The sequence below is a fragment of the Enoplosus armatus genome, chromosome 3 (genome assembly GCF_043641665.1).
Source record: "Enoplosus armatus isolate fEnoArm2 chromosome 3, fEnoArm2.hap1, whole genome shotgun sequence".
NCBI lineage: Eukaryota > Metazoa > Chordata > Actinopteri > Centrarchiformes > Enoplosidae > Enoplosus > Enoplosus armatus.
The window spans coordinates 1,477,730-1,549,818 of record NC_092182.1 but is presented as its reverse complement, the minus strand read 5'-3'; the positions used below and the strand labels follow the sequence as shown (position 1 = coordinate 1,549,818).

Here is a 72,089-nt window from a genome sequence, read left to right as displayed (position 1 = left end):
GGAGACTTGAAACTAGCGATTGAGACCATAAACTCATCAGGAAAATGTTTTCTGAGATACTAAATCGAGGGAGGAATAGGGTCATTTTCTCATAGACTTCTATACAATCAGACCTATTTAGTATAGTCGCCCCCTGCTGGCCAGTAGAAAGAAGGCACGCTTAAGGCACTTCCGCACAGGCTTCGCCCTTCAGACCCGGAGGTTGGTGCTTGGCATACATGGAGAAATCTGCGTGTTTCAGGGTTAGTAGTATTCACACAGTTTGGAAATGTCCGATTATGCTAACCCAACTGACGTCAGGGTTAGGGTTAGTTAATTTGAGGTGTGCTGTGTTATTTTTTTTAAAAACCTGCTGCTAGAAAATGTCGTGGCCCAGAGTGAATCCAGCTCTGTTCAACATCCACAATTTACACATTACTTTAACGATCAGAGTAGGTGCGTTCAGGACATGGACACACTTCCATGAACACAGTAATTACTGGCTGTCTGCAAAATACTGTGAGCTATTGCTTTGAAGCAGATGCCCTCGCGCTGCTGAGTGACGGCTGCAGGTATTTCATGAACTCGAAGGACCGAATCCTATTTAAAAACAGCGTTGGTGCCACGAACGGAGCATCGGGCATTAACATCTCTGCAAAACCTAAATTAGCTCGCTCGGCGTAGCCTGAAAGCCTTCGCACCTGTGTATAAAAATCACTTTCCAATAATCATACTCTATTGCTGAGCATGGAAGTTTCATTCTTGACCTAAAAAGTTGAAAAGAAAAAGAAAAGAAAAGACGCTCATGCAAGGTTCATTTACTAGCCTTCACTGGGGCTTTAAGCCGCATCTTGTGGCCCTTTCGTCAAATGAGTTATTGTTGAGGCGCTGTCACACCAGGAAGTGGTACAGTGTTATTCATCCGTGCTTGGAGGCCTAGGGAACTACCGTAGCTGACAAGCGAGCGAACGGCTAACATGCTGTGCAGGCCGGGAATCTAACGTCAGCCCCGGCCAATCTCCACACACCGACAACAGACAACAGCGCTCCCCTCCTGTTGCGCGCACTGCAGTGCATTGCGAAAGGGAATCGCGACCGCTTAGCTTCGGGGGAAAAGTGACACAATATTTCAGAATGTTCCGGAAACCTTTTTCTGGGCCAATCATTTTGTGCCTGCATCGTTGCTTGCTGGCCAATAAATCTCCATCTGGACATTTTCTAAACTGTCATTACACTTTTTGCTCTCTGTGTTTGCAATATTGTGGAAAATAAATCAAATACATTTCGTGTTTAGCAGCGTGCCAAAACAACATCTGGATGGAAACTGGTTTTGCTGTTAAAATGAGCATCTATTGCAGGAAAGCTCAGTGCGTGTCTATTCTAGCCGCTGTGTCTGTGGTTTCGCGCCATTCTGCTCATAACTTCACGTTCCCGCAGCGGAGGAGTGCTGATATGAGATGTGGGATTATTGATCGAGCGTGCAGAGGGACAATAGCAGGACGTAGGATTCACAGAGGGCTACAGTTTACTCCCTCGCAGCCTCGCAGGCCGAACCACGAACACAGTCAGAGGCCACCCACAAAAAATGTTTCCCATAACAGCTCCAATCTCCACTGATAAGCCCCGAGCCAAGATAAATAAGAACACGCTCCTCTGCCAGCCTCCTAGTTTACACTGTAAATACTGCTGGCGGGTGCAAGGCAGTTGGTCAACATTTCCTCTTTTAAGTCATGGGGCCACGCCCCAACTAGCGTTACAGGTCCTCCGCTGTGGGCTCGTCACAGCCAGAGATAAAACAAACAAAAAAAATCTTCTTGGAGCTTCCCAGAAATCCAGGTCCTGGTCCAGGGATCAGTTGAAACCTGTGAATTACCCTGCTCTCCACGGTGATGCTGTTGTTTCCTCAGCAGGCATTAAGACCAGGACTGGGAAAATACGTTCCGGCACAAACATTTTGCACCTGAAAGGTCAAACCACGGTTAAATAATGACCTGTTTCTCATTTGTGCAGCTTTCAAAATGGCCGCCCATGACTTTTCCTGAATGATAAATGGCTACTTTTATAACACACACACACACACACACAGCGATGGCAGCAAGGTACCACGCAGGGTGCTGACCAACCATCGGGAGCAATCTGGGGTTCACTGTCTTGCCCAAGGATACTTCGACATGTGGGATCAAACCCCCCCCCTCTTGAATGTGTGCGTTTGAACTGTCTGTGCACATGCTTAAACCCCCGAATTCATTATCACCTCTGATGTGTATACGTTGAATGGATGAAACAGATCCTTGAACCCTTTTTGTTTATCAAACAGAGAGCTTGGTAAAATATCTGCCACTTCAGACGGAGGGGTGGGGGGGGGGGGCAGCCGTCCGGCCATTCTTGAAGGGGGAATTAACAGGAAACACAAAGTGCGCGTCGAAAGACAACTGATGGAACGGAAGCAGAGTTGTGCTTTGTTGGCCGGTCAGGTGTCGCCTCTCCTCTGACCCCGGCGTAAGCCGGAGCTTTCAGACTCGCAAACACACACAGCTGGATGTTTTTAGAGTAACGCAGTCCAGTTTGGACGTGGGCCAAGGTTGTTGCCTGATGACGGAGGCTCCGCTTTCACCACATTACACTTGCAAACCTGAATTACATGTTGCTTTCTGCGCACACTCGATCAAGACGCAGTGCCTTCATTTGATTTCGAAGGCGGTGTCGTGGTGAATGCTACCGCTGCTGCTACTTGCATGCTAACCCTGCACCTGTTCCATTAGTGAGGAGATAAACACGTCAGAGCTCAAGGATACACGCTGGTGCTTTGATTTTTGTATTAAGTTTAAAAAAAAAAAAAAAAAAAGCAAACACAGATGCAAACAATACAGTTTTATTTTTTAAATGATTTATTTTTTTTGCATCTGTTTCATTAGTGAGGAAATACAACACGTCACCTATTTAGCTCTGGAATCAGCCTTTAAACCCCATCATGTGTGAGCATTTATTTGTATCATTTAATTGTATTGTACTTGTGCTGGATGACTCGAGCTCAATGCTGCTGTTTGTGGTCTCAGGCAAACACTGCACGACCAACTGGCTGAGGTTTCGCAAATGGAGAAACTGGGAATTCCCTGTAGATGACTGGGAGAAAGGGAGTAGACGCACACTCGACCTTTTACCGGCCGTGCACTGTCCTCTGTGATGTTGAATCAAGTTTCTCGGCCACACTAGTGCAGCGGGTGTGCCAGTTTCTTTGGTCCACACTGAAATATCTTGGCAAGAACTGACGTACATTCGGTGCAGACATTCATCGTCTCCAGAGGATGAACCCTAATGCACTTCGGAGAGACGTTTCATCCAGCAGCAGCAGGTCAAAATGTGCACTTGTCCAACACTTAATCCCATTACCCTCAGCTGTATTTTGAGATTAATGCTAACATGTAAAGATGCTAACCTAACGTATAATGTCTGCATACGCTGACGTGTCCCTTTATATTTATGTTATAAATAAAAGGCTCACAGTAAAGCTCTCGTCGATGAAGCGTGTTTATTCAGGCCCAGCAAGTTCCAATAACTTGTGTCGAACAAACGCAGTGCTGTCTGTTCCTACTGTGCAGTGAGCATTGGGTGTTGAGTTTAGAGCAGCTGTTGGAAAAGTTAGCTAATTTGAGGCGGTGGGCATGTTGGTAACTGCCATGGGATGCGACCTCGGTGCGGTCTGTTAACGCAAAGTTACGCAAACCGCTGCTTGTCCACTGTGCATCTGCATTTTTATTGGTTCTGTGAGGAGAGCGATTAAAAAAAAATGAAGTGTATTGATAGTGCATTTTTGCATGGGCATGCACTTACAGTACCGGCCCACCCCCAATAAATAGGGCTCCAACCATGCTTACTGTATGGGTAGGTAAGATGCCGACATGATAATCATGCTTAATGTTAAAGGCTGGTAATGTTGGCATTTATACAGTTACACAGTAAAATGCTGACAATTACCGAGAACAGTAGACGCTCATAATTACGGTCTGAATGATAGAAGACTTGAGTTCTTCCCCTCAGCTTTCGAGTCGGAGATATCAGGAATTTCTGACAGCAGCAACATCTCCCACATGGTGAAAAAAGAAACTACAAAAGCGTCAACAGGCCGCTTTGATGAGGGCGGCTCATATTTGCATGCTAACACCAGCAAGCAGGAGCACACGCTTACGTAAAGGCTTTACATGAATCAGCCTCATCTTTTTCTGTTCCTGGAGATAGCGATCTGCAGCATCCACCGTGCGGCGCCTCGCATCAACGCAAGCATGAGCGCCGGGAATTCCCAGGCGCTTCAGCGCAGACTTTAAGAATCAATATGAAGTTTCTCTATGGTCTGCAGCTCAATACCTGTTTTATCCCCCCCACACCCACCCACCCACCCATCGCACAGCAGAGCTCCTTTCATGATTGGACCCCTGCCTTGGTGTCACAAGTACAATACTTGTACAGTATTTCACAACCACGTCAGTCAGTTGGACTGGAGTCCGCAACCTGATGAATGACCTTTTGAATTGCTTTAACTGTTGCTTTGTTTCAACAAAGAACAAAGCCCATCCACGCTTCATCTCTTTCCTTGGCGTCTTTCAGACACGATGGACAGCTACAGCAAAGCACTGCCACTGTTGTGCGAGAGATCCACTTGTTTTCTTGAATAATGAGTGCAAAGAGCCATTGCCAGCACGCAGTGTCACACGGACAAAAAAAAATCTCCCCGAAATAAGGCAGGCTTCACGCCAATCAAGACTTGGGATGTTGTTGATGAAGCTTTTTAAAGGAAATGTGACTGCTAGCGCGCAAAATGTGCCTACACTTAACGCACAGATTCACTGCAGATAAGTGAAAACGGAGATGCGATAGGCTGAACCCACTGGGGTTCCAACCCTGTTTCGCATTGTTCTTGCGTTCAACGGCAACATAATCCAGGCAACATCATGTTTCTTTTGAAACCCGTGTTCCGTGGCAAATTCATCAGTACATCAACAAGACTGCTTTTTATTTTTATTATGTCACTGTGTCACCTGTCTGTTCGCCGCACAGTGTCCGAGAGAGTATTCACTAATCACCGCGCCCCCTCTGGACCAGTTCCACCTTCACCTTCACCCTTTGCACTTTACACTGCTGCAAAATAGCAGGTGCGCTCGTGCCATTTAAAATGGGGCTCCGTGGTGTCTCCTCTACCATCCGTACCATATTTGGGAGAGGACTGTAGTTACTAATAGGTGGTGGATTTTTCCAGACTCTGCTTTGGAACAGCATAGACTGAGGGGGAACAACGCATCGGAAAATGAACAAACTTACCTCCCATACGGGACAAGCTACACCTTTCCCTCTTCTTCCCCAATTGCTAAAATATAAAAAATATATTTTTTTTAAATCTTTATCTTTATAAAACAACAAAAAACAAAGCCACAACTTCACACGCACTGGAGGCACGACCAATAGGAAATAGTCACCACACTGCGACACCATCATTTGGAAGTAAAGCCTGAGGCATGCTTATAGTGGCACGCTGCTGCTCTGTCACTGATGGACACTGATTGATATCCGCACATGATGTGGGCACAGACTAAAGGAGCTTCTCAGTAGGGGATCATTCATCATGGCGGTCGGAAAAAGCCGGGCCATAACAGGCACGTCAGGTACTTGCGTTCTTCATCAAACGGCACATCTACGCAGAATTTTTCGAGATCAGTGACAGCGGTTTGTTGAATTCCGCTTCGTACTTGATCCGAGCGAAAAGACGCCAGAGAAGTTTCATTCATTTTTGTGGAAGAGTTTACCAAAAGAACCATCTTGACTCCCCGCTGTTATCATCGCAGCATGTCCTGTGAACTGGGAGCTTTTGGAAGAAGAGCAGAGGGAATTACCAGAGCGCCTCGGGGGCCCGAGGCAGAGCTGATAATCGCTAACTCATCGTGGCATGCAGTGAGCAATTAAAAAGCTACTTGTAGTTTCTTGCTGCCTTACAGCACATGTGGCCAGCTCTGAAGGTCAAGGTGAGGAACTATTTCCAACGAATTCAATCATGCGCTGTAGACTCTTTCTCCATATGGGACAAATAAATGGAAATCACTATTTATAAAGACTGCAGGAACAGGTTAGGCTATGGAACTGAGATTTTAAAGCTGCACTTATCAATATTTTCACATTAACAATGGACCAAATGACTACGTGCAATGTGTAAGGTGTCACTGACAGTGACAAACCCCAGCTCTACGGGGGGCTTTTTCCAGCCTCTTTTTAGCTCGTTGTTTCGGTTGTACCGGCACCAGAGAATGCCCTCGTCGCCGGAGTTCAAGGCAGGATCAGGCAGCTGGATTTTTCCAGCAGAAGAAGCTCAGGTGACGCCGGCGACACAACTGCCTGCCCAGCGCCAAACAGAAGACAGACAACGTTAGCGAACGTTAGTGAACGTGGTGGCGCATCTGAACGGCTAAAGCAAGACACGGATATTCACAAGGAGGGTGAATATTGGACTTCCACGAACAGAGACATGACTCCGAATGCTAATGTAGCTCCCAGTCTGCTTGATGCGTAAAAGGCCGTACTCTTTATAATGTTAATACAGACCCAACAGTGGCGAAACAACTTCACGAGGCAATAACGTGTGTGAGGTACGTGTTCGTGGTGACTAGAATTTAAGAAAACACACTTTTGGCGGACAGCAATGCGTGCCGATGGGTGAGAACAAAGGGTTAAAAGCAACACATTTAACTTTATAGTTACAATGAAACCGTACTTGACGGGACATAAAAGGAGTGAATGAATGGAACAGAACGAAAGAGAGACCAGAGACGCCTTTTATACACAATCCTGCTGCGTCAATAATTCCAATCATTAAAGATTAATATAAGACATTCCGGCGGCTGTTCGGCTCTATGTGATCCCGATTCACTCGAACTAAAAAGGATGAAGTCTTGACACGCTGATACGAGGGAATTCCGGAAGGCAACTTCTTCTCTGTAGCTGCAGATGCTTTGTTCTTAAGGGACTGAAACACATCCTCCTGAGGTCACCCCGGAGCGACCTTGGAGCGACTCAGCTGACCCGAGGATCAAAGCGACACAGGCGTAACCTGTGCGGGCATCTCTTTTTTAAAAGTACAAAAGGTCTCTGCGCTGTCGGGCCGACCGTCCGCGTGGCTGACTTGCAAGACGTGAGACCCACCCAGCCTCTGCAAACACACCGCTGGACAACTTCAAACACAAGCGCTCGCCGCTGAACTTCATTACCTCACATGAAAGACAAAGATTCGTCTTTCATTCGAGCCTGACGATTCGTTTGATGCAACGCACTGACCTACATGGGCTGGTCTGGCCCCGGACATCAGGCTCCGGTCTGTCACAACACATCACTTACAACACATGTGCAACACCACCCGATTTCAGCGAGATCCAAATAAAAAAAACGGCATCTGTATCTATTTTGGCTCCTGCGATGATGTAGCTCTTGTAACATAATTTTAACGGTAAGGTGATGTCCTCATCACACAACACACACCACTGTGGCTGTGAATGGGAGCTCGCCTCCTGATCTTTCTGTTACAGCAGCTCATACCAAGGCAGTTAACTCTTCAGTGAACCTGGGGAGCAAAACATTTTTCGGAGGAAGGTAATTTTTCTCACTTAGCCGAGGGGCAGCAAGTTGCGGGGCTGTGTGAAGCGGAATGGGGGTTTGAAATGACCTGTCAAGCCACGAAAAGCTGTCAGTGGAATGCACCTTTTCCCAGGCTTTTAGCTACAACACGCGGCCCCCCTACAGACACGACATTAGAACGACTACATTCTGATGAACAGCAGAAGATCACTTCTGTTTTCTATGGAAATAAAACATGGCACCCATGTGTTCTTTGCCAGGCTACTTTTTATTAAGCCACCAATAAAAAGCAGGACAAAGTACCGTATATCTCCGAAAAGCTTTCTTTATGCAGGTCTTGAATATAAATGTGTAAAAAAAAAAGCATTTCATCATTATTTATCATTATTATCACTACTATTAATGTAATTAACAATGGTGTAAGCCACCCCCCCACCCCCCCGGGGATCAATAAAATATTTCTGATTCTGATTCTGAACACAACTACAAGGAAAATGTAAATGCAATCAATCAACATCTTTTATGTTTCTTTTATGTTCTAATGTAGCAGTTGAGAGTTAACTACTTTGACAAAACAGTTTTAATTTTTTAAAATTTTACAATTTAACATTAAATATACATTGTCGCACGTCATTTCTCTTCTCGCTTCCTTAAAATACAAAAGCATTTGAACACCTGCATTCAACCAAATATATGAGAATGAAAGTAAAGTGCAGATGTCTTTTGCTTCCTTAGATGCTTCTCATCCTTGCAAGTGAATATGCAGATAAAATGATAGTATTAATAATAACAATAATAATAATGATATAAATCTATTTTGCATTACTACTCACTCCATTCGCTTAATTTGACCCGAGTGGCACAACCTCTAGATGCAATCTCTGCTAAATTTGGCAATTGGGTATCATACAAAAGCACGTGCCTCTTCGTAGTTAGTTAGTTCATATTCATTATGAATATTTGCTTATTTATTCATTTAGTTCCTGAAGTTTGCATTATGAATGTGGAAGTCAAATTTCCAAGACTTTACAATTCCCTGTCTAGCATGCTAACTTCCAAAACCAATGATTTAATACTTGGAAGGAAACTTCTTAGTGCATACGTGGAAAATTGATTTTTGAACTTGGCATATTTGGTTGGAAAGCTTACGTTTTGATTTTGGAAGTCACACTTCCAGCTCTTTCACCTTTCCAAATTAGAATTCTAGTGTGTTTGGCTGTGGAGCCAGTGGTGCAAAGTTACCATACCACCACACCAGCAACGATTACTGGACGGCGACCTGACTTCCTCATGGCAGGACGCGCGAGCTAAGCCTGTGCAGTCCGATTCATGGCGCATCATGATGTGGGTTTCGCGGGGTCTGAAACACTTACTTTGAAAAAGTAAAGTGTTCAAAGCAGGCCCGGTCACCTGGATACCGCAGCCACGAATAATGGAATGGGACTCCGGGTTCTATTTTGTGGGTTTTCATGCACGAAGGGGGCCATGGCACTGATCCTTGATGCCACCGTAAGGTGGTTAAGCTTCCGTAAATGCTTCGAGATTGCACGGAGGCGTTTATGCTTAATATGCTATCTGTTGCAGTATTTTCAGAGAACAAGTGTTGGAAGATCGCCATGAACCAACATGGCTACGCTTTGCTGAGGAGGAATGTATCTGTTTTTATCTATTAAATGCAGTGGCGGTCTCTCTCCATCAGTTGAGAATCGCGTGGCTGTCCCCGTGGTCTCTCATGGATGGGTTGTAGAGGTGCTTATGAAGACGTACCTGCTCGGCCAGCCACGTACATAGACCGACTGGCTTCTGGCGTCCCGGAGTCCCGCCGCCAAGGCTGCTCTTGCAACACCTAGAGAGCTTGAGGTTCGGGGTGAATCAGGACAAGCGTGTCAGAGAATCTCTTTCATTGGTCTGACCCTGGATATGGTCTCCTTCAGAGCCCACCTGTCAGCAGTTATTCAATCGATCGCCATACAGGCTCCAATGAATGTCCTGAGATTTAAGGCTATCCTTAGGCCCTTTTAGGGTGCAAGTGTGCACGTTAGGCCATGGACGCACAGTTGCTTTGCATTTCTGAAGTGTACAGGAGCAATAGAGTCCAGGGTGGAAGTACAGCTGTTATTCCAGAGTCTTATTAAGTTGTTGGCGTTAGTACCATCAGTGTCAGCAGCTGAAGACTGGATGGGCGATCGGACTCGAGGAAAACTCGAGAGTAGACACAGCAATCCGCTGTCTTACACGTTGTAAGCGATGGTTTGGTGACCGCATTACATACAGTCAATCAGAGCAATGAAGTCAATAGCGGGAGGACGTGAAGGACAACAAACACGAACATTAAAATCAAAAAGTATCAACACTATATCATATTTAGGCATAATTACAGGCAGGTCTGTAAATCACAATACAGAGAAAGGAGAGCAGTTCAAAGAATAGAATGACTGTCAGCCCCCTGCTCTGCCCGCCTTATTAAAAACCTGGATGAAAAACTGTAATTAGAATAAGAGTAAAGGTACATATTTCATCTATTTGTCTCAGCTGTGTTCGTCTCTCTGTTAGAATACTGTATCAGTGTATAGGCGGACAGCTTTATGATAGGCAGTTCCTTTGAACAACCGTATACACCGAACTGAACCGAGCAATGATGAAGTTACATGTCAGCCAGGTTCCCCCAAGGCCGGAAACAAGTATGTTAAGGAATGATGATGAAGTGAGCTTTCAAGTCTTTTGCCCTCTTTACTGTCAGTGCCGTAGGGAGAGTCGGTGCTTGGTATGGCGGGGAGAGTCCCTCCCTTCCTCCTCCACGTGCATAATGTATTGGCACTCAATTCCTCTTAGTTCACACGACGCCAAACAAGTCAACAGACAGGATTATACGTGATCCGCTCGTGTCGTTTTAATTTTGAAGGTTAGTAATCAGTAATATCATTTTGGTTCTTAGCACAAAATGATTTGTAGGATTGCAGGGGTTCGCGAGCATTGCTGGGTGTTGTTACTCCTGTTTCCTCTATTTCTATTGCGATTTCAAGCTTTCTGGAGGCATAGATGGGGATGCTCTCTCTAAAGGTGGGTGGGTGGGTGCCGAAAAACATCACTGCCAAGGTGGAGTAAGCATTTTGTCCTCACGCCGCCATTTAAAAAGACACGCCTGCGTTCTCGCTGTGACTCCTACTCGCTATAAAATTAGAAATCGTTAAGATGAGCGGTTTTAATGTGCGCGATCTCGATAACGAATCATCCCGTCGCGAATAGGACGCCAATGAGCGTGTGCAGTGGAAACAAGTTGTGAAAGCAACACTGAGGCGATATGGTGAACTTAGTTAGTGAATAGTAGCCCATTGACACGGAGCTCCGTTATCATTCATTTGGTGTCGTGTTTCTGACCGCCTGACCGATGGAGGTCCAGCGTCCATCCTGGTCTCCACCGACTCCTGAGGGAAATATCTGGCTCTTCAGCTGCTAAATGCTCCGCTCTGTTCGCCAGCTTTTTTTTGCTTCCCGCTTCCTGCTGCGACCACGAGAGCGGCGAGAGTGAAACAAAACAATCAAAAAAGTTGCGGCCCAGGCGGATAAACAAAGAGCTGAAACTCTAAACTATAAAGCAAATAAAGCAGTCTCGCGAATCTTCTTTTTGTAATGGTTGTAGTATCTTGGAAGGTGCTGACAAACGATCATATTATCATGTGATAAACAGCTGACTTGTTGCACAGAAGCTACTGTTTGGTTATTTTGGTGCTACACCTGATTGTGCTAACTGAAACCATGGAGCGTCTAGATGCTCCAAGAGGTACAATCATCGCGCATCAGGTCAAGGGAAAAGGACATATACCGTCCCCTGCCTCACTATAAAAACTGTTGTGTTTTTTTTTATTCTAGATATTTGATATTAGATATTTGACTCCTAAATGGCCTCCATTGCTCTTTCACGTCGGTTCATCACTTTCAGAACCGGTGCTAACTTTAATTTCCTGTTTTGTCATTGCTACTGGCAGATGTATGATAAAACAAAAAATATTGAACCCGACGAATCGAACACATCAGATTTTCCACATGCTGCACTTCATTGTTTTTGGTTTCAAACCAGAAATGCAAATGTTATCTTTCATGCTGTTGTTTTTTTTGTTTTGTTTTATGGTATAATTCCATTTTTTGATCCGTGTACCTTTCCACATACACTGTATAATTAAGAGCAGCAGTTGGAGCAATTACAATAAAAAATGAGGGGGGGGGGGGGGGGGATTTTCCATAATGGGCCTATCCAAGAAAAACACTGTCACCTGAAAACAGCATTTATGCATCACGACTGCGGTTATGACACAGACGGATTAATCAAACGTTGCTCGTCACATCAAGGAGCCACACATCAAACCTGGGGAGGTAAGTGTGACTAATCGTGAGTGCACAAGAGGAGGATCTTACGCAAAACGCAAGCTCTTTGAACTCCCGGTGGGTTTTGTGCGGCACGCAGCGCAAGCGTGGTCGAAGAGGACACTCACTCAGATCTGTGATCAGCCCGAGCGAAAACATAAGGAAATCAAAGGCGTCATTTCACCGGAGCTCCTGACATCTATCCATGGAAAGAGCTGACTCGTGATTCCACACAAGAGCCTGCACGATAACCATCCACCGACGCGTTATTACAACAATGTGACAACAACAGTTCAGCGGAGTCAGACCTGAGACAGAATGTGTTTGCGCTCACGTGTGCTGGAATGGAAAATGCAGGCATGCGTTTTGATGCGCTGACGCTCAGGCAGGTTACGCAAGTGTGTTGTGCAAGTGCAACATTCTTCCAGCGCCAGCTGAAAGCTGTGGGAATCGGTGCGGTCTGCTGCCCTCTATTGTCAACCCGCCGGCCCACTGGGTTTACCGCAGGGAGAGCTCATGATGTCGCGATGCACGGCGTGAGAGTAAAATGCAAATGTAACGCATACATGTAATCGGCATGTAATGTGGTTACTGATGGTGGTTACTTGTGAGCTTTAACTGTAGTTCCAGCTGAATGTATTAAACCTATGTCCAGGAGTCAATGGTTATACTCCAGCAGGTTCTGGTCAGCATTCAGTCTGAAGCAGTGAAGCGAGGAGTTGAGTTTGAGTTCACTTTGTAAACAGATCAATCAATCAACATTTCTATTCCGCATACGGTGCTTAACAAATGTATTAGACCACCTGTCATAAAAACGAGAAAACACAAATATTTTAGAAATCTGTCAAAAACTTGTTTCAAACTAAAAATTGTATTGTTATTTATTAGGCAAATAACAAACTGGAACAACTAAATAGTCCTTATTCACATATATTAACCAGAAATCTTAATATTTTGTACGACCTCCTTTGGCCCTGATAACAGCTTGCATTCTTGCTGGCATTGCTTTTATGTACTTTTCGACCGTCTCTTCTGTTATTGAGTTCCAAATCGTTTCTAGCTGTTCCCAGAGACTTGCTTTGGATGAAACTTTTGTGCGATCTATTCTTGAATTCAATAAATCCCAGATCTGTTCAATAGGATTCAAGTCTGGACTTTGACTTGGCCAGTCCATCAGTTCCAGTACTCCAGATTCCTTTTCCTTGGTCAAGTAGTCTCTGCACAGCTTTGCAGTATGCTTGGGGTCGTTGTCTTCTTGGTATATGAACCCACGACCGATCAGGTTCAATCCAGAAGGGATTCCATGATGCACCAAGATGTTGCGGTAGACCTTCTTGTTCACGATACCGTCGATTTTAACTAATTTGCCCATGCCGTCTGAATTCTCGTTTTTATACTCAAATTTGAGCCAGCACACTGGAATTCTCTGAGAAGTCAGAAATGAATCAAGAATAACATACAACCACTAAAACAAATGTTTCTGTTCAGGAATGCAAGTAAATAACTGTCATTTGGCATCTCAATCAAAAAAATAATAACGTGCTTTACTATTTTTTTTCTGCTTTTTTGTAAAACAGTAAATTTTGAGAATTCATGGATAACAACAAGAATTATATTTTAGCATTAAAGATGTCATTTTGATTAAAGAGCTTGGCTTGCACATACTGGTGGATTAACCATTACAGAAATATATTTTGGTCATCAGCAATACTGTTCATTTAGGGCAGCGGGGGCAAACACCTTACACTGGGTGGTGGTCTGATACATTTGTTAAGCACTGTATATACGTTCATGACCAGCATTAGTGCAACCCCCCCCTACCACACCTATTGACCTTGATGGGAAACTCTGGAATGAATACACATATCTGAACATTTGAAATAACATGCAAATCCCAAATGAAATTGTATTGCTGGTTTGAGAGACTTTTTATTCTTGTTAGCAGTGTGGAGCTAATACCACTGACTGGCGGACATAGTTAAAGGCAAAACATAGCTAACATATTCTGCATAAGGTTGCAGCTTTTACGCTCAAAGATTACATGTACTTCTAAATGTGACAGCGGCAGCTAATAGGTTCGATCAAACGCAGCTGCTTTTGGTACCAAACCCAGGAAAACCCAATCAAATAATGCTGTTTGAGACTTTTCACACAGATGAAGAAGCCGTTTGTTATCACTCGTTCGGGGCAGAAGAGCGGCTCCTGACGGTTACAGTGGATTATAATTACTGATGCATTAACATGTGTGATGTATTTTGCTGACCTCCTTCAAAGCAGACGTTAAAAGGAGGCAGCTCACCTACGTGGAACGCAGTCGTTTTCTCCTGTGCTGCTGTGAAAAAAAAGGTCCATTCATTTGAACTAATGAATATATACTGTCAGGTAGTTGAATCTAAATGTTAAAATAAAACTAACTATTAACTTGCCGTTATGCGTTTATGTAAAATCTTGTGGGAGTAGCTTGACATTCACTAGCTGCTGCTTCCTTGACACCTCTGCCTGCTCCAGGCGACGCTTTGCGTGCCTCATGCGTCCTAGGCATCGGTGGATTTTCTGGTTTGCAGAATGTGCTGCGACGTACGGGATCGAAAACACCCCGAGGCTGGGCGCTTTTTTTGCCCTTCCCCCTGCGAAAAACAAACAAACTGCGCAGTGAAAGTGGATGCGGCGAAAAAAAAAACCTGCTGGCATTTAGGCGTTAATGTGGAACAATGCTACGAGAGGCCTGGTTGTTCTCATGCTGGGGTGACATGTATTTAGTTGTCTCGACAACCCTTTGAAGTCGAGACAGATAAGTGGAGATCACACCCTAATGTGTGGGATGCCACCTAAAACCAGCGGAGAGGAAAGAGGCCACCCAGTGCACGCTGGACTCGCCGCGCAAATCACACCCGTTGACCACGAGGACCATTGTTTACCTCTCGAGATAAATTGTGTGTAACTTTATCACGCTCCGGCTAGGTTTTTCCCACAGGAAGTAATGCCTTTTTTTTTTTTTTTTTTTGTTGACATTTGTTTGGTTTGCAAAAAAAAAAAAAAAAAAGGACAGAGTATATATTTCCAGTTGAAAGTTCACAGCGCTCGACACACTGACCGACAGATGATCCCTTTCAAGAAGTCGCCGGAGATATTTGATGCAGATACGACCATATTAGCTGTGATTTGTGAGGCTTTCACCGTGTTTTTGAAAATGTAAACATAAAAGCACGCCATAAGTCAGTGCGGCAAAGGTTATCAGGGGTGAAATGTGTGTGTGTGTGTGTGTGTGTGTGTGTGTGGTCTGCTGGATGAAAGCTCCGGCCTCTTGGAGCACTCAGACACTCGACCCCAAAGCAACAGGTACAGAGGAAATGCACAAGATTACTGCGGATCAGCGCGTGCTTTGTGGACGTGCTTATACGCGTCTGCTGCATAATGACGCCACAGAGACTGCGCTAAAATCAATATTTTTTTGCATCAACTGTGGATTCAATGACTGCGTGTGACGCGAATGGGGTCACTCGCATCACCCGACTCTCTCAGAGTTGGTTTGGTCTTTTTCTGCCAACTCAGCTCTCTAAAAAAACAAAAACTGGCGAACATAGTGGAGAGACAGCTGTTTTTCTTGGCCGAGACCAAAACACAAGAATATTGGACTTGCATCATCGTCATACGGACGGTCTACTGGGTGTGTAAATGGGCAACGATGTCAACATTTTGAGGCGATAACATGAGCGTTTTGTTGAGCTTGTTCCACGGCCTGCAAGTGGCAAGTTTCAGCAGTTTGAGTTGCGATAAAGCGTGGGGGTCTTCAATGAAGTCTGGCAGTCAGACCGTGCAGATAAATCCAGTGAGGGGAGAGGCAGAGGCGTGCAAAGGTGAGTCGAAAACCAAATAACCAAAAACACACTAGGAAATCACTGACGCGTGTGAGGACAAGGGCAAACTGGCACAGAAGGGGGGGGGGGGGGGGACAGACTGAATACACCCAGGTGAGTGACTAACGAGGGACAGGTGAAACTAGTCAGTAATCATGATGGCGGGAAACACACCAGGGGCAGGAAGTGAAGTGTCTGAACCGAGCGGAGAGGTAAGTACTACAAAATAAAACAGGAAATGTGCAACATACAGCACAAAGTAAAACAGTAAGACGTTCAGACATTCAGTGTCTTGCTGAAGGACACTTCGATGCAATGGGGGGGGGGGGGGGGCTACTGACCACTGCGCCGCCATGCAAGAATGCTCTGAGGAGGATGAAAATGATGTGAATTTTTTTGGGGGGAGATTTTGGAGCGACATTGTTACACCGCCACCATGGAAACACCACCTGAGGGAATATCCGTGGCTATATATTTCATTAGAGCACCGTTCATCCCTCCAGTAGAAGAATCTGTGCAGAGGGGCGCGCATTGAAGCTGCTCCGGAGGCTCTGCTGAGACACTTTATGTTGGCTTTTCCACTCATTTGTCACTCAGCCTAAAAATAATATCAGTATCGGCCAGGCCGCGGTGTGAGAGAGTCACCCTCCCTACTTTCCATTTGAAAGGCTATCTGTTGGGGATGTATTAATAGCGTGAGGTTGCAAAGCGCGCACACTTTTCCGGGTGGGGATGTTGTGGGAGGGCGTAACACACACTAAAGCGGTGGAATAGCTGATAAAAACAAGATAAGGTCTGCCACCGAACTTATTGTGACGCAGTCTCATTTCAAATGAACGTCTCTGCACTGAGAGCAAAAAAAATAAATTCACCGGCTTTGACGTTTCTGTCTCCTCTTAATGCTTTCCTGTCCGATCAGGACGCGCCTCTGAATTGCCCTGATGGTGATGGAGTGGCGTATGAGGCGGCGAGCACTTTCTCCAGTAGATGGGGATGTTGGCTCACGCTTCACTCAAAGTGGAAAGTGTGGACAAACTCAAACCCCCGACACTCCAGAATTTGATCTGCACTTTTATTGAGCGGATTGATCGTCATTTATTGATTGATTGATTTATAGATGCGGACGTCCTGTGGCAGCTGAAACCGTACAGGCCAGTGCGAGGCCAGTCTGGAGTTACGGCAGCAGACTTGATCCAATTCCTGCAAACTACACGGGAATCTGTCGAGTGTATGCGCAATTGCATGAATTTCACCCTGAGATAATTACAACACAGTAACATAGAAAGATACGTCCAGTAATAAAGAAATTAATATGACACTATACAATAAAATGATCAACAGTAAACGCTACGTTAATATTCTCAGTGCTGGAATTTGCCATACGTGACTCTGATTTTCTGGTGTGATTTGAATTTCAACACTTACTTTTCATCAGATGACATCTTTGTTTAAAAAAAAAAAAAAATAATAATAATATACATCAAATGCTTAACAAAATGTACTATCTGAAGGATCTGGTACTTTTTTTCTAACCACATTAACACATTTGGGTGGTTACTGTGGAGGCCCAAAACTGACAAATGTAAAATGAAAAATATAACTTGTATCATTGAAATACATAAAAAAAAAAAAAAAAAACTTTATTCAATCTGAAATAAATTTGAAACTTCCTTATTTTATTCAAAACGAATTGAAACTTTAGAATCAAAATTCAGATCACACTCTGGACCAATCCTTGGCCTGGGCACACATGGACACGCCCATCTCATTATCATATAAGCATGAGAGACATAGAAAACAGCCAAGGCCATATAGAGAAACAAGGGAGTTGGCAAAATAAAATGAATTTCCCATTTTAATTGAATCCATTCGTTTAAAATAAAATAGTTTAAGTTGTAATTTATTCTGGTAATAAACTGGTATTAAAGGAAAGACGTCCTTTATTGCTCTTTTTACACTGAATTCGGTTACTTTTCGTAACTTTTAGGCTTTTAGCGCATTTTGTCCGTTTTGGGCCTCCACAGTTGACAAGTGCCCCTTTACGTCTAGTGCTGCAAAGGTTTATTAGTTTCTTCAGACTTTCACGAATAATTCTCACGAAAATGAACATTTACACAGGGGGGGGGGTAAAAAAAAAAAAAAGCCATTTTCAAAGAGAGCGGAGCAGCCTTTGCGCGGTGACCCGTGCAGCACCTGGACCGACAGCGCGAAGCAGACCCTAACAGCGGCTGTGCGTGAAAGCTAAATTGCGTTAGCGAGAGTCAGAATGAAAAACGTTTTGGTAAAATACAAATACAAGGTTTCTCAGGAAATATGATTGTCATAGAACGACAGCCTGCCGAAAGACAAAAGAAACGGTGAGGCCTTCTAGCAGCCTTTTACAGGATTCTTGAATAATACTTCACCGCGGGGAGGCAGCATGTCTGCGCATGTAAAAAAAAAAGTTTAGCACCATACGAAATGTCCAGTCCCTCTCTCTCTCTCTCTCTCTCTCTCTCTCTCTCTCTCTCTGTCTGTTGCTCTCTGGTGTTACATGGCGCTGGACGTGATGAAGACGTGGATCCTGGCGAGGAACGAGGTGAACGTCCCCTGCCTCAGCAGCTTCATCTCCACATCTATCAGGAAGTCTTTGGGCTCACGCACTTGCCTCTGCAGGTAGACGGCGCCCGTGAAGCTGTTCAGCCTCCTGGTGCTGAAGTAGCCCTCCTCATTGCCCTTGGCGATGCCGATGACCACGTGATCGCCGGAGTAGGCGGGGGACGGCCCGATTCGGAAGATCTGGGTGGGAATGATGATGTTGGTCTGGAAGCTGAGCTGGTAGTAGGTGATGCGTATGGGCGAGTTCTGACAGTCCAAGGAGTTACTGGGACAGCTGATCCGCTCGCAGCGACTGAAGAGGGGTCGAGGAAGAAAGAGAGAGAGAGACAGAGGGTGGGGTGAGCGAGACAATATTTGGTAGGTGCTTCAGACTCTATGGTGGAACATTAAAAATGCCCATACGCAATGATACACAGACTGGTAAAATATCTGCTCTGCTCTGTCCCTTCCTGAAGAGGGCGTCAGTGTTGCGTGTCCGGTCCAGGTTTTTGTCACCTTGGACCCCAAGCAAGGTACTTATTATGAGCCCGCCCTCAAGTCTAATCAAATCAAATCACGTACACGATCATACGCAGTGCAACGTATAGCGAATTAGTCCAACAAATAAAAAAAGATCAAATAAAACCAGAAATATATAATATAGTATGCGGTGAAATAATACGACAATATAACCAGTAGTGAGTTTCAGAAAAAAACAAAACATAATGTAAGGTAACGTCAGTATGACAGTGATTTATGGCAGTTGAATGGAGTATAAGTTGTATGTGTGTGTGTGTAAAGTCACTGGCTCAGGACTTGAAAGGCCTGAGGGAAGAAACTCCTCCTTGTCCTCTTTGTCTCGGCCTTCAGGCATCAGTAGCGCCTCCCTGACCTGTTGTTGGCGATTGAGGTCTTGTTTGATCCTCTCAGCCTTTGTCCTGCACCTCTTGGTGTAAATACCTCGCAGGGCTGAGAGTTGACATCTGATGTCTCGCCACTTCCTCTCCTTGCGCGATAACTGGGACAGGGGGGACTCTGGCAGTCCACCACCTGCTCTAACTGGTCATTGCTGATAATGAGGTGATTGCTGTCACCCCATGGGACGAAGCTCTCTGTCAGGTCTCTGCACTCCCCCCTTGTTGCCAGTGCTGTTGCGTGCCGCGCCGGAAGACTCGTCTGAAGGGTTTTCGCGAAGGTGGCAGGAGCCTGAGGTGAAGCGGAAGTCTGAGGTGTAAAGAGGGTGAAGGGGGATGGCGTACAGTTCCTAGAGGTGCGCCAGAGGGGTGCGCAGAGTCCATGATCCAGGCTGCAACGATAGGGTGCGGCTGCTTCACCAGAAGCTTCCCCCCCAACTGCCGTCAGTTCAATATCGGGAGTGGTTAGGCCGAGTGACCTCACGTTCCCCGTTATATTCGACGGAAGAGAGGCTCACGCCACGGCGTCAGTATCTCAAAATCTCCCCTGGTGTGCGTGCCGAAAGGAACCCCAGCTCCACGCCGGTAATCCTGTAGCTCGTCGCGGGTGTAAGGCATTACTTATCCATCGCACGTCAGGATTTACAGCCCGGAGTAAAGCTTGATGTAGTGCGCCGTAAAAAGGTTGCACAGCTCGTGCCAAAACGAGAGTGTCTTGGAACGGAATGAATCACGGGGGTGGCACTAAAGGCGCGCCAGGAGACATTTTAACCTGAGCCGCGCGTCCACGGCTGCCAAGTCCACTCGCCAACGAAAAGGTGTCTCTCCCACAGCGAGCCGGTGCCGCGTCGCACGGAGGTTGACAAGGTGCCTCTTGATAACATTGATAAGGGGCCTCCTGTGGGCAGCACCGAGCGGATCAAAGCCCGCCGGACTTCATCGTGCCGCTCGATGGGAGTCGATGTTCGGTCAGGAGCCAGCCCCTCTAGCTGCCGCGGGTTCACAGCTAACGAGGCCCTTCAAGTGCAGCACACTGCACTGCAAGGACATGTATGCACGGCAGTTCTCGTTAAAGGAGGCAGAGAGGAAACCTAATGAAAATCCCACAGGTACGGGTCGACGTTTAAAGGGGCAGTGTTTCAGGTTTTAAAAAAAAAATGCTACTCACACGTCTGACACCTTCTTGTAGTTGTGAGGGCAGTCAAAGGAGAGGCATCTGAAGCCTCCCTGGAGGTTGTAGCAGGTCTGTCCATGTGAACAGTTGTGGGTGCCAGTTGTGCATTCGTCAATGTCTGAAAAGAGGTAAGAAATAAAAGGAATAAGCACACCGACAGTGTTGAGCGGTTCGGATTTGAACAGGCTACCAGAGTTCGATCCTCTTCGCTGCTGGGAGTGTTTTACGACGACCCTCAAAATGCAAAATGCATTCAGGCGTTTTATGCATGGTGCTATTTCTCTTATTAATCCTCTTTATTCTTTAAAACAGGCTCTAATTCTTTTTTTTTTATTTATTAATTTGAATTATTTTTTTTACACACACACACAAGAGACATAAAAGGGGCTGAAAATCGCTCCTTTTCAGTTTTATTCAGTTTGATTTTCATAAAAAAAAGAGAGACGGGGGGGGGGGGGCTCACCTCTGCAAGTGCGTCCATTGGCGGACATGATGTATCCATGAGGAGGACAGGCACACTGGTAGCTGCCAGCAACATTAACACACTGGAAGGCACAAAGGTTCCCGATGCTCTGGGAGCACTCGTCAATATCTGTCAAAAACACACACACACACACACACACACACACACACACACACACACACCTCCTGAGTCAGATTAGAGCCCTGTGCATCAGGACTTTTCCTCTTTATCTGTGTGTGTGTTTGTGTGTGTTTTTAACGCCTGCGTGACTGACTGACTGACTGACTGACTGACTGACTTTTCCTGTCTGGGGGATTAGCGACAGAAGCCACCTTAAGGCGCTGCCACCCAAGACAAACATAAAACGATGCTACTGATGACAGAGAGCCACGCTGCTGTCAATGTGGTCCCAGCATTCACGGAAACGTCGCGTAATTATTCGGATCAATGAGTCTTAATACGAGCAATCGGAGTTGTTATCGGGGTTAAACCTCCTTCCCCCCGTAGGTGCTGAAGCAAGAAAGTGCTGCGCAGCTGCTCTGTTCCCGTACTGTGCTCACCTCTGGTACACTGTGCACGTGCACGTTCATGAATAGAAAGTATTTGCCCCTTTTTTTTTTTGCAAATTCAAAAATGCAGACAGTTACTGCAAGAACCAGTTTTTGTTTTTTTTCTTCTGCAAAATGCCTTGCGTCTTTAAAATGATGACAAACTGAACGCGCAGCGCCTCACCCGCCTTACTTTTGACTTTCGATTAATATCGGAGGCTTGATATTGTTTCTCCTGCCAGGTTTTATCCATCGCTCATCCTAGTTTTTCTGCTGTTTCCACAAAGGGGGGAAAATACAGAGGAAAATGCTACCGTAACAACTGCTGTTGGGGGCTAGAATAAAGCCCCTCTATGTAGATTTTTTTTTTTTTTTATGAGTGTAGCATCTTTGTCTTACAAATGATTGACTGGATTGGGATTGATAGGGTGTAGGACAAGTGGGGGGAGGGTTTGGACTTTCATTAGTGTCTGCTACATTGTCTTTTGTCCACTAGGGAGCGCCAACGTCAATTCAATGTTATTCATGTAGCGCCAAATCACAACAAAAGTCATCTCATGACACTTTGCACATAGAGCAGGTCCAGCCCGTACTCTTTAAGTCAAAGAATTTTAATTTAAGGGCTTTAAGGCTGCAGACAACTTTATTAGGTAGACCTATTCAAAATAATGCAATAAAGCAGAACAGCTCTGCCACATATTCTGCCTTTATGAAGCTTAGAATGGCCACTTGATTCAACCATATGTTTGTTACTGAGGTCGTAGTTGGTGGTGTTGTACTGGACTGCATTATATTATGTGTTTCTTATATTCTAATAGTCAATCAAAACTGAACATCGTTATGTTTGTAAAGGTGGATTTGATGGCTGACCTGATAAAGTGACCACCGAGTGTACCTCTGACATATCATTGCCTTGTAAAGTAGTTATATACTAACGTGTTAGCAATCAATCGCGTAATTATACATCCAGGAGATTCACATTTGATAAGTGTCACAGTCCAACTGGCTAATGTAAGTCCAGTATTCACTCTCCTTTAGTTTTGGTCTCCACCAACAGTCTCTACGTAGTAACACTGGTGGAAAAATACCTTCACAGGTGTGTCCGTCCTCTTTCAGGTAGTAGCCTTGGCGGCAGTAGCACTGATACGAGCCGTATATGTTGGCGCACTCCTGGCTGCAGGGTTTTTTGTCACATTCATTTACGTCTACGCACAGAAAAGAAGAGACAGGATTAGAATTATTCCCGTCTTTCACAGGCCTTCATTCTGTATTTTTTCCTTATTGTCAACAAATCCCATGAAAAGACTCAAATGAACAGTTCATATCTCAATACTCTCTGACGTCCCTGCCCTGTCTGCGGCGCTCAGACCCGAGCCCATTGGTTCCTCCAGAAGGTGAAATCTTTCAAAATGAGTCACAAATATGTGGTTTCACTTTCTCCTCAGGCTCAGTCATTTCCTCAAACAGCTGCTCGCTGTAAGTTTCTATCAAACAAACGGGAGGAAACAGTGCATTTATTGGGGACTATTTACAGCAGTGGATGAATCCACATGTGGCGCTCTCGTGAGTATTTGGGGCAGCAGGACGGTGTGTGTGTGTGGGACTGAGTCAAGATAAACTACAGTGTGTGTGCGTTCATGGTGATGAAGGAACATGTCACCCAGTGACAGTGAGGCTCTTTCGTGTGGTGTTTTTAATAGTTTTTGGAGCTCTATGGCACAGAGCAAGAACCAGGCTGGTGGTACACACACACACACACAATGCTTAGTAGTATCAGTCCATTGTTGTTTTTGTCTTTAATAAAAATATAAAATACCAACAGCCTCATCCCTTGATATAATAAACCCCACCATTGCAATGGACAAAGAAATGAGCACCACTTACAGAAAGAAAATAAGAGGAAATGAGTGATTTCTTAGGAGGTGCGTTGTGGAATCAACATTTCAGCCATTTTGAAGGTGCAATGACGGTCTGGTGGTGCGATTTATTATTAAACTGCTTCCCCAAGAGACACAAGCTCAAGTGACTGGGACGAATTAATGCGGAAAGCACTAATTCAAATCTAATCATGTAGCTCAGAGAAGCCTTGATAAAAAAAAAAAAAACCTTGACACATGCAAATCTTCACCTGTTGATCGTGAACAGAAACCTTCACAACCTTGATTAAGTTCCCTGAGTAATGGCTGAGGACAGCCACTGACTCCTGGTCAGCTTTGCTCACAGTGATGACTGATGGCACCTGAACCTGGAAGCCATTACGCATGCACTGTCAGACGCCCCCGCGTCACAGAGATGAAGACTAAATTCAAATTCCGACAGAAAGCGGCCTTTTCGGATAACAAAGACGCTCATAAACGGTCTCCTATCAACATATATAATCTCCAAAGTCCGTGTGAAGGCCGCATTTGGCTTTTGCTGCCACCGCTCTCCCTAGAGGCTTACCTCTACGCCTTGAGCTCTTCAAGGAAAACAGCAGTCCATCCAAACAAGGTGGCATTTAAATTCTCTATATGATAAAGAAAAGCTTACGTCTAGCTTACCTTCGCAGTTCTTGCCGTCAAATGCCAGGGAGAAGCCGGCCGTGCACGAGCAGTGGTAGGAGCCTGGGGTGTTTTCGCAGGTCTGGGCGCACATCCTGCCGGGATAGCGCCAGCACTCGTTTACATCTGTCAGCGCAGGAGTAGGAGCTATTAGACAGACGGATACCTCCGGGCCACTAGAGACTCGATGCCAGTTCTCACCCAGACACACAGAAAACCAGAGTGTGAGTGTGACTTTTTCACCTTCATTTTTCATGTCCCTTCATTCACCTATTTAACAATGTGTTCCACGATGGTGCTTTGAACTAAAACATCATAGAAGAGTTTAAAAATTGATGACGATAGAAAACGCGTCACCGCAATGTTTACATATCGATGTTTTTACGAAGCCAGAAATATATACTTGTTATACTTGTCGCAGGGTGCTTAAAGCCCGTGGTGCGAGCAGAACCACCTGCAGCTCAACGTGACGAAGACAAAAGGAGCTGACTGTGGATCTGAGGAGGACCAAGGTGCCGATGACCCCTGTTTCCGTCCAGGGAGGTCAGTGTGGACATTGTAGAGGATTACAAGTACCTGGGAGTTCACATTGACAATAAACTGGACTGGGCGAAGAACACTAATGCCCTCTGCAGGAAGAGCCAGAGATGTCTCTATTTCCTGAGGCGGCTGAGATCCTTCAACATCTGCCGGACTATGCTGAGGATGTTCTATGAGTCTGCGGTGGCCAGCGCTATCCTCTATGCTGTTGCATGCTGGGGGCAGCAGGCTGAGGGCGGCGGACTCCGACAGACTCAACAAACTGATCCGCAAGGGGCCAGTGACGTCGTTGTGGGGGTGGAGCTGGACTCTCTGACGGTGGTGTCAGAGAGGGAGGATGCTGTCTCATCCTGTCTCAGGACAATGTCTCACATCCCCTCCATGACGTACTGGTCGGACACAAGAGCAGCTTCAGTGGGAGACTCGTTCCTCCCAAATGTCCAACGGAGCGCCACAGGAAATCAGTCCTGCCTGTGGCCATCAAACTGTTCAACTCCTCAGACTTTTTTGCTCATACATACAGTGTAACTTCCCCCCGGGGATCAATAAAGTATTTCTGAGTCTGATTCTGTTGGTAAACTACTTTTTACTAATAGCTAGTTAACATGGTACGTGGGATTCCAATGAGAATAGAGTGCTGCTGAATGAGTCAGCATTTTTACGCTTCCTGTTCCCTCGTCTGGAAGTTAGTGGGTTTCTTTGGATGGGTTTTTTAGGTTAGATGCCTGAAATAAGGTCTGTGGTTACACACAAGCTTAAGAGATTTACACGTTTTGTTCTACGACATAAAACACGTCAGTAGATACCCCCCCCACTCGTGAATTTGGCGGTTGTATACATACATGTTGGATTAACGCACAACACTGTTTAATACAATTCAAGGTATTGCACAGATGCACTATTCAAAGACAAAATGACATGGAATCATCCCGGAAATCTCACCACAGTGCGATAAAATGTGACTCATCAGAAGCTACCTTACTACACAGTTATGCCTTATGTCCCCATTTACAGAGCTTCTGGATGGGGATGAGTATTTTCGAAGATGCTCGGGGTGGAGATGGAACCTGACCCAGTATTAATCATCCTAGGAAGATCGGAAGGGCTGAGGAGACTGCAGGTAGCTCAACAACACCTCTTATCTTACGGACTTCTCACTGCTAAGAGGCTCATTCGTCTGTTTTGGAAGAAGGATGTGCCAACTATTAAACTCTAGACTAACTGAGTTGACAGAAACTCTGCATTTAGAGGAGAAAGTCATCTACTCACCAGCCCGCCTTTACAGCCTCGTCGTGTTTACACTCTATATCTATCTGTCTATGTATCTATATCTATCTATATTCTCTTCAAAGTGAAGCTCAGCGGTGGTGACGTTGAAGTAATGCTGTAGTTCCTTTTACAGCCTAACGTTAGCTTTTTACTTCTGGTGATTCCATTTACGCTTAAAAACCATAAAAGTGGAGTTCATTAGTGAAGATTATCTTGCTGAACAAAACGTGTGAGTATCATAAACTTTTGTTTTGCCACAGAGCTTATTTTCGCGTTTCATGTACGTCGCGATTTATTCGCTAGGTATGTTTCCATCCGTTGCACCAACTTTTCCACCTCAGCCGAGCGTAAAAAAAAAATATTTAGCAATATTTCTAGTTTTTTTTTTCTTTCTTTTTTTTAATTATTGCATTTATACTCAGTTTTTTTTTATTTATTTATGCGCAAGTCGAAAATGCACACAAAAACTAGTGGCTGGAACAACGGAACGTCTTTTGTTTTAGTGTGTTAACTTAATTTTGATGTGTATCACTGTGTTAACTGTCCCAAAACAATCTTGAAATCCTCACATTATTATTATAAGACGGATAATAATAATAATAAGAAGAAGAATTACTTTATTAATCCCTTTAGAGGAAATTCAATTAGCACTAATTATCAGTAAAAGGCCCAAATCAAATCTGACATCACATTTAGCACAAAAACATTTTTTTTTTGGAGGTGTAACATCTTTTTCTGCCTCCGGAGCAGCTCTGGCTTCAAAAGCAGCTCGGAACGTCTGAACCTCCAATCTGCTCGTCATCATCTCGCAGACCTGACGCAGCGATACGTACCGGTGCAGACTTTGCGGATGGCGTCGTACTGGTAGCCCGTCTGACAGTCACAGCGGTAGCTGCCAGGGAGGTTGTGACAGATCTGGCCCACTCCACAGCGGTGCGTCCCCATCTGACACTCATCAATGTCTAGACAGGCCGGGGGGAGAGAGAGAGAGAGAGAGAGAGAGAGAGAGAGAGAGAGAGATAAAGCAGCTCAGCAATGACCCACTCTGCACCTGACAGACAAACTCCAAGCCGCACCAGCAGACTCAGTGCAAACACAGACACACTTCTTTCTCACGCTCACTCGGTTTCTCCCTCACATAGGGTCACAAAGATCACAACATTTGGCCTTGAACCGTTTCCTCGAAATCCCTATAAAAACAACACGTTTTGATCATTGATCGAAACAAATCCTGGTTCCCACTCCCCCCCCCACCCCCCCCCCCCCCGTTTCTCTGTTCTTTATCAGAGTCATAGCAGCTAAAAGCAGCTTCACCCTTTCAGCCCAATATTCCTCGAGGAGATCGGAAATGTATTTTGGCCTGAGATTACTGAGCGATTTACGAGCAGCAGCACTTTAAAATCTATTCTGCAAGTAACTTGAAGCCAGTGTGAAAGCAATGTGCTCAGTTCTCTTGGTGCCCGTCAGGACTCAGGCAGCAGCGTTCTGAATGAGCTGAAGTTGGTCTTTTTGAAGAAGACCCAGACAGGAGAGCGTCCACCCTGCTGGAAATGAAGGCCTGGATGGCTTTCTCGATGTCGTGATAAAATGCTGATTTAGTTATCGCCTTGATGTGGCCGCTGAAGCTCAGATCTGAGTCTATTTTGACAACTCGGCCCCTGTCAGCTAGAGCAACAACAACGGCAACATTAATCAAGATCAGGCAAACAAGAGGCTGCGCTCGTGCCACCGACCGATGTTACTCAGCATCATCAAAGTGAAGAGACGGCGTTCACGGCAGCAGCCCGCTGGTTCATTCGGAGGCGCCTCAACAGCGTTCCGATTCTACTACTTCCTCAGAGAGACGCAAGGCCGTGAAGATCAAAAAGACGGACAGCCTGTGATGCTCACACGGATTCACTTTGATACTAGGAAGAAAACACGGCTGTACTGCAATGAAATAAAAGGGATATCCAATACAATTGCTGCTGGAATAAGCTTGACGCGCTAAAAGTGACTTCTGCTCAATGAGTTTACTCGATTTGATATATCTTTGATTTTTCTTGTTGTTGTTTGATGTGTGTTGGTGTGGCCTCCACCCAGCACTCACACAATCATAATAATAAATACTGGTAAAATAAAATGAACTCCGTTAATGTGAAGAAAACATAACATTGAAGTGAGTTAAAAAAAAAATATATATATATATATTTTACAATTTCTTATCTATTTATTTAATTTTGCACAGTTTTGGTCTCCATATGACTGAATTGTGGCATTTTGGGACCAGGCGTTCGGCCAAATACTAGCCAAAACAAAATACGGCATCAACGGCCTCCCCTTAGTCCACGTCGCCGGGCTCGAAGAGGTGACTCTCACCGACACACTTGGCTCCGTCCGGGCCGGCGTGGTAGCCGTGGCTGCACATTACGGCCTTCTGCTGGCACGTGTAGGAGCCCACCGTGTTGATGCAGTTAAAGCCTGAGCTGCACGGCTCACTCGGGCTGCTGCACTCATTTATGTCTGAGAGAGAGAGAGAGAGAGAGAATCAAGCCTCAAGACAGCAGAGGAAAATGACTGTAATGACTGTTAGGAGGCTTAATCCTGATTGACAGGCCTCGACTTCACTCCCAGCAATTTCCACGGAACAATCACGTAGTCGTGTATTTACTTGTTGACTTGCTGGCGGTAATCGCGTCTTCTTAACATACAGCGGTTCCAACGCTCAGGGAGCAGCGTTGATGAAGCAGATTAGACTTTAAAGCAACCACGTGAGAATCCCAAAGACGGGACAAGTTGAACTGTAGTTATTCGCGTCGAGCGGGTGCATATCTCACAGAATTTGCAAAAACAATGTGACAAGAAGGGGGTTAGCCACTCATTTAGGGAAAGCTAAAAGGAAGCTTCCACCCTCAGTGATAGATGTGAACATTACGGCTACCTCATGAGATCCCCCCCCCCCCCCACAACATTTCGCGAAGAAAAATGAAGTAAAAACAACAAGTTGTGGTTTCATTATTTCCTTGGCTGGGTGTAGGGACTTCTTGGTGTCTTCCCAATGGTTGCCTGGTAACTTGACGGTGAAAATACTCCGAGAAGTCCCTGCTCGCAGCCAAGGAAATATTAAAAACCACAATTTGTCATTTCTTTTACTTTGGTTTTTGTGTCCCCTTGCCCACATTCTAAGCTAACCGTCTCCTGGCAGTAGCTTCATATCTAACGGACAGATGTGTTAGCAAGCGTATTTCCCAAAACCAATTTCGATTTAAGAATATACATATTTTGATGAGACAGATGAGAGATGACAGGAAATAAGGGGAGAGGCGGGGGATGACATGCAACGACGGTTTCTGGCCTGACCGTGGTGGTGCAGTGGTTAGCACTGTCGCACGGGAGGTAGAGCAGGGTAGAGCGGGTTTGGGGTTTGATCCCCGGCTTCTCCCCCATCCGCATGTCGAAGTGTCCTTGAGCAAGACACTGAACGCTAAGTTGCTACCGATGGAGGCCCAGCACCTTGCATGACGCCATAGGCCGTATAAAAGAAGTCGGCGTGGCCACCGGGACGTCACTCATTGGTTTGCGGACTGCCGTTTTGAAGCCTCAAGCTTGGCATTTTGGTCATCGCCATCTTAAGTTTTTTGGAGCCATATTTGGACAAGAGGGTGGAGCTGGGGATCCACCTGCAACCGGACCGCACCTGACAGCTTGTAAGTGTACTTACCAGAGAGTGTCAACCGAATACCGCTATCCAGATTGACGAGTCGCGTGATAGCGACTTGTCAACCACAAGGTAGCCCCGCCCTAAAGCGTACCCTGCTTTATCGTCTATGTTACATTAAATTGGACTAAACTGAACATCATGCTGTATTGAAGAAGACTTCAAACTAGCGACTTAAGACCATAAACTCATTAGGAAAATGTTTACCGGGGCCATAAATCAAGTTGGAAGTAGGGTCATTTTCTCATAGACTTCTATACAATCACAACCAGTGGAGTCGCTGGCCGTTCGAAAGAATGCAGGTTTTAGGCACTTTCGCATTGGCTTCACTTTTCAGCCTTAACCCTTTGACCACCAGGCCGTCCTCAACTATTAATTTAAAGCAGTTATGATCGATATCTATGTGTATCCAATGACAATGTGAAAACAAGGGGTTGCTCGTCGTGATGAACCTACAGAGAGTCATCGGCTGAAGGTTCACCGTCACCGCTCTCACAGCGCTGATTTTGGAGCACTGAGGTCGCTCTGACGTGGCCCTGCTCTGCATTAGCTGTTTAATGATCGTGCGTTGTGAGTTCCCATTGGGCAGCAGAGAGCAGCACTGACTCTTACCGATACAGTTGCCATGGGAGTCCTGCGTGAAGCCGCTGATGCACTTTTGTTTGGGATTACACAGGAAGGAGCCCACTGTGTTCTCACACACGAAGCCCACCCCACAGTTATGGGTACGCAGAACACATTCATCCACGTCTGGAAGAAAGAACAGAATTCAATGAGTCACCTCGAAACAAACCGGCACAGTCCACGCTTCACTCAGTTTTTAAAAAGTTTTCAAAAATCTGCTGTCAACTCTCTGAGCTCCAGTCTGAGCTCTCAGTTTGTAAAACCGTACAGTAGGTGGCACTGTGGCTCAAGCACAGGCTGGACGCGTGCAGCATCCCAGAAATTCAAACTTTCGCTCTGTCAGTGTTTAACTCGAGGAAAAATTCCCCTCCGGTAAAAAAAAAAAAAAAATATCCTTTGTTCCAACTCATGCAATTAACAGAAGTTGAACAAAACTTCTTAAATGACAGCTGAATTGAATCTCGTGAGCGATGGATGGAGTTTAAATGGATTTGTTCTTTTGTGCGAGCCCGTTTCTCGGGAGCTCACATTATATTAGCTCCTGTGGAACTTGTCCCGTGGCACACAAGCGGAAGGTCTTAATTTCGGGGGGGTTTTCTCTACCAATCATCATCAGAAGGGAGACATTTCCAACACCACAGGTCTCTCCTTTCTTTCATGCATCTAATTGGTTCTCCCCGCCACGTTGGATGGCCGACTAAATGTTCACCTTCGTTATCTAGCTACACTGATTTGTCCTCCCTGGTGCCAAGTGCTGATGACAGAGCTTCAAAGTGCTTCGCCGCCCGCGCAATGCTGCCTCTCCGGGTGATTATCTTGTCACATACCGAACCTGGGCATCTGCTGAAGCACAAACATCACTACTGGGGCCAGAAAAACATTGGCATAAATCTTAATGAAGCCTCGCCGACTGAGCTGAGCTTAAGTCATGACCACGGACAAACAATTGCCACGGTGTGGGGGGAATCTCTATTGTGAATGATTAAATATCACTTTCTGAATTTGACACGTTGCTCTGAGGATTTGGGACAGGGACCGAGGGTGAAAATGAACTGTCTAAATATATCAGACGCTGCAATAGCCTCAACACCTATTCATGATGTGCTACACTGCAGTCTTGTGTTATTTTCTTTTTTTGGCAAAACAATTAGAACGTGCAATAGAGGGGACGTGATGACAAACTTCAGGACCAGAATAGCCTGTGCGTGCATCCGTGAGCGCCTATTACGCAGCGACCCTCGGTCTGAGCCGGTGGTGCTGCTGGTTGCCGGATCCTCCGCAGAGAAACTGGCAACACAAACACAAGTGGCAAGTTGTGGGCTGCAGCTGCATATCAGTGTAGTGTTATGGGTCTCAGCTAGATGCATCGCAGCCCAGTCTCTCGTATTGGACTGATCTGCAGCTCGTGATTTATGTTCAGGGCCAACGTCCAATGCCAGTGAAGGAGGTGCCTTATGTGTAGTGAGGTGTAAAGTAAGGGTGCAGCGGTCAGGGCGGTGAATGGGCATGTAGCACCTACGGCTTTCATGCAGGAGACTGGAGTTCGCGTCTCGTCACGGACCCGCGATTCGTCTTATCTTGGCCGGGTGCATTTACTTGCCAGGCAACCACCAGAGACTCCAGGAAGCAAATGCACCTGGCCGACAAATAGTCCGGCACATTTTTACCCGTCTTAATTAGCGAGCTTTAGATGTGCTGGTAGGTGGATTTTATGGCCTTTGCGCAGAGCCAGGCTAGCTGTTTCCCCCATGTTTCCGGTCTGTGCTAAGCTAAGCTAAGCTAAGCTAAGCTAGCCGTCTGCTGGCTCTGGCTTAACAGATGAGAGTGGTGTCAATCTGCTTATCCAGCTATTGGCAAGAAAGCAGATGAGTGTATTTCCAAAAATGTTGACACACAAATGCTGTCACTGAAAATAACCCAGGCTACAAAAATCGTCTTTTCTGTCTTATTCCTGTTCTAAAAAAAGGACTCTAAGAAGTCCTGTGCTGCCTATTGAAGACGACATCATCAGCATTTCCACAGACCACTTAAGTGGCTCTGGAAATGACTGCTGGTAAATTGGCTTAATGAAATACATCAGGAACAATGAACTCACCCTCGCAAACACTGTTCCTCAGATGGTAGCCTGCAGGACAGGTTACCTGCAGCTCGCATATAAACGAGCCCACTGTGTTCACACAGTGCTTGCTGGGCCGACAACTGTGGGTGTTGGTCGCGCACTCGTCCACATCTGCAGAAGAAGAACAAGGGTGAGGGAGACGGACGCCAGGGCGTGTGACCGTGAGGCGAAGCAGTTTGTTGGTGGAGAGGGCCTGTGCGTAATTCATCCTCCCCATGACTGGTCCTAACTGTCACCATGATGGGGCTCAATGAGTCAGCAGCAGATGGACGTCAGCAAAGAAAAAAAAAATAAAAATGCTGACGAAACTAACAAAGGAAGTCACTCTTACGTCAAGCAGTTTGAGGCATACCAGGAAATTACATGTTTTGCTTTTGCCTGCGTGGAAATCCCCCAGCTGGGAAGCTGTCATGTCTGACAGTCTCAGACTGAGACACTTGCTTTAAAAATCAGGTATTTAAGCAGTTAAATATTACAGCTGATTTGTTTTAATTAGCCGCTAATCTAGCCGGCAAAGCGTTAATGGTTGGTAGCTCATTCGGCAATCTGAGGGGCAGCACAATCTACGTGAGCCAAGGAGCTAAAATGAGTCGACGTTTGAGTTGTGTCGTCAGCGATGGTGATGCTGGTGATTACCACTTTATGCAAATATGTTTGAAATGAAATGATTTGATTGGCCATTGGCAAAAAAACAACAAAAAACAAACAAACAATGGCATTCTCGCTGGAATAACCACAGACAGGAGGTGCCGTCAACAACGAAAACAAACGGACTAAATGAAGATTTGTTCTCCGTCCCGCTGATACTGCACACTTTACCCTCACGGAACAGAGCAACTTTGAACAGTGACTGCTTTGTAAATCCCAAGTCACATTTAGAATATCAGGTCTTGGCAAAAGCGCAAAGTGATGTTGCTGGCGATGCTTGTTTGTGTGAAATTAAAATACACAGTAGCAAGCCTTTAAATCTTTATCAGTCAAATGGCACCGCGGCCAGGAAACAGGCGCCGTTGATTTATGACACCGTGCATCGCAGCGCGGGGCCGATTGGCTGGGTGCGCTGATAGGGTTGGAGGGTTTTTTTTGGGGGGGGGGGGGGGGGGGGTGTATCTGTGCGTTCGTGTGCATATGGTAGTGTGGCTGTCATCCAGGTTTTTGAAGATCACCCCCCAAAACACGGCACGTCCCACAGGGAACCTGACGAAAAGGTCTTGCACAAATCTGCCAAGGCTGGAAAAACAAAAGGCAAGTACAAGAGGAGGACGCATTCTCCCGTGTTGCCCTGTGTTTCTGTTGGCAGTCCCTCGCCGGAATGTCTTTCTTGACTTTCAAAGCTTTTTGCCGCCGGGAATTTGAGTGAACTGTGCGCCTCGCAACACCTTTCTACGGGGAGCGGGACGAGGGGAAAACACTGATCTGAGGTTTTTCAGCGTGTAACTGGTGCGTGAGCAACATCCTGCAGCTCTTTTTCGTGAGGTTGTATTAGAAAACTACACAAGCACGGGCGATGTGACGCCTCCGTGGAGCTGCAGCGAAAACATTCATCTTACTCACTGAAATTAACAGTTTCCCCTTCGACATTGTGCAATGCTCTGGAGAGTCTACGGGGAGTCGTGCTGTACGTGCAGTGCAAGTGGTGACACACTCCTGTTTCGGGGGCCCGCCTTTCGCAAATGTCCCTGTTTGTTCCCCAGCCGAGAGACATCTGTTGTCTTCATTGTAGGGAGGATATTTCCAGGGGCAAATCACACCGAGCACCTTGTCCTCTGGGCCCTGCTCTCCGTCAAGCCTCGGGATGGACGGGACTGTTTCCAATGTTTGCGTGTTGCCAGTGGTGCAGAAAGTCGCCTTCCCCTTCCACTCTGGTGGCCAGCTTTATTTCCAGTGCGTCATTCGAAGAGGGGGAGGGGGGGGGGGATCTAAATAAAAGGGCCTATTGCCTCAAGGTCCCTACCTTCCCTGACCTGATCCCCAGGGACAGCCACATTACACAGTCGCGAGGAGTGAAGTGATCCAATGCAAGGTGAAAACAAAGGCTCTATTTTTCAAAAAAAAAACAAAAAACAAAAAAAACACGGAGCGGGGAGATAGCACTTTTAGAAGAATTCCATCAAGAGACACCGGAGGGGGCCGCGCACAGCGAGATGTCTGAGAGGCGGCACTTTTAGGCGTTGTTCTTCCACACTGGACCCAGTGGACGATTTTTGAAAAGTTCAAGCTGAGGTGGATGAAGTCAGCCTTTCGCCTGTTCGCCTGTTTCAAGCTGTGGGCAGCATTTCCAAATCATCAGCGACAAAGGGAAGGGAAGTCAGGAGGATGTACCACACAAAGTTATATATGTTTTCAGGCTTTATCCATTAAAAAAAACTGGAATGCAATGTGCGACCAGTGCGGCGCGTGATTTTACTTTGCGACACGATGATCCACACAATAACTCTGTCAGGCAACAACACAATTTACAATATTAGGGTTAGTACAATAAAAGCGAGTTTGTTTTATAGAACGATTAATAATGTTACGTTCAATTAGATTTGGTTATGAGGCAACAACTCGTCTTGTTTATATGATTTCATCAGTTCTCCATAATAATCCTGTTTATACGACCATCCAAACACAGTTCTGGGGTTTAACTTGCTGCATAACTATATAAAATTTAACCGAAACTATGAACCCTATATGTGATTTGGACTGGAGTTACATCCAGGTAACTTATAAAGTTATTTCGCTGCGTTTACGTTCGCTTCCGACAGAGCGGCGATGGCGGCGAAGGTGTTGCTTGCCTGCTGAGAGATTCTTTCTGTAACTTCCTCATGTTGAGCTCACTCACAACAAACTCGACACAACATAACACACCCAAATCTCCCGACACCCAACTGTTTGTGAACACCAGACCAGAACCAGTCACAGCATGGACTGGGACGTCATCGACCAGGAGTAAGTGGACCGCCGCAGAAGAATCGAGGACTTTCACCTTTTTCGGCTCTTCCCTATGATTCCAACTCTCCGTGCTGCTTTAGCTGCTCCTCCATACGAAGTTGAAACTGGACCACAAGCCTTCTCTTTGTTTTCGCTGGGCGGGTACACCAGTCTGAAAACAATGCGGTCTATCGGAGTTATAATATCGTCCACCAAGGTTTGGTGGAGCAGAATAGTATCGCTCTCCAGCAATCCCAGCCATGTGAACCTAAAAGGCCACGTTAGCACCGCGACCACACTGAGCCTTGACGGCTATTTAGTGCAGGGTCTCGTCCGCGGCTTCATCCACGGAATCACTCTTTTTCAGGCTTCATGCACTTTTGAGGAATGCAAAACAAATCCAAACCCTGCACGCAACAGTCCTCCGAGTGTGAACGGGTGCGTGTGGGAACACGTCGCGTGTGTCAATCTAAAAACCACCATGATGTCTGAATTTGGATGGTCAGTGTGCTCGTGTGTGTGTGTGTGTGTGTGTGTGTGTGTGTGTGTGTGCCTGGGGAACCATTCACATCCTGGTGACGAGAAATCAGAAATCAAGTCAGAACACTGATTAACTGTCTAACCCAACTAACCTAACTATTCACACACACACACACACACACACACACACACACACACACACACACACAGTCATGATGATGGATTAATCCCGGCAGTATTCTTGATAGAGAGAAGGGGCTCACATTTGCTAAAACAGATTTCAGATTACTCTATTGGATAGTCTGGACTTTCCTCAGGTCCTTTAATGTGTGCCACAATCTTTTATCAGTTTTCTTCTTCATTTCCTGAAATGTGCCGGGGCGACCAAAACAAACTGGGAACTATAGCCTGGAGCCGTGCGAGGTGGTGGTGGTGGTGGTGGTGGTGGTTGTGGTGGAGAAGAGGAAGATGCTGCACAAACATGTGCATTGTGGACAACACCTCACATCCTCTTGATCTCCATCCTCTGCCCTGCCGTCTGTATCAAATGTACAAACGCCCACACACACACACACACACACACACACACACACACACACACACACACACACACACTCACAGCTTGCAGTGCTATTTGCTTTGTTTCATTCCAGTCGAGAAAACCCAAACGTTTGGCCACCCACATCTTCACATGTGGGAACACTTTGGGGAGAGAAAGTCCTCGCTCCGCTGACTGAACGGAGTGATAGGAGAGGAAAACACCAACTCTTGCTTGCGTGCGCATGCATCCAGAAGGTATTATCCCGTCTGTTGACGGACAGAGAGATTAAATAAACTCAGCCAGGGGCTGCACTTCCAGCGTATACGTTCGCTGTCACAACTGCGGGTTTCACAGCACACGGCACACATCTGAGAATATAATATATATATATATAAGCAAACTCTTTTCATGTTAACATCACTCACTTCCTGCCTGTCCATTTCTGTCCATGTGGTGGAAGAGGGGATTTTTCTCTAAGTAACACTTATCGAGCTGGTGTGTATTGACTTTCAGAGGTGGACTATATATAATTTTTTTTTTTCCCCACAAAGGAACATTGCTGCCAAGTTTTTTTTCACCCTGTTGTAAATTCATGGATCAATTTACTAACTGCTGCGGCAAATATATTACCGTACGGCCATTCATGGAAAATGGTCTGAGCCGTGTTAACAACTGCATTCTCTTCTGGGGAGAGGTTTAATGTCGACGGCCTATCTATCTATGTGATTCCACACTAAGGTTAACTTGATTCTCAGCTCCAGCGCCCCCAACAGGCCTTTACTTGGTGAGCATTGATCTGTATATATATATATATATATATATATATATATATATATATCGAATTTGACATTTTTGCCAGCAATGTAGGCAGGATATAAAAAAAAAAGCTTTAAGCTTATCTTTCAGGCCTTTCAGATAGCCTTAGATAGCAGCAATGCGTTATATCGATCAATACTTCACGTCAGTGAGGGAAGCCTAAATACTAGAAACGCCTCTCAGCGTTATGCAAAATGACCATAAAGTTGAATCAACACCTGCATAAAACAGCTTGACCAAAAAACTGACCATTAGCCCTTCATAAAGGTAGGATTTACAGCAGGACCGTTGGAATAGACTGCATTCGTTTTAGCTAGGTGCACCTAATAAACTGCCAACTGAGTGCATTATCACCTCATAAAGTTGTAATGGCTGACGTGTTAAGAAAACAATTGCCTATTTAAACTTCCAGCATATATACGCAGCGACACGTACGTGCTTCTGCCCGCCGGATGTTTGTCTGTCTGCTGTGGTGCTGGGCAGGCCCGGGTACCGAAGGTTTATAAGAGCGTTGTCTCCGGAAACAGCCGCCTGGTGCTACTGGAAACTGATGGGGCTGATGAGAGCTTGCGGGGGGCCAGCAAAACCAAAACAATCAAGCTAAAACAGGCTGAAAAAAAAAAAAAAAAAAGCTCTGCAAAGCTTCAGAGTTGGGTGATCATTCGGTGACGGTTGGTCAGCAACCCTTCTCACATTACACACATGCCGCTTGGCCTGCTGCTTCTTAAAAAAAAATATTGAGTCGTGTAGCTTTAATCTAGCTGTAATCCACAGTGTCTAGTACCTAACCAAACAATATAAACAGTAAACGCTAGAAATGAATCTGCAGTTGAAAACAGTCCCCAACAAATGCGCTATTTCCTCCTGTTTGAGTAAAGATAGCTCGTTACAGTCAACAGCTGTTAAAGTATTTAGTCTTAATACGTTTGTGACCCATTTTTAAAGATTTATATCTTCAGTGGGAACAGACTGGCTTGAGAGCTCCAGACAGGGAAGGGAAGTAGAAAGGTATGAAGAGACCAACTAATGCATTGTTGGTTTTGATTTTATTCATGGGATTTGTTGATAAAATGTAATTTATGTATATAGGAAATTGGGTACTTATTGGGATATATATATATATATATATACACAGTGCTTGACAAATTTATTAGACCACCTGTCATAAAAATGACAAAACACAAATATTCTGTCAAAAACTTGTTTCAAACTAAAAACTGTATTGTTATTTATTAGGCAAATAACAAACTGGAACAACTAAATAGTCCTTATTAACATATATTAACCAAACATCTTAATATTTTGTACGACCTCCTTTGGCCCTGATAACAGCTTCCATTCTTGCAACCACTAAAACAAATGTTTCTGTTCAGGAATGCAAGTAAATGACTATAATTTGGCATCTCAATCAAAAAATAATAACGTGCTTTACTCTTTTTTTTTCTGTTTTTTTGTAAAACAGTAAATTTGCGAATTCATGGATAACAACAATAATTATATTTTAGCATTAAAGACATCATTTTGATTAAAGAGCTTGGCTTGCACATACTGGTGGATTAACCATTACAGAGACATCAAATATTTTGGTAATCAGCAATACTGTTCATTCAGGGCAGCGGGGGCAAACACCTTAAACTGGGTGGTGGGCTAATACATTTAAGCACTGTATATATATATATATATATTTTTTTTTTTTTTTTGGTTTATAATGAGAAGATACGATACAAACAATTGTGTTTCCATGTGTGTCTCGCACACACTTGCAAGCACCAGGCAGCCAGTGCTCGATTACTGTCATTTAAGCAACAACAAACTGCAGCTGTGAATTGTGATCGTCACCCGTCAGAGGTGCCGCTGTTATCGCGCAGAGCTTTATGAAGGGAAGGTAGCTAAGTACACCGACGCTATGTGCAGTGTTTGTTATTGCAGCTATAGCTGCCCCGGAGTAATTGGCTGTGGTTGACTAATGCTCCAGGCGACGGCCTCCACCACCAGGAAGTGGGAGCCCAATCAGTCAACGCATTGTTTACTATCACAAGACCCGCATTTTCCTCCTTCATGAGTGACTGCATCCAATTAAAACGTGTCCCGATCGCCGGACAAAGCGCTCCATTGCACTTTTGTTCTGTTGCCACGGCTGTATGTGTCTGCTGTTGTTCATTTATACAGCGGCTGAGTGGTGTTGTTGAGGGCGTTGGGTTGTTTGTTACCTTGTGCAAAGCCCTTCTTGAGGGAGACAGCTTAAGGGAGACGCGCAAGCGACGTGAGCCGCTCCAATTACTGCCAGCGGCGCCGTGACAAGAAGGAGCGGCAGCCCTCACCTTCACACATGCGTCCATCTGTCGCCAGCGAGAACCCTGGGAAGCAGGAGCAGCGAGCCTGGCCTGCCACCGCCGTGCACTGCTGACTGCAAGGACCATTTTCTGCAAGAAACAAAAACTGGTGGTCATAATCGTCATTCCCTCGCAATGTCTGAAATTTCTCCTCCTCCTTCGCGCTGGTTCTCTGCTGTCCAGGTAATTCATCGCCCCGTTGTCTTGCTCTACTCCTCATGGACCTCGCCTCCACCCCCTAACACCGATCGTCCTTTCTTCCGCAGGAAAGAGCCCCTCGCATTCAACACAGCAGAATCAATTCTCTCTATTTAACAGCTCGATAGTCCTGTCACAAAGAGGCATGGGCCGGGAGCTGTTTTCCCACAGTTTCTCTCCAACCCATTCCCTGCTAAAGCTGAGTGCAGCGGCGAAGCGTCGGAGGGCCGCTCGATACATTGATCGGGATATCCTTATAACTAACAATCAGAGACGTTTGGAAAGAGCAGGGTTTTTTGTTTGCGGCCTGGAGTAGAGACTGCCGTGGCTCGGGGGTTTGCGCTGCTGATCTCCCCCTGGCTTGTTCAAGATTCAGCTCATGAAGCGTGAACGCAGCGGATCACCTATGACTGAACAGTTTGAACAGTGAAACTGCAGGCAGCGAGGCGACTGTCCCCCGTTCATACTTCAGTTCGTGAGGGGGTTGGATACATCATGTCAGCTCTTCCTGCGCCCGGCCTACATGCTCTGTTTCAATAAAAGCAGAGCTGATGCGTTGAGCAAGATGCATCCTGCCGACCGGACTCTGGACAAGCCCCCAACACCTCCCATTACACATAAAGCTGTAACACACAACCGAGGAGGGATCCATGAGGAAGTGAATATCGGAGCCTCCAACAGCTACCGTAGCGGCAGCCAGTAAATATCCCAACAACATGTGAATCAATATAATCAACTGATAATATTGACTGCTGAGGGAACTAGTTTCACGGGACATAACGCAGAGGAAGTGCCAAGATTATGGACATTAGCTTTTAGAATCAGAATCAGAGAATCAGAATCAGAGGCACCGTAGTGGAATTTCTACATAAGGACCACCGTTTTGGTCAAACTCGGAAGTTTAGTCAAGCACAGTCGAGTATAAGTAGAGTGTAAGTATTGTTTTATACGTTGGGAAAGGGAGGCTGCTTGTGAAGGTAATTAATTGATCACTGGCACAAAAAAGGCACCCGAAAGAGTCGAGCTGAGATGTTTTGTACCATATTTCAACACCAGAGAAATAATGTTGTACTGAACAAAGTTTAAAGGCATACAAACACGAGGGGCCTTTTTTTTTTTATAGCGGTACAATTAAATTCATGATGACTTGATGAGTCAGATAGGACCAGATGAAGGGCAGTCTGTAAAAAGCTGCGCCTGCATCTCAATCTAAATATCAGCTACGAGCGAATACGTGTTTTTAATTTGAGTGTAATGTCGGCATTACCTGCACAAGGATCGGGGCGGGCAGGGCTGATGGTGGTTGTACTGGTTGTAGCGGCGGCGGTGGTGGTGGTGGTGGTAGTAGTTTCCGTTGGGACCACAGCAGGACTGTCCTCTCTGACTCTGTTGTCCTCGTCGGGACTCACTGCACACGGAAACACGACAACAGAGACCCAAAAAGGACACGTCAGCTCATGAAGCTCGGCGGCTAACCACCGAAAAGGAAACTCACACTTCCACTGCAAGAGTGACTTGACTCACGTGTTCCTAAAATACGTGGAACCAAGTTTGAAAAAGAGTAATATTCCACATAATATCTGTTTCCTAATGAAGACATCATTCGAGCCAGGCTGGATGTTTTTGTCATTAAACTCGTTTCTAGAGCAGAAAGAGGTCTGCGAATACACAAATCTTTCTTTCGCTCGAGGTTGTGGGGAATTTTGATGAGCCTGTTTAAACGGCTCTTGCTCAAGTGCCGCGAGTATGATGATGAAATCAGTCGTTAGTTGAACCGCAGCATAATCACAGTCAAATGACCCTGAATGCACGCACACACACACACACACACACAATCAAAATTAAGATTCCTGTTTTTCAGCTTTTACTGGAAGCAAAATACTGACGTTTTACTGTGATTCCTAATCAAGCATCTGTATCGTAGTAAAACCACCAGGTCAAAGTATGGACCGAAAGTCTTTGTGATAAGACAGACAGAATGCGCTACCTTATTTTTAACCACATTTGCAAAGGTTAGGGGTTAGGGTTAAAAGAAATATCTATCAGAACGGACTAGCTCCGGGCGCCCTGTAGCTCACTTGGTTGGAGTTTTAACATTGGAGCTTCCCTGGTATGTTTCTAACAGGAGGAGCAGGTTTCGCCGCAGTACCTGGTGCACAGGAGTGTCCGTCCTGCTGCAGGACGTAGCCCTGGTGGCAGCCACAGCGGTACGAGCCCCAGGTGTTGGTACACGCGTGCTGGCACAGCTGGCCCGGGTGGAGCTGACACTCGTCCACGTCCTCCTGCTCCCCCACCGCGTTGGCAGCTTCATCGGTGGCGCTGATGGAGAAGGCCTCCTTGGGGAACTTGCCGTCTGAGACTGGGGAGGAGCGAGAGAAAGAGCGGGAACTGACTTGAAGACGCGACACGACGTCTGCTCCGATTTCACGTTTAAGTGTTCAAGTGATACCTTTATCTGGAGCTTCAATTCCTAAATGACTATCAAACACCACCGGTATCGTAAGTGCAAAGGTCAGGGCCGTAGTATTTATAGTTTTCTTTTTTTTTTAATCACATTTCCAAAATCAAAAACACAAAGAGCAAAAGTGAGGAGGACTGAGGAATGGATTTCACCGTGTAAATGCGAGCATGCATACTAACTAACCACAAGTCCATTCCTGTCCAGGACTGGAACATCCACCCTATGGGAGCACAGGGGAGCAAGCGTATCAGAGTCCAGAGCAACAATAGCGGCTGCGTTCGGCTCTTTCGTTTTAGTTTTGGGAGGTTTACAGTCAAGCAGCGCCAGCCAAATGCCCCTCGAATCCTTTTTCTCTTGTAAATGTAAAGCACACTGTTTGAAAATGCAAACATTAGTATTATACATGCATAAATAACCAGTGTGTTACCTGTCCTGTTGGGGTTTTTCTATAGTAAGCATCCAAATATAGTGTTTTCGTTAGAACGGACAACATTAAAATGACATTTTTATAAATAATCCTGGGGCTAACAAGCTCTACACTGCAATACACTATTTCCATGACTTCTACGGAGACTGTGGACTTTTGGACTGGGACATGTGGCTTTAGCTTCAGTCTTTGGCATTTCGTCACGTATGTAGCCGTAAAGTGCACATTTAAGACCCTGCAACAGCCTCTTTTGTTTTTTAAAACCCGTTTTTTAAAAGCGTCATCATTCGGCTTACGCCGGCGAGCCACAGCTGATGACATCTCCCAGTGATATTCGAACATTTTCGTCGTACACGCCACACGTGAAACGGAACGCTTGACAGGGCGTAACAACAGTAACTAAGGGGGCGGGGTTTAGTGAATGGTGAATACCGACGTGCTCACGTGTACATAGACAAAGGCTGTGCAGACATCCCTTCATATAGCGATTCCAATGTAAGTGAATGCATTCGGCTCAGCCAAAGTCAGTATGAAGCGCTGGCGGTCTGAGTTAGTCTAATTAAATCTGTCTTTTTGATGAACAATTACAGCAGCCAATAACTCTGTATGTACATATGGCCATGTGGGTATTTCATGTTACGCTTGAAATGTGAACCTGTCCTTTAAATCAGGTGTCTGCTGCACCCAAAACAATCGACAGGGGGGGGGGTCAAAAGGTTTTAAGCAAATATTTCTCACAGTCATTACCTCGGGCTGAAATTCAGAGGAGCAAGGCGATTACACGTTTCCTGCTTTAATTAAAAGGCGGTGAGTCATAAGGCCGAAAAACATATCCCCCATAGAAATAATTACAGTGCTTCTCATCCATATGTTCCTCCATAAAACGCTCACAAAGTAAAGGCATCCTTCATGCATCCTGAGAGAGACAGTGTGTGTGTGTGTGTGTAACTGAGAACTTGAACAGCTCCTAAACCTTTAACAGCTTTCAGCAGGTTAACTGATTCCCACTTCAGAATATGACATCATTCAAATTTCCCTTTTAAAGCTGAAGGAAATGAGCTGCAGTCGACGGTTAGAACGGAGCCTATTAAAGGGGCGGGATTAGGAGGAATTCCTCTGATGTTGTGCATGAAGTAACAGGCTAAGTAAGGCAGCGCCGAGACTGACCTTACCTCACCATCATACCGGGATACAGCTATTCCCATTAAAGGACAACCCACGAAGGCTGACTGATAATGAACATGCGGCACCATGCTGCGTGTCTGGTCCCAATATACGAACTAAAGAGATCTGAACAAAAGCCCGCCAGATCTCAAATCAATGATTTTGATTTTGAAAAGGCCTTAGCTCCTCTGAGGAGGATTTAATCGCACGGGCTAACTAACGAATGTGGTGTCGTGCTGCAATCCTTTAACGTCTTATTTCCCCCATCACACCTCTGATGTCATCGATGAAAGACGTGCGAATCCCTTCTCGTGGAGCTTACAGCTGCGAGCAAGATATGTATATGTAGGTCACATTCAGAACAGAAGCAGAAGTGGATTCTGCAGAGATAAGGGGATACAAATGGCTATTGGAATGCGTTTGCGTTGAGGCATGTTTATCCCGAACCTCAGCCGCTTTGACAACTCATTGATGTAAATGTCACCGGCATTAGGCCCTTGATGGATCAGAGACAGAGGGAAACTTTGCTGGCACAAGTACAGAGACAGCCGGCTGAGCGGCCATCTGTTCCTGATTCGTCCCAGCTTGCATAAATCTTTTCCCATTACTCCGAATGGTAACGCGACTCCTGACCAATCAGCCGAGAGCATCTGTCTTTTGGAAGATCAAACTCGGCCCAAGCGCTGCCTCCGACATAAACTTCAATGGCGGTGGCTCAACCCGGAACAAGTCTACATTGCAGGGCAGCGCAAGGTTTGTTGAAGGTATGTATGGCAAATGTATTTTCGAAGGCCAGCTTTAGAATAGTACATCTAGTTTGAAGACCCCCTTGTTGTGTCCCAAAACCAGACTGCACACTAATTCAAAGCAGGATTTGGGGTTTGCGGTGGAAAGGCTGAACAAAATGAAGTATCCTCAAAATGTCTATTGTCCACTTTGCAATTCATTACTGTAAGAAAAATGGAGAATCTATTCGCAGCTGCAAACCATCGAACAAATTGCAAATTGTGGGAAGACGGCGTGAGAAAGATCTTGGAAAATCAGATGTTCAATCTTTTCCTTTGTATCGCCTTCTCTTTCTCTTTGATTGGCAGCATCACTCCGAAGTCGCTGTGTAATTGGCGTCACCGTTTCTGGTTGGTACATTATTTTGAAGGTGTATTGGGCGTGTTTGAGATGAGGCCAGACACAATGACAGAACCTCAGCGGGTATTTCATTCTTGTAAATGTTATGACGCAACATGGTAACAAGTTTGACACGAGGATTTTTAACTTCAGGCCCTGACAGTCTAATTCTGCCCGACATACAACAGTGAAGGAAACGTATGTCTTGTATTCCTGCTTTTTCCTCTTCCTGTGTGTGCATGGAATAGTGAGGGTATTGTTGACATTTCAATTTCATTTAAATTATTCATTTGTGAATGAGTTTGAGGTGGACATTGTCTTTGTATACAATTTAATATGAAGGTTATGATGGTCACGCATGTACGGCATTTAAATACCCTATCATACATAGCGCCATTTAAGCAAGTAATGGTATTAGTAAGTTGTATAAATTAGGCTAATAAATGAATTGGGATCGAAGAAATGTTTTTCCTGCTTAGACTGGAGAGGCTGCTGGAAACTGTCCGACCTAAAGCAGTTTATTTTCATTCCTCCAGCTGCCCTTTCATTTCGACTGTAAAAACAATATGCTATGATAATAAGGATAGGGCAACGTGCGTAGCATAGCATGTAGCATGGAACAGGGAATGAATCCCAGGGCCACGTGGCTGATTTGGCCAAATTACAATCTTAAGAGGTTCGAAGTTCATCCTTGAGCTTGGAAAAAGCAGTTTGAATGTAATTCTCACCTAAAGGTCCGTTTAGTCGGTGTTCTGGAGCTTTCAATCATACCAAATGATCTTCACCAGCACATAAAGTGTGCCCAGTTGTCAGAGAATAGCAGGTGTTTTTGGAGCACTTCAAGGACTTCTCATCCATCCAGGCAAACTCCATCTGGTTATGAGGATCATCAATTTTGATATGATCGAAAGCTCCGGAACATCTTCTCAATGGACCATGAGTTATATGTCTTTTTGTTAGCAAATGTGCTAGGTTAACACTACCTATGGGTGTGATGAATGTGTTTTCCATGTTGGAAGCTCCATGGCAGTGAAACGATACCTTTTCTAGGCACAGAGGTTGGTCTAGGCTTCTGCTTTCTCCTCAGCGGGATCTGGCTCGGACCTGCCTCTTCCTCGCAGCAGGTGAGGAAGATGTGGCCGCACGGGTAGCCCAGGTACTGGTGGGCATCGCAACCCCGTCCCTCACTGCGCACCCGTAAGCCAAGAGCACAGCAGCTGCAGCACACCTGCCCGACCAGACACAACAGCAGAGCCTATTAGGGGTGCGTCACTGGGGTGTCCTCCACGTCTCTAATCACCATCTCTCTTAAACGGCCCTCCACTTTTAGCCACGTCTAGTAAACAGCAGGGGTGGGGGGGGGGACATAACAGCTAAACAGGCAAGCAGACTAGCTCATCCCTGTTAATACACTGCAAAGGGCTTCAGCTGCCGCCTCAAGCTGAACCACATGTCATGCGAGGAAAACCAGACTTTCACCTTCTTTTAACTTTCCTCAAAAACAATGGCCTGGCACAACGGTTTGGTTCAGCTGCCTCAACACACGAACAGCTGGCTTGAGGGCCAAACCGCTGGGTTTCCTCTTGGAGAAACAGGGAGTGCTATTTGGACTGACTCTGAACAAAGGCACGAGTCCCATTTCCATATGGAAGCATTCGCAGGTCTAAAAGGATGCGTACAGAAATGGGAGACTTTGGCAGTTCTTTGCTAATACATTTCAACCTGTTTGCCAATGAACACAAACACGAAAAACTGTTTGACCTTTACAAAAGCCTCTCTGCTGGCATAGGTATCTGAAATCTGGCCAAAACAAGAGCGCATTCCAGGGGATTGATTAAACAGTTTAAAGTCTAAAACGCAAAACTCGGCAAACTCAGTTTTACCCTCCAAAGGGTTCCTGTCTGTACGTGACCGCTGCCTATGGTTTGAACTGTTCACGCTGTCCAGTTTTGTCTTGAACCATTTGAAGCGGTGAGTCTACGCCCTACCTGACTCGCCAAACAGTTTCACTTCTATTTTAGAGGAAGACGTAACAAGATTGAATCAATTCGCTGTTTGTTTTATGGAGGACTTCGTGGCTGGAAAATGTGCGAGCCCAATGATCATCATGTCTTAAAACATAACACTACTGTAAGAGTTCTCGTGGCGGTGAGGCAGTGAATGGACCTGGTAGGAGTCATCTGCGCACCGGTCCTCCTCATCCACTTCACAGGCGTCACCTCGTCTGGCTGAAGTCGTGCCTGATTCGCACTGGCTCTCCTTCACAGAGCTCAGGCAGCACTGCTTCTCTGCGACACTGACACACACACACACACACACACACACACACGCACATACAGATCCATTTATACACTGCACTGAATGAAAATCACGTTGACGCAAAAGTATGATACAAAATGGCAGGGCATTTCAGGGCTTTTTTTAGTCCGGCAAACAGGCCAGATTTAAACTCAAAAGTGACATTAGACCAGCTGTAATTTAGAGGCTATGGATACAATTTTATCCATAGCGCTGCAATTAGTTGAATCAACGTAATTTATAACATTGAAAACTTTATATACATATATATATAGAGAGAGAGATACATATAATTTCTTCTACATCTAGAGAGAGAAAAGAGAATGCAGGTACACTGAATTAGCTAAAAAGACAAAACTGGGGTTTAATATGAGGACAATCTTAAGGATTACAACTTTAAAAGGACACTCCAGTAATTTAGCACCTCCACACAGTTAGCGGCCTTGTAAGAGGCGCATTTTAAAAAAAAGAATGGTCAAAATCAAAGCAACGACTTTTGCTCGTAGTACGAGTGATGCCCCTCGAAAGCTGGATCCTACAACTTCACAAATAACTACGGTATCTTTCATCAGACCTCAAAAAAGCTCCCAAAAATGTGTAGAATTGGTGTGATGCCCCTTTAAATAGCTGCAATTTTAAGCTGCACTGCAGGACAGTGAAAAAGCAAAAAGGCCTTGCGCCTGTCTGACAACTAGAATTGGGGTTAGTTTGGCTCCACCCACTGATGTTTCATCCAACCATTGAAATGATATCTCCGACAAATGCTACATACATTTCGTCCTCCTCTAAAGCAGCTTCCAGAAATGTTTGCAAAACTGCAGTCTGGCACTGAGGTCACGTCACTTACCTGCATGTGGAGGGCTTGGCGTTGCTCCGCAGCGGCATGCGGTCGCAGTGGCCATTTTCTGCGGCCCATTTCTGTCCAGAGGCACAGCAGCTCTGCAGCAGGTCTTCGGCGGAGACACCCGGACCTGCAGCCCAGAGACACGCAAAGGTATGCATCAGCGCACGCAAGACTGATGGAATAAAAACAGTCCTGCAGTAAATCCTCTGTGTCTGTCACACTGCATGGAACGGACAGAAGCCCCCCCCGAAGAGCGCAGTGAACACAGTAAGCACAGTCATACAGAAACATATGGTAGACTGCACCGGGCCTCAAAGGCGCCTTTACGATTTCTACAGCTGACTGGAGAGGCGCAGTCACGTTACCGGCGTACAGTAGCCCGTTTTATGATTGGAAACTTTTCCACTGGGGCCTGGGGAAAGTTACGGTTCATTCTGTGAATAGCTTTCATAGACCGGGCGCAGTCCACAGATAGATTTGACAGATAGAAGTGTGACAGATCGACAGAGTGAGCGTTTATGAAGATAGACTCTTCACGGGCCACAACGGAGCAGCATGGTGGAGCATTTGGGGCGTTCAGGGTTTAGAAAATTTAATAAAAATCCCATTCATTTTCTGCATGTAATGTCCGCTGCTGAGGCAGGCATGAACGTCCGTACCAAACATTACTCCTAGACATTCACTTGGAGCGGGCGGCTTGAGAGGAAAAGTCAGGGCCTCATCACCTGAGTCATTAGGATTCATCGTCTGGGGGGGGGGGGTACCACATTTTGTGCCAATCCATTTGGTAGGAGTCATCCCCTGAGACATTCAATGACCAAACGTTCAATCGCAATCCATCCAGTATTTGCTGAGATATTTCAGTCTGGACTGTAGCGGTGCACCGACTGACAGGCCCGACTGACACTGGCGTTCCGAGAGTCAAGAGTTAGAGAGAGTTATTCACGCGAAGCTGATCGTGCAATCACTAACGGACGCGATATTGGTTAACGAAGCTGACGTTTAATAGCTTTTGTGAATGCCTCTGTAAATTCAATCAGTGGGCCATTTTAGTCACTCGGTGACAGAAAACCAAAATAAAATTCCAGTAATGACTCCTCTTCAAAACCATCTCCATTTTACCATCCACTTATTCGGAGGAGAAAAATGGCATCGATTCAGTGTCATCAACGGGGGGGAAATGAGTGTAAAACGTGTGTTAAACCAGGAACCCATTAAATCCCCCATAATTGAATGAATGCGTTTCGTATTTCTAAACCTCACATTTCTGTTGATGCAAAAAAAAAAAAAAATCAGCCCCTACTTTCGTACTTCCAATTAGCATCCCCCCCCCCCCCCCCCCCCCCACACACACACACACACACACAGGTCTGCGCGGAGCTCAGTCGGTGGATGAACGCACCGTGAGGAAAGCTGCTGCTGCTTGGCACTATAGGGGCACCGAGAGCTCGTCAGCCTCCCCATCGCCTCCACGTCAGACCCCAAAGTCGTCTCGCCCTGCTGCTTTCATCCACATATTAGCATGGACGGCCAAGAACACACACACACACACACACACACACACACACACACACACACACACACACACCGAAACCTCTCTCTGCGCCTTTTGAAGAAAAGCCACTGACAATGAGCTTTTGTTTTTCAGCTCAACAAACCTCCGCTGGACTATATATATACGGTACGGAACATTTGCATATGCTTCATGTTCACGCTGCTGTGAAACGAGGACGTGAACCTAATTTATGTCACCAGAAACAGTTAAAACAAACATTTCCAACGTCTCTCACACTGTTCTCGTGCATAAAAGCATCCAGTCATGAATAAACACACACACACACACACACGCAGCAGAGTTCATTACACTTCACTGCGAGAATTCCTGTCCAAACATGAAGCTTATTTCTTGTAATTAAAAACAGCTACATCAGAGGATTCACTCCGCGGGGTGTCAAATAGAGCATTGTGATCAGATTTTGCAGTTTCCTGCATGCATTATTTCCTTGATGTAATACCCATTGTATTCACCCCAAAGTATAATACGTCTAAAGTATGCTAATCCCATACAGCAGCGTGTACGTTCAGATAAAAAAAAAAAAAACGAATCATGGAGCCAGGAATGCCTCAAATAGCTCAGCTTTGAGCTTCACTTTGAAACTCCTTTCAATGCCGCATTCAGTTTCATGTCCAGTCCCGCATCCTTCAAAGCTCAGTAAACATTGTTTAAAGTAAAGGCTGCATGTAGCTAAACCGTGCATGATTTATAAGCATTGTCTTCAGAAAAACAGTGTCGACTTGAGAGAAGAAGACGCTTGAAAGTAAAAGCGACGACGTAAAGCATTATTTTATTTTTGTGGAATTCCGGCACGAGAGCCTACTTTAAAAAGACAGAGATGTCTGAAGCTGACCTATCCCTGTTTTTGTTGACGCGGTCTGTGGGATCTGTTTCTAATCCCGACAAGGAACAAGGTTTTTACGGTTTAAGGTATGTTTCCTTTTTCATTATTACAGCAGCTGTGAGGACAGATGAGCAAACAGGGGAAGACTGCTCAGCCGATTTGCTTTTCGTAGAACTTCCGAATGTCTTCAAGACGCAAAACATCCTCCCGGTTTGATTTTGCAAAAGAGGAATCAGAGAAATAGCTGCGCGGGGTTCGTTATTTCACACTGACGCTACAGTTGGAAGCAGTGTGATTTCCCACTGTTACGTGAAGCATGTTCCAGGAGTGCTTGCCAAACATGAGGTTCAGCCGGGGGGGGGGGGGGGGGGGGTCAGATGCAGCTTAACGCTCAGGAGTAATTACCTGAGAAACAATGGGAACGAGCGCACACATTTTACAGCTCGGACACTTTTATCAGTGGCTATTGTTGAGAGAGCAGACGTGTTCCGCCGGGGATGGCCGCCGCCACCGCCGCCGCCTGACCACAAAATAAAGAGACATCTGTCCGCTTAAGGAGCTCCCATGGGGTTTGTCTGGACTGATTAGCCCGGGCCTCACGCTGCTCGCCCATCATTACTCTGTCTGGCCGAACACGGACCTGCCCCCACACCACACTGAGACACATGGCAGACACATCTGCGCCACCTGAGACAACGTCCAGACACGGGCTGCGGCATGTGACGTTGTTGATGTTCGCAGGCCACCGATGTCTCCGTAGTGTGGGCGCCCGTGGCGCTAATGAGGCGGCGATGTATTCACTCGCCGATTTATTATCCAGGCTGTCCAGAAGGATCAGCCCGTTAGTCGTTGGCCACTACTGACACGATGAAGGCTCTTGAAAACTGAAGCTGTCATGATGTATTTACAGTGCTCACAGTGTTATTGACTGATAATTTTGGTTGAAATAATGAATTTTGACCGTTGCACGTCACTAACGATATCTAATCGAAGGGCTTCTTTGAAAAAAAAAAAAAAAAGCTGTGAGCACTTTGTACTTAGCCTTTTAAAAAACTGGACCAGGTCTGAATCAAACAGCCAATCAGGGGTTAGCTAGCACGTAACTGGCCAAATCACGTCGAATCTGTACAGAACAAGGGCTTCTACAGAAGGTTCCACCTTCTGGATTGGAGGGTGGAAGGGAGGAATCAAGACAGAGAACCCCCCCGATCACCCTGACATCCTGATATTCATAAAACCCCCATTGGGCCATAGAGCATAGAGCACAGAGGAGTAACAGTCGAGAGATGAGGGTATAGTATATAGGTGAGGACCCTAACCCTGGCAAACACACCAGCTGGACCAAGACAAAGACAACACTGTGTCTCCACTGCATTTTATTTTGAGAGGAACCCCCCCCCCCCCCCTTTTGTTCCTGTTGAACTTTCACAGATGTGAAAAGGTGATGGATTCTATCTATCCCGGCCTCTGAGTGCTTTCTGTTTTTTTTCGCTGTTTCTGTTTATTTGTGCAGCCAGTATGAATGGACTGACGAGGCACTCCAGGCATTCTGGGAGTGTCGTTTTTTTTGTTTTTTTTTGTTTTTTTGTTTACTATGTAATAAGACGGATAATGGCTTAGAACAATGCGAGGATGCTAACTGCCTCAACTCCCCCTACTCTGGCGCAGCATTTCCTCGCCTTGAAACACAGTCAAGGCGGTCATTCATCAATACGCTTCCTACACAAATAAAGCCGACAGAGTGGAACTGACTTATTCCTGGCAGGAGCATTTTTCAGTATTCAGTGGCGCACAAGAAAGAAAAACACGGAGTTGAAGCAAAGGATAGGGAACAATTTCAAAGTGTTAAGGGTTCTTTCTTTGCGTGAAGCTTTGTTTATTCTCAAATGTGATTCATTTTTATTAAAGGCCCTGAAAACACTGTGAGTGATGGGCTCCTACATGAAGGCACAAGTTTCAGCCAAACACGCAACCGTTTTTTTCTTTTTGGTTGATTCATGAGATATTTCTGTATATCGTTGTTTTTTTGTCTTTGCTCCTCTTGCTGGTTTGAAGTCGGCAGGGCTCAGCTAGAAACGTATATATATATATGTCTGTGCACCAATCAGGATTTGGCAACATTTGGATCAGAATCTGATGGCCGTTAGGGATGTTGCGGGTCGCTGTCAATCAAACCACACCACACCCAAAGTGGGAGGAGGGAAAGTGACAGTGTAACCAATGCATTGCATTGTGGCTAACAGTTAGCAATGGGTAAAATGAAGCATAAATATAGTCCATGCAGAACTCTAACCGGTATCTATATCTATATCTCTATATATCCCAAATCGTACAAATTTAAATGCAGCTGCTTCCCGTACAAACAGCCGGTCAATCGGCGCAGTGTTGTCTCGGGTGGGATTTCTGTATCTCTACAATGTCACCCGGCGAACAACCACGACCTGCAATCTTGGTTTTAGTCGCACTTTTTGAGGTCAGTCCAAGGATGGCTGAATTCCCGTATCCATACAAGGTTTTAACACAGCAATGTGTGACCCCCCCCCCCCCACCCCCAAGGGTCTCATCTGTAAAGCAGATTGGGAATATAATGCACTGCAGGCTTGAAAGGACTGTCCTTACGCTGGGCCACATCTGAAATATATGGTTTCACTAAAATAGAAAAAGAAAGGCGCTGTCCTCCCTTTGTGTCGCCTCAGGGGCAAAGTATTTTTTTTCCCGCTCACCTTTAGCGCCCTGTTTCTGAAACAACAGGCCGAGCTGCTTTGTTGTCGCTCTCAACAATTATTGCTCTTTGCCTAGAAATGCTAATCTCCTGCGATGCCCAGCGAGCCCATCCGGCCTCCCACCGCCAGTCAAAGCTTTTCATGTCTGGCAATCTATCAGCCCCCGGACACCCGTCAACAGCAGCCTGTCCACAGCGGCACCCTGGGCCCGGCTCCAGCTGCCTCGTGAGAAATGTCTGCTGCTGTTTTCCCTCCGATGTGAGACAAAACAATCCAACCCGAAGTTCCAAAGTCTGGCCTCAAAACTTCATTTCACTTTTTCGAGGTCCACTTCTGATTTAGCTAAAAAGCACAAATGTCATAAAATGCTACCTTGCCAACATGCTAATGCGGCTCACGAACACGCTAGGGTGGTTCATAAACTCTAGACTTCTTCACACTGCGAGTGAGTAATGAGCAATTTCCTTTATATTCCGGACATCCTCTTTTCTGTCAGACTTCGAGATCGTTCTGGTAGGAACCCACCACCACCACCACCACCATCACCACCACCACCACCACCAGCAGCAGCAGCAGCAGTCCGGATGAGATGGCCTTGACAGCAAGAGTTTGAGAGAGCTGTCCTCCTGGCAACAAAAATTGACCTCTCACATCTGCCAGTCAGCGCAACCCCACTGAGGAGGTGGGGGAGGGGGGGGGGGTACTTTTCCAACAGAAAGATTTCAGCATTCAATGGACGTGTGTCCTGGCATATGAGAGAAGAAACAGACAAACAAGACAAGACTTCTGTCTGTCTGTTTGTCTTTATAGAAGCATGTATCTCGTTTAACCCGAAATGTAAAAAATGATGATTTGTGGGTTTTTACACTGGGATTGCGTTGTGTAAGTATTTCTTGGTGAATAACAGAAGTCTGCAGGGACTTTGCGCAGCTGCCTGGAACGTGTCATCACAGAAAAGTTCGGCGCTATTGAGACCTAAACCAGAACTAAACAAACCCACTCTGTAGACCCCTGCACCGGAAGCACCGGGCCCAACTTCATCAGTTCCAGCCAGTGCAACCACAAAATTCTCCTTTTTACATTTCTATTGTGAACGGAACAAATGAGATGCAATGTGTTAAATCATCATCATCATCATCATCATCATCAGCCTAGAGTTAGTGGTGTTGGCAGGCATATCTTTTTTTGTGACTTTGAATGGGGCCAGGCTGCTGTTTCCATTTGCTCGCAGTCTTTAAAGCTGAGCTAGTTTTGCCATGTCTCATGCATAGATGATGATGATGATGATGATGATGATGATGAGAGCGGTTTTGATCTTCACCTCTCCCAAAAAAACAAAAACAAAAGTGAATACGCGTAATTCCCCAGAATGTGATGATTCAAATACAACCCACATACAGTTTCAGCCTAATATCCATACAAAGCACTTTCCACAGCCGCTTTGACAGGACTTTTGCAAAGTTATGATACGATTCACAATGCACGGAGAGTTTGGAGCCCATTTGACGGAAGGCCAAATTCCTCACTGCCATCCTCTCACTGTCTGTGAAATGCCTCCTGGGCTGCTACATCATTTTTACAAGTTCTGTTTGTTGTGACTCCACCGCACAAGTTAAGTTAGCGCACTCTCGCAAGGCTTGATTCCTTGAAGTACAAATAGAATATCTGCTCCCGATAATGAAGGTTTAAAGAGTTTGGTTCACCCAAATTACAAAGAAACACAGCGTTTTCACTTATCTGTAGTGGTATGCAGCCATGCAGAAACTCTAGCTTTTGATTTCTGTTTCACATCGCAAAACTATGTTATTACAAGGAGGCTTGTTGCCTTGATTAGTTGCAAAAAATAACAATTTTCTGTTTCCCTAATTATCTCCACTCCTCCTTCAGAAGAAACAAAGATTTATTTTTTTAACTCGACAGCCGATCCAAGTCTTTGCTGGCTCTGTCTCGTGCTTAAGCCCTAGAAACACAGAAACAAAACACGTTTTTTTTGCACGATTAACTGCTTGATGCTCCATTTTTTACGGCTGGCAGGCGGCATTGAAAGCAGCGTGACTGGGGTCATAACAAAAGTGGGCAGCCGGCACTCGTGACCCAGCTATCTCTCCGCATTCAGAGATAAGGAGAACGAATCCGGTGACAGATGAGGTGCCCACTCTGCGTCATCATCTGCTTTTACTTGGGCGATTTGCTTCCCGCCGACGAGCCCCACGGCCAAAATGGCTGACATCGGCCGAGAACAAAGCGGGAGATTGGGGTGTTGAGGCGGGCTGCGAGGCGAAAGCGCTCACTGATCCACTTAAGATATGTAAAAAAAAAAAAAAAGCCATCAAGCGGACTTGTGTGCGAGAAGAGAGCGAGAAGAGATGAGAATCAATATCATCCATTATTCACGATATCTATGCCAGTTGCTTTTAATGTCAAAGTCTTAAAGGCCTCTACGTTGTTGGGAATAACAACAGCAAAAGCAAAACAAAAAAAAAATTGTCTCTGATTTTCCGCCCAGACAGTCGGTGAAGAGCTGAGCTTTCTTCCATTCAGAGCCACAAAAAAAAAGGCGCCCGAGGCAATGGAAATAAAGGAAGTGCGAGTTCTTTTGTGCATCTTACATTCTGCTCAGACAGTATGATACAATGACACAGATGGGATCAATCCAAGTAAGGATTTTTTTTTTTTCTGGGCCACTATGTAAACATTGGCCCACCCTTTTGGCTCGTGCACCGTGCGAGCTGCAATATGAAATATTCAGGGAGCCCATACTTCCAGGCAGTCATCTGTGCAGTCCGTGCGCTTAGTATCTCGAGTGTTGTTTGTGATTGGCATCGTACAGCAGGTCGGGCTGACACCAGGCGGGAGAGTGTGCGCAAGGACCCTCATAACAGCGGTATTATCAGCAGGATACGAGAAGTGTTGAGGGGGTCGTACTGATTCCCCTCTGGGACAAAGGCAATAACAGGACCTTCCCATCTATCACATGTAACACCCTGACTTCAAATAAGACAGAAAAAAAACAAAGAAAAAAAAAAAAAAACCCTCAGGGCACTTGAAGATCTAAATCTGGGGGGGATTGGAGGCGGCGCAGGCGTAGCACACCTGAGGGTCGTCCATCTTGAAGCTGATCATCAGACGGAGCTTCCACTGGCATCGTAAATAACTGGGATTGTGTCCCTTTGCTCTGTTTGCCTTCGAGCTACTGACACCCTGCTTCAGTCAAGTCAATACTGTCTGCGACACTATTAAAGCCTGGTGATTTGTGCCTGCTGCTGAGCCTATCTGACTTCATTTAAAGGGTTTCCTCTCGACCTTTTGACCCCAATAGCTTGATCTAGCAAAAGGTCAATCTACCAGGAGCAGACCCTGCAATAGCTTATATGGGCTCCTCTGAAGGACAATAGCACACTGCCACTAGGAAGCTGCGACGAGGTAAATAAAGCAAAAACAAGGTTCCAGGTTGTTGTTCCAGAAGTAAGAAAACCCATAAAATCACATTTGCAATTGTGCAAATGATTTAATATCTAGAGCTACAGCCTTACTCGACAGCATGTCCTTCTGTCTAGAGGGTTGATTTAATATTTCTCTTTTTAGCAGTGTATCACAAACCATTTACCATAAGCCCAAGATCGCCGCATTTTAAAGGTGACCACCTTCAAAGGCTCGAGGGGGGGGGGGGGGACTGCGAGAATGAATGGGGAGTCCCGAACAATGTAGGCATGTTTTTGAAAGAGTTGTTCGAGAACGTGGGTGGATATCACGGATAAGGGAGAAACACTTACAAAGACCCAGCGCAGTAGTTCTCTAAATGCTAACAAAGTAAAGGGTTCAGATTCTTATTAAGTCAGTATTAGATTTTAGTCTTTTAGAATCTTAGAATATGGATAAATATAGATAAATACGGATAATGGGGCACGAAATTCACAGTTCAGGACACACCCTAGTTTTGGGGCTGCAGTTTGGTACGTTTTCGGTACAGCAGGGAAACGCGGAAGTCATTTATTTTGAAAAATGTGAACATAAATTGTTAGCTCACTGGCCATAATTCTTCATCCGTATCACAACAGACTATTCTCACAGTAAAATACATCAAAATTGTCCATTAAGACCACTAAAACATATCCATGATGAATTGTGGCGCCACTGTGGGCGTCCCCGTGACAACACTGAGACATCTGCGCCAGCTCTTCCAGCTCAAGTTTCTCATTTTCAATGCCAACAACACTACATCCAGGGCTAACCTGACTTAACTCACTGCTATGTTTTGTTCACATACCAAACTGTAGAAAGTCGTGCGCAGGACCGAACCTCATGGTACAAAGAGATGGGACCTGTAATAGCGAGTGAACCCCATGAACGTGTTTAGCTCCTTCAGAAAGACCGCCAAAAGAAAACCTTACTGTAATGAGATCTTGCATTGAGTTACAGCACCTAACTCGCATGTGACGGAAGGATTTCCGCCCTCTAGGATCATGTGTGTTTTTGATCCACCCATTTTCTATAGCCACTTATCCTTAGAGGGTCGCGGGGTGCTGGAGCCGATCCCAGCTGACGCCGGGCGAATGTGTTTTTGACTTTCATTTAACTGATTTAATTTCTTAAACCCATGGCACCCGAAAACACACAAACAAGCACATAAGTCGTCTGAAAACGAGACGACTGCCTCGCTTGAGGGCGCAGAAGGTGTGGGTGAAATACCTAAAGAGTGTAAAACAAAATGCTGCGTTGAAACAGATAATAGAGGGTAATGATTACGTGACCATCTGGAAGAAACTGATGTGTGTTTGTTGTGGATGTTTCTTGCCACAGTGTGTTCCCGGCTGAGTTGATTTCAAGTCACTGCAGTAAGTGACTATTCCTGGAATTTATCAGTGCAACAAGGCAGACATCGTTGTTTTCCTCGAAATGCCAAGTTAGTTTCCTGCGTTGGCTCCCACACAAACACACACAGAGTTTCTATTACTATACTGAAGCCATTCTCTATTCCCTAATCCCAGTCCAACTATGGGGTCAGTTTTGTTTTCCTTTGCTACTACGAATAAAAGTTCTGGGTAAAAATGGAATACATGTAATTAGTCAATAGTCAATATTATTCATGTGTTTGAATGATCAATACGGGCCCCTTACAAAGCCGTATCAGTCGTACCTGAATCCTTAAGACCTTAAGCTAACCTGACCTACCTGTCAGCTAAATGTAGATACTGAGAAAGTGAGAAGTACCCTAAACGTCCTCTCATTCACTCAATTCACACAATTCCAGTCCAGTACCTAAAGTCCCGAGCACCCAAAAACGCAACTCTGTTCGCCTAAACTACGAGCGACCTCCACACTCTGCCCTGCCGAAGGACTCAAGCCCCTTCCTTGTTGTTGTACATGCTACCACTGGGTCATTTCATAGAAAGAAACACAATCCAGTACCATTGTTATGCAGACGACACGCATATCTATGTCCCATTAAAAACCACTGAAGAATGCAATCATCTTCAATCGTGTCCGTCAGAAATAAAGTGCTGGATGCTCCAAAACCTTCTCCAGCTAAACGAGAAAAAAACAAAAACAAATCGGAAACAATCCTCTTCAGGAACAAATAACAAACCTTGTTCAATCATGTTTTTGCTGCATCAGTGACATCGTCAACCATTTTATTGCCGACGTGGCTTATCTGTTTTATTGTTAGTAATTATCTTTATTGTTGATGGGGTTTTATTCTGTTTTATTTCTGTATCATTTAAATGCAGATTACATTTGATTTGCTTCAGCCCTGGAATGTTTTAATCCGGGTTCAACCGTGAAAGTCACTTTGCTTTGAAGTGCTTCATAAATACCTCTGTATGAGGTGCTGATCAAATCCAATCACAGAAGCATGATGTCAAGTTGGAAAAACCAAGGACAGAAAGGACAGGATAGAGGACAGACGGAAACTGCTTTTTGACTAGCACTCAAACAGGAGCACTGTAGGTCTCTTTTTGGAGACTACTGAATTCCATTAAAGTCTTTGAGTCTGTCGGCGGAGCCCTGTTCTGCTAACTACCTAATTATTCCAAACAACTTTGAAACATAAAACCCATCAAAACAAGATAAGCTTTCATTCACCAGCATTTGTTGAATCACCACTCTTTCACATGAACTACTGATAGAAATGAGGAAAAACTGACTTTCAGTTTGTAGGAAAATGTCACAGACTTCAGCTTTAATTGCCTCTGAATGAAAACCATTAAAATATTGTGCCTGTACCAAAATTACCCTTCCCCCTCTCAACCTCCAACTCTAATTAATTTACCATTTTGAGGTAGTCATTAAAAAATAATCAAACGCGAATGCCCCTCATCAACACTGGTGTTGGAGGAAGCATTTGGGTGATAAAAACAGCCTTGGCTCAAATTGCAGGCGGCGGAGCCAAGGACAAACTGCAAATGGCTTTAGTGGCTCTGACTCCTCTTTTTGTTCACGTTTGTAATGTAAAAACAGCCCGTTGCAAGCATTTAAAAGGTGACCTCGGCGTGATAATTAGACACGGGAAGCGGAGGCTAAACGGAGCTGGGGAGACTTCTGGACGCGATGAGCTAGCCTTGATGACGCGGAGCTGAGCCAAAATGTCTTTTTGTGTCACGAAGAAATCCGCTCCCGCTGCCTTTCACCGCGGCTGATGCGTCAGCAAACTGACATGAGACGCTGCTGCGCCGATGACGAAACTCTTGAGGTCATTTAAGTCATAGGTCAGTCCCCATAACAACGCTTGCTACAAGTTGGGGAATTGTTGTATTGTATTGTAATTGTAGCTCCGGCCGTTTCCTATCAGTAATAACGTACTCAAAGCGAACAAGACGAACGCCAAACTTGAAGGCCAATCCCGTCAATACGAATCCAAATCCTTCCCCTCATTCCTAAACCGTTTTAATGACGGCTGAAGTGTCACGTCAACAGTGAGATGGCAGTCAAGTTAAATCATTTAGAACGGATAAGAAAGGTGAAGGAGCTCGATCGGGGATCAGTGATCGGTCGTTTCCCAGCTCGCAGCACCTGCATGTCAATGACGCGACGACCAAGTAAACACGCTGCGGTGGATCCACGCTCATGTGGTTTGAATCCCTTAAATGCATGAGATGAGTGCTTCAACATGACACAACGTGTACGTGACGTGATGCAAGTAAGACAAATGTGAAATCCAGTCATGGTCACCTCAGCCAACACAACGTTTCAGTTTGAACTGTTTGCACTGTAATTCCTTCATTTCTGCCACTAATCCAGACACGTGTGCTTCTAAGCTGTGTGTACATACTCATACTGCTGCTTGGATACAGTCCGGTTTCCAGATCAGAGTCACAATTCACAGTCACCAAAGTTCAGTGTTTGCCTATTTGTATATCCCAGAGGAAGCACAGTGATTACAGGTGAACAGATTCACTGAACGTGTACTACCTCCACGCAGGTCTGAGAGAGCCTGTTTTTTTTTGTGGGGGGGGGGGTTGTCTCTTTGCAGTGCCGCCTGGGCAGCCGCGAGCGACCCACATTGTGCGAAGCATACGCCATGACCATCCTATCTGTCAGGGCCTGGGAGTGTGACTGGCATTTTGATTGCAGTTTCTCAGGGGACTGTCGGGGACCTTGATTCTGGATCACACAAAACGGTCACAGGGGGGGACAGGATCCAGTGTGGGGGGGGGGGGGCCCTCACCATGGAGAGTTAACTCACCTGTGCCCTTAGTTGTGTCTCCGATTTCAAAAAGGTGTAATAACGAATGTTTTGCAGCTCCGTAGCAGAGGACCATAAAACAACTGGGTTGTTTATTGATAGCAGTGACTCAACAATTACGTCAGTGGGAGCTGAGATTTCGGGCTTTTCGACACACTTTTCCAGGCGCTGCACTGTGTGTATTGGAACAAATAGTCCCCCAGCTATTAAGAGTGTCAAGACACTCCCAGTGGAGACAGGTCCGGCTATGCGAGACTAACTGTTCGCCAACTCCCCCGTGCGATTGTCCAATCAAGCTCAGCAACCATAACTTGGCACGGCTCGGCCTGTCGACAGCGGCACGTCGCACAAATGGTGGTGTCTTATTTTTGCGCCCGTCCAAATCCAAAAAAACGCAGAGAGCACGCATTTAAAGACTGGATTAAACTGTGTGTTTTCCTGCTGTGACGGTTGTCGGCTTTTGCCACCATTCTCACTCATTAAACTGCATTATCTGCAGTGCTAGATAGGCCCTTTCATTACTTAATGTGCCAGATCAATGTAGTGTAGTGTTTCTTGTCACACTTACTGACGCAATCAATACACCAGAAATGAAATGTGAGTGTCACAAAAAAAAAACTTACTATCAAAAATGTCCAAAGCAGGGAGACGTGAAATCTGAGCCACACACACACACACACACACACGCGCAGCTGTTGTCATCATGCCTGATTTATCATCACAGTAACCTTTTTAAAAAGCCACTTCAGGACTGACTCACCTGAGTCCGGGGACGGAGAGCGCGCTAACTGACAAATAAATCATTCTCGTTTGATTGGCCAGCCACTCCGTCACCCTGACAGACTGTTCAGGACATCTGACTGGCTGAGCGTCATTTATGTAACTCACTGTAAGCAGGGGGACAGGGGAAGTGCTGCACTGCAAAAAAAAACAACAAAAAAAAAACATGGAACAGGAACATATTGTATAATCTAGAAAGAAAACTGGTGAGGAGCTTCAGATTCAAACGAGGGTTGAGCACCAGGAATAGAGTCGTCACAGGGAAGACGTATTTTTGTAGGCAAACCCTGAAGTTAGCGTCGCCCTGGTTCTCCTCCACAAAAAAAGCCAACGGGATTTTCCCACGGGGGGTTTTGGATTATTGCAGAAAATCCGCTCTGTGGCAAAACAAAAGATCGTGCTGCTTAAAACGAAATGACTTAAAACGAACACAAACCAAACAATGCTGACGGAGGGTGGATGTAGATGACGGGATTTTTATGGCTTTTATGGCCTAAGGGGCCCAGGTGAGCCTGCTGATTTAGCCAGACCAGCCTCAAAGACAGTGGGAGGGTAACGCACACAGCTGGTGCAACAGGCTGCAGGTGAATCTTCCTTTGCAACGCGTCTATTGGACAAGCTGAAAGCTCAGCGGGCTCAGGACAACATCCTGGGACCTTTGTCGCGCAGGATCCCCTTCACCTTGCCTCCTTGATTGGACACGCATAGGAAAGGAATCATTCAAAGTATAAACTACTGCAGGGCTCCAACTAATGGTTATTTATTAATCTGACGATTCTTTTATCAATGAATCTCTTGGTCAATGAAACATCGCAAAACGGTGTAAGATGTCTGTGAATGCCATTTCAAAAAGCTCAAGGTGACGTCATCGAATGTCCAAAATATACATCCAAAGATATTTAATTTACCACAGTGTCAGACGAGAAAATAAATCTCCCATTTGAGCCGGTACTGTCAAACTACTAAACAATGACTTTAATCAAAAGAATTACTCTGAAGAGGTGGGATGGAGGTGTCGGGCTGAACTTGGTCTTACTCTTGGTCTCTCTGGGATGTATTTCACTAGGAATCGTTTTCTAATTTGTCAAAACAATGACATCGTGATTGACGGTGTAACGCAGCAAGGTATAAAGTGTGACTTTCAAACAAAAACCAAAACAAAAAGAGCCACAAATGCCAAAAAAAAAACATGTATTTCTAGCAGATAGCGTGTGAGACAAAAAAAAAAAAAAAAGTCCGATCCTTCCGATCCTGAGACGATCGAGGCAGAACTGATAAACCTGCCCATTCTATCTCCACCTTTCTGTGCTATCTGGAGGAAGCAGTTTATCTGGAATAAGCCCCCCCCCCCCCCCCCCCAACAGATAACTCCTCCTCGGATTATCCCCCTGCATAATGCCGCAGAGGACACAGCAATGTGTCATTTTCAGGGAGAGAAAGTTTGGGATCAGGTCGTGATCCACCAGCCAGCCTTATTACCACGAATCAATGTGCACATCGTACATCACGCGTGGCACACACGGTGATTATGTAATTACATTATCTCGTCGAAGGATTCATTGACTGAGGCCGGGCCTCCTGATAGATGAAAGATCATTTTATCATCCGCGTGTTCTATTTAAGGAGCGCTTCCTTTGATTAAATGCGTTGAGGGGTCCACGTCTGACACACACACACACACACAGTAAAGCGGCAGCTATGCAACGTAGTTCTAAAGCGTACAGTGTTAATGTCGGACACATTTCATATAAAAAAAAAAAGTATAATGATGGTACACTACACAGTATGTGGTGCCGTGTTAGACTGCCTTAGATGTATCGGGCTGGAACTAATGATTATTTCATTGCAGATTAATCGATCGTTTCTTAAAGGACCCACTCTACAGCACTATAAGAAAGCTAAAATGCTCTGAAAGGTGACTCTTTGGACTCTTTACGGACCCACAGACATGGAAAAATGTTTTTCTTTTTTCGTCTTTTATTTCACCGTTCCGTTTCCTGCCTCCCTGTCCCTCCCTCCAGCCACATTTCACAGCCCTTTCATTGCGATCCTTCACCTGTCCACCAGATGTCCTCAGACTCACCTGTTCCTCATTCCCCAATGACCTGTCAGTATTTATACCACCCCCCCCCCCCCCCCCCCACGAGTCAATTGCCAGATTGTTAGTCTTGCATAGCCAGACCTGTCCGGCTTGTTTGTATTTTTTTAAGCCACAATCACAATCATCTTGGGCCCAGGATGCTAAGCGACTGTAACATGCAGATTACCCAAATAGTCGGCCAGTGGTAGATTTATCCAAACAGCCTACATCCGGGGAGTCCGACTGCCAGATTGTTAATGTTGCTCATGCCTTAGCTTTCTAGCCATTTGAGCCTGAACCTGATCCTCCTTTGTTCCCTGTTCCTGACCTGCTCACCTGCCGTGCCCCTCTTCCATTGCCTTGAGTACATTTCTCTTTATCCTGCCTGCTTTCCTGGGGAGTGATTTGTTTGTGTCCTCCTCCCATTGCTGCCTGAGTTTCGCCGAACATTTACGCAGATAGAATCATGAGGCTTTCCGCTGTCAAACAATGTATAGCTGTCGCGGCCCATAGGGGGCTTCTTATTATGACATTTTTCAGAGCAAGTTATCAATGTATAGTCAGAAATTGCGCTGAAACGATGTCGATGGATCAATTAGTCAATCAAAAGAAAATGAATCAGCGACTATTTTGATGAATGAATAATTGTTGGCAGGCGCTATTTGCACCCGAGATGGAACCTGACTGCAACCGTTTCATAACATTAACCACGCGTTAGAAAGCCTTTAGTTTGGTTTAGGAGAAGACCACAGTTTGGAAGCCTATGTTATGATCCAGCCAACCTCAACATGTCCTTAGTGTGGACTTTGTCGCCCTTTATACTACCTCATCTGACTTCCTAAAGTCTTCTCTGCGGCGAAAATAGACAACAACCGCTGCCGATGCTGAACACCGGCGGACCACCCTCGGTCTACGCGCAGCATTCGCGGCGACGCTCACGTCAGGCGTCGGAGAAACCAAACAAAACTTGTTGTTTTCTTGCAGAATGCTATTTGTTAAGGATACCCAATACATAATACACTGTTTTGGGACTACATTACTATATTATGTGTTAACAATACCGACTAGGTATTAGTGCCTAACAAAGTGAACACTTCCCCACTTTTCCTGGATCATTTTGCAGATAGGAGGTTTTGCGCTTTGGCCATCGATATGTGATAGCTAACTGAATATTTTGTGTTGGTTGAACAGAACAAGCAATTTAAAGGTATCACCCTGGGCTCTGGGAATTTATCATTTATATTATATAATTTGTATTATGTAATGGGCATTTGTCTCTGTCATTTTCTGACATTTTATAGAGAAAACAATGAATTGGTTACTGAGGACAATAATTGCCAGATTAAGTGATCAGATCAGCACATCTTCACATTTAAAACGGAGGAACTGAAACAGATGTTTGGTGTTTTTGGACAAATTGCTTAAAAAATATAAATAAATGTAAACATGATATTGTTTTCTTCTGTTGATTTTCGAATAAATGAATCAGTTAATAATTTCCACTATAAAAACTAGGCGGTGTTTACTGAAGGATTATCGTATTGCATCACAACCTGATGTGCAGGTATTGCTGTTATAGTGCTGAACCCCTGTATTAGTCTACAGCGTATAGAGACTCTGTGTATATGTAAGCCCCCCAGGGCACCAACATCTGGATCTGCTGCCGCCTCGCGCTGCACACACTTCTTAAAAGCCATTTCATACACATCGGCAACGGATCAAATAACTCATCTATCCCACATAAAGTGCAACAACCTGCTAAACTATTTCCACCGAACATTTAAATGGTGGTCCAGGACGTTTTCTACAACATAAATGTCCTTTTATGCCTCACCCTACCATCCGTTTGTAGAACACGCTCTGTGATTCGATCTATAGCCGGTTCATGAGCGCTTTACATTCGCTGTTGTGGAGAAAATGTACAGGAACAGATGTGTTTCACTCCACTTTCTTTGAAGTGAACAGAAAAACTGTATCTCTATCTATAAAAAGTGAAACCTAAGGAAACTCGAATTTCCATAGGAACGGAAAATTCAAGAAGCAGACGGCCTACTAAAGAATACAACAATATATATGTTTCTGAACCTTTCAACAGAAAACTTTGAAATCTAAGACGCACCTCATATAACACCTCAAATAAAAAAGTATCCGAAGGCTGGAGGCCAGAGAGAATTTATTACCAAATCCAGATTCTCAAGCTCCCCTGTCTCCTGTGGGAGGGCTGAGGCAGCGTGCAGTAAAACAGCGGCGGGGCCGGGTGAGGGACGGCGGTGACTGGTATGAGACTGCTGTGGGAGGATGCTCACCACGGGAGGAGTGTTTGACTCCCTGCTCCAGAAGACAGACCCGGGGCTCGCTATTTATGTTGCTGTTGCAGATACCTGGGGGCCGGCGAGAGCGCCTCCCGCTCCTGCCATACGCTCATGACATATGGGCTTGGCTTGGTATTCGGAGCGGGACAGAGAAAGGGAGCATTGTTCGGTGAGGACAACGTTGTGTAGCTGAACTTCAGGAAGACAGGAGTTTTAAGCGATTTATGTTGGATTCAACGTGAGGCGCTAAATGCCGGACCGCAGAAATAATTCTCAGAGTTTTAAGCATTATAATTAAGATTTATAAAGTGCTACAGAAGTACACGGTACTTAAGGAAGTACGTGTTATTTTCAGAGATTTAAAAATGTAAAATCAGATCATGTACAACAAGGACCATTACCTAAGCATTAAAGCTGCACTAATCAATCTTTGTATAGGTCAAAACCCACTGTACACTGTGGTGTACCACATGACTGTGTGTCGTCAAGATCTGAAAGGGTGTCGCGATATACGTGGAGACAATTGTCACGCGTCTGCAGCGTTTTAGCATCTTTCAGCCCATTGTTTTGGTTTTATGGCCCACAACTTTACTGTTTTGGCTCAGTCTCATCAACTTAGTATCCAGCTGTTTTTAGCAAAGAATATTCTGACGCTGTGCACTACCTGCCCAGCAACAAATGGCAGACAAAGTTAGCGGCTAGCTGGTGAACATAATGGAGCATTTTAGCAGCTAAAGAGACAGCTATTTTAACCAGGAGTTGGTAGAAACCAGAACAGAGCTAAAAGGAGAGTGGATACAAGGGCTGTCACAATCCAGAAATGAACGATTTAATTGTCTCTGTAACGGTGACACTGTTTCTAAGTTACCCGAAAGCTAGTTTGGCATTTCTACACTGCAACTTCTTCTTGTTACCTGTCAGCCGACATGAACACGGACATGGTTGGCCAGTTTCCTGGTCTAGCTCTAATGAAAAGTAAACATTGTTGGTTATTCCTTATCGTTGGGTTACTGTAATGTAGAAGTACATTTGAAAAATCTGTTTCTGTCAAGACTCTATCGCATCATCTCTTTTCCGACTCAGCCAAACATAGCAAAAATATTTTGTTACATTTTGTGTCTTTCACCAGAGTTGACATTCCCACGCAAGTTGACCTCGCGTGAACTACTCTATAGTCAGTTCATGTTGGCAACTCTACATTACGGTCTGTGGTGTGAAAGCATCTCTTGACTTACCTCCGTCAGGTTTCCTGGGCAAAACAGGGCCATCTTTCCTCTCCTCCTCCTTCTCCGTCACCTCTTCCTGGTCTTCACTGTGAAGGTTAAACAGCCTCTGACCTGCCTTTCTGCCAGCCTCCCGCTCATCCAGCTCGAACCTTACTGGCGGCTGGGTGGTGGTGGTGGTAATAAAATGGACCATGGGAGTCGTCAGGTACTCAGGGCTCCACAAGGAGCTGGTGCTGGGCTCAGGTGTGGTCTTTTCGTAGCTGCTGGTTGGATCGTTGCTCTCTGACTCCTCATGGCTTCTCTCCTGTTGTGCTGACTCTACCTTGTAGGGGACATCCGGCCCAGTAACACTATGAAATGTTACTATTTCTTCCTCCTCCTCTTCTTCCATCCCTTCTTCATCCACCCCTTCCTCACTGTCTGGTGCGACTGCCACCTGTAATTCTTTTTGACCATTTGAACTTGCCTGGGGATGGATTGGGCTCTCTGGGCTTCCCGGCATGTACAGCGGAAAATCCACTCCATCTGATCGTCTCTGCTGATTGGTTTGACCGTCTGTACCTCTCGCTGGATGACTAACGCTGATCTGACTCTTTGAACCTCTGGCTGTCACACTGTCTGATGCGTTTTGGTGATGTGTCTTAGTCTCAGAACTCCTCTGATGATGATCTGCACTCTCTGAACTCATATGTGGATACTCGGGGTGTTTCTCACTCCCTAATCCTCGGTTTAGCTGAAGTATGACACTATCCAAACTTTTGAGTGCATGCAATGGATTCTCTAAATCTGTCTGTGTAGTCAGATCGCTGAATGTGACACTTTGCGCACTTGTCACACCCTGTGAAGGCTGCCATGAAGTAGTGGCGTCCTTGTGCATATGTGGCCTGACAGTACTCTGCTGTACCCTCGGGGGACTTTCTGTCACTTCCTCTCTTTCCGCAGGATGGTCATGAACTCCGTATCGCTCTCTCAGTTGCAGCTTGCTTTGCCTGTCAAAGCTCTGAAGGGCAGAGGTTCCGTCAGGTCTGTCAGAGCCTCGGGACACAGAGATGACCTTGTTGGAGGAGGACGACTGGGTGGGGAAGACCAGAGATTGATGGTCAGTCTCTGGAAAATCTGTGGGGCCGTAATCGTAATCTTCTGGCTCCTCCTTATCCAGCTGAGAAGATTTGAAGAGAGGAAGATTCCCATTAGGAGGAAGGCGATACTGTGTGGAGGGCTGATCCATGCGTCCCTGTTGGTCCAACCTGTAGGGGTAACTGTTGCGCCTTTTGGCTGCGTCCTCCTCTGTTGGTGCAGCTAACATTGGTTTATGGACCTTGTCCGGGTCACAGTCTGGCACAGGGTAGCACATTAGCTTCCCCCCTTCGTTAGGGCAGTGGCACACCCGGCAGGGGTTAATGTGGAAGGAGTGTCCAGCCTCGTACTTTTGCCCATCATGGACGCATCCGACGCGCTCACATTGCATGCAACCGTCTGCAGGTTCCGAAACCTCGATGCAGTTTGGTGGCATATCAGGACAGCTGATGAAGTGGCAGCTGATCCGCCCCCCTCCCGCGGGGCAGGAGCACTCCGTGCTGCCATAGTCAACAAAGTAAGAGTCTCCCTCGGGCACCTTGCCATTCTTGAATCCAGCATTGACGCAATCATAGTATTGGTAACCCTCGCATGTGCATCCTTTTTGCAGACATGAAGCGCAGCAGGCGCCACTCTCCAGCACTTCTTCAATACAGCTGTCCAGCTGGGGACAGTCCACACCGGTGCAGTCCCGCTGGCACAAGCAGACACTCAAGTAGAGGACGAGAAACGTGCACCTCAGCAGCGTTACTTCGGCCATGGCGCCGGGTGTGTGCGTACAACAATCAAAGGAGATCAGGTATCGTCCACAGGCCTTAGTTTGCCTTCAAGGATTCTGGCACATTTTGCCCATGCGAACCACCTCTCCTCTGCAAGAAATAAGAGACAGAGAGACAGACAAGCAGACAGAGGCTTAGCTCTCAAAATGAAAACAGACCAGCATCTGGCTTCATAGTTGAGCTCACAAGAGCCCAATTTTTACAGCCCCGTAGTCGTCCTAACAGCAAGACCACGTACTCCTCATTAAGATCGGCTGCAGTACAGTGTTTTAAATCATCGTGATGAAACCTGGAACCTTGCCCAAGTCTTACATTTCTGCCCCTGTCGCTGATTATCTCCACAAGAAGAATTGCCATAACCTAATCTCGTGTCGCAATCAACTTTAAAGCTGCTGAACACGAGAGACTTCACAATGCTTTAGCAGCGGAAGTGATTGCACTTCACGGAAAGTGCATTGTCTGAGCGGAGATCCCGGTGCAAAGTCTCCTTTGACTAATGAGTCTTGTTCCAAATGATTTTTGTTTTAACAAGAGTAGCAGTTTCAGACTCAAAGTGCCTCCATTCTGGAGTCAATCCATCAGCTCATCTCATTTCAGAGAAACACGGGAATCAAAGATAAATCATTAACACATACAATCATTTAGTAAGATACAATCAACAAAAGACTCAAAGCCTTCCTCTCCACACTGCTCTGCTCTGAACTGCGAAAACAACGACACGCTATCTTTGCCAAAATGGTTTTGGACAGATCTAGTATATATCATCAAAGACGCTGAGCTGATATTTTCCCAGGGACATCAAACTCAAAACTGCTCTATTCCGGGGCTGACATTCATGAAGTCGCTACGAAGCGCTGAATTCAACACTGATTTGTCACAAGTGGTCAGAAGTCAGCGAGTCTGCCCTGAATGAGGGATTGTTCGCGTCGTCATCTGTGATCTGAGTCATGAGCCGAGCGCTTAAAGAGGGAACCAGAGGATGACCCTAACAGCTTGGGAACAGCTTGGGAACAGTTCAGTTATATTATAAACTGCGTTTGTTACCTTGGCCTCATGTAATACAAAAGCATCCACACACATAAACAAGCTTCTATTGATGAAATAATACTTATTATTATTTCAAAGCATTATGATTTGGAAAACCAAAGCCTTCTCATGTTTCGGGGGCCTCAAATGCGGCGGACTGAGCTTCCTCGGCATGGCAAGAAGTGACCGTAACAAGTTCAGTCATCCGGTCAGGACGGGCCGTTCGGATAAAAAGGCTGGATGGGATATTTTACAGCAATTTGAACCCCAAAAAAAAAACAAAAACAGAATGTGTGAAGCTAAAGGAAAAGAAGAGGAGTTGACTAATTGGCATTTCTTGCTCTGAACAGCCTCCCTGGGGGGGGGGGGGGTTCTAGCCTGACAAGTGCGGATCACAGCAGTTCTGTCAGTGTGGAAGTGTGACACGCAGTGTTACTGTACGAGACATAACAAAGGTTGGCAGTAAAAGAATGCAAACTGAGTTATAGACCCAGCCTGGTGTTTCCCAGAGTAGTGAGGGATGGGGGGGGGGGGGGGGGGGGGTTCCTCTGTTTTCTCTCTTCCTGCACACACACACACACTCTCTCTCTCTCTCTCTCTCTCTCTCTCTACAAATCTGGCGATTCTTTTCAAACTTCATTTGCAAATATATGAACCGTGACAGGAGGACCAGCTCTCAGGAGGATGCTGTGCACCTCTATAGGACGTTTTCTGGGAGACATGCGTGGAGATGAACGTGCACAGCGGTATACTAAAGATACAATGAACGAAGTTCACGATCACATGGACATCAGCCTGCAAATAAGCATTTCTCACACCTGCAATAGAATGACATAATGAACTGCAGCAACTTACAACAGATTCGACAGAATTCGACAAGACAAAGAAAAAGACTGAAGGGAGACTTTGTGTCTTCCTGCATCATGTCTTTCCACCTGAGAACTGGACTGAAGTTATCCGATTTACCCCCCCCCCTCCCCAAAGCGCAGGACTGCGGTCTAAAGTAAAGTGCAAAGTTGAATTCACCAATGAAAGTGACGTAATCCGGACTGAGCGACTCTCGACAGTTCTTACCACAACATCCGCGGGTTCAGCTGGGTGTTTTCGGTAAAAAAATAAAAAAAAATTAAAAATAAAATAAATAAATAAATAAAATAAAAAAGCTGCGGACACTTTGCGGACGGTTTAAGGAAAAGCAGTGTGCAGACACCGGGGGGGGGGCGTGATGGGCTGGAGAGCCGCCGGCTGCCGGTCCTCTGAGCGCCGCAAGCGTGAACCTTCTGACCGTCGCAGCGCTGCTGGGACCAGGCAGGCAGGCAGGGCGGGCGGGCGGAGGGGCGGAGGGGGAGGTACGAAAAGTTTCCCCTGCTGGAGACTCCAGAGCCGGCCCACAGAGTGCAGGTACACATGGGCAGATGCCTTTGACTCGTTGAGCTTGTGATGTAACATGGAGTGAAGATATTAAATGTAAAAGGGGGGGGGGGAAAAAAACAAAAACATTTTGTTTAAGTGCCAGACAGAATAACAAAGACAGCCTGTGGGCGTTTTGCCTTTAATGGACAGTGAAAGGGGTGGGGGGGTTCTTAAAACTCCACACACACACCACTGTGATCAACTACTTCGAACTCAAACAAGCTTTGTATCAGCCGCTCCCATCTGTCCTCTCACGTTTATCTGATTGTAGCGTGAAGCCAGACTCTCCTGTAGTACCTTTGGAGCCATGTTGTTGGCCCCCAGCGCAAAACTTAGCTGCTGTCCCCTGCTGTGCTCTTAAGGGTCTTGCATGTACCTCTTAAATGGAAGGTCGTAACCTTGGCTAAACAAGGGCCGTGCGCTCACACACCCATTACTCACGCTGCTGTCAGGCGAAGCCCATGCATGACTCAAGAACAAGTCTCCTTCAAATACAGGCCTGTTTTTAATGACCTTTTTAATGAGCCCCCCCCCCCCCCCACCACCACCACCTCCTCGGAGGGGATGAGGATGCATGTCATTTCAAGCGAGCAGGTGGTAAAGAAATAATTCATCCTCATTCCAATATATTTTCACCCCTCTTGTAGGGAGCATGACCCTGCAGCAGCAAATGGCAGAAGACCACGTAACTTTTTACGACTTGAGACCAATCT

The 72,089-nt window shown here is 45.7% G+C and overlaps 1 protein-coding gene across 1 annotated transcript; it reads right to left on the bottom strand.

Annotated features, from left to right (window-relative positions):
- Window positions 1–18,338: 18,338 nt before the first annotated feature.
- On the bottom strand, window positions 18,339–68,918 carry fbln2 (fibulin 2). Its single transcript, XM_070902780.1, has 16 exons — window positions 67,091–68,918; window positions 47,881–48,004; window positions 46,902–47,031; window positions 45,777–45,963; window positions 41,708–41,917; window positions 40,826–40,966; window positions 39,349–39,450; window positions 32,251–32,385; window positions 30,144–30,281; window positions 28,193–28,336; window positions 26,668–26,796; window positions 24,026–24,151; window positions 22,574–22,690; window positions 20,938–21,066; window positions 20,469–20,592; window positions 18,339–18,699 (listed from the first exon to the last, which is right to left on the bottom strand). Exons 1-16 carry the CDS (start codon window positions 68,916–68,918, stop codon window positions 18,339–18,341), a joined length of 4,125 nt encoding a protein of 1,374 aa, XP_070758881.1.
- Window positions 68,919–72,089: the final 3,171 nt, after the last annotated feature.

Coding starts and splice junctions, on each gene's coding strand:
- fbln2 (XM_070902780.1), bottom strand. CDS start 68,918: ATGGCCGAAGTAACGCTGCTGAGGTGCACGTTTCTCGTCCTCTACTTG. Junction 30,282..32,250: donor GAGGAACAGTGTTTGCGAGG/GTGAGTTCATTG, acceptor TCTTTCTTCCAG/ACGTGGATGAATGTGTTCTG. Junction 26,797..28,192: donor GGACGGAGCCAAGTGTGTCG/GTGAGAGTCACC, acceptor CGGCCTGTCTAG/ACATTGATGAGTGTCAGATG.